The sequence below is a fragment of the Nothoprocta perdicaria genome, unplaced genomic scaffold (genome assembly GCF_003342845.1).
Source record: "Nothoprocta perdicaria isolate Ctin4 unplaced genomic scaffold, notPer1 scaffold_464, whole genome shotgun sequence".
Classification (NCBI taxonomy): domain Eukaryota; kingdom Metazoa; phylum Chordata; class Aves; order Tinamiformes; family Tinamidae; genus Nothoprocta; species Nothoprocta perdicaria.
This window is the reverse complement of record NW_020455715.1, coordinates 56617-126516: the sequence shown is the minus strand read 5'-3', so window position 1 is coordinate 126516 and position 69900 is coordinate 56617. Positions and strand designations below refer to the sequence as shown.

Genomic DNA, 69900 nt, shown 5'->3' with positions numbered 1-69900 from the left:
TTCCCTTCCCTTCCCTTCCCTTCCCTTCCCTTCCCTTCCCTTCCCTTCCCCTCCCTTCCCATTAGTGCTGTAAGTTATGCTCTAAAGCCTGCAAGTTGGATGACTTTGTCTAACTTTACTCCCTTCCAAAAGACATTGCAGAAACCTGTGGAAGTTTCTATTGCTTGTAACACAGGAATAATGTTTATGAAATGAGAATTTAATTTTAATTTATTTCTTTTATTTCACACTCTATATTCTTATTCCCCAGTTGCAGGAGGGTTTTGGTTGGGAGCCATTCATCCACCTCTTCTCTGACTACCAGAAAATGTCCTCTATCCCAAAGGACAACTCTTCTAAGATGAATCTGTGGGCACAAAAGTTTTCTCAGCAGGTGAACAGAAACCTGGCTCCTTTTTTTATGAGCTGGGGGTGGCCTATCAAGACAGAGCTGTGTATGGAACTGTCGTCTTTACCCAGCTGGGAAGAGGACCCAATGAAGTCATACAGACCATGAAGGAAGTGCACCTGGCTCCTGGTCCTCAGAAACTACAGCTTGCCATTTTCTCCTTGTATGCTGCATGTTATGTTTGCTAAGTATTTAGCTTTACCCTGAAATCCTTGACTTTTAGCTGTCTTAGGATGGAAGCCAATCCTGGCAGAAATTCAGCAGAAACCATTAATTGCCTTCAGAATGTTCTATTCTTCTTTTATGTTCTCAGGAATGCAAGATCATCAGTACTGATTTGATTACCTGTAAAATGCAAAATCTTTTAAGTATGCAGAACTTCTAGACCTACTATCATGAAATTAAGTGACTTTATGTACAGAGGCTGCTTAGCAGATACAGAAACACTGTTAATTTCTTCCTGCTTTATAATGCTATGTGGCTAAAGGTCCAGTTTTATCTGAAACAATTCAATGATGAGTTATACCTGTCAACACTCACCTTAGTCTGTGAGCAAAATACTGTGAGCAAACCATGCAAGGTGGGAGAGCAGAAACTAAGACCAAGAGGTGAGTTTATTGTAACTGTAGTCAGTAAGGGTTTAACATGGGGACTCGTTAAGGTTTTACGAAAGCAGGTATTGAGCTGAGGGAGCATGAGGGAGTAGAGAGGAGAAAGGGAGAAGCTCAGCAAGGTGGAGGATCGGCCAGTTCCAGGGAGCAATGGAAGTTAACACTTCCCGCACCTTGCTGAGGATTGCGTGACTAGTAGCACACACTGGTGGCCATGCTAGGGCTAGTGAGCATGTTAGTGCCTAAGAGCATGTTGGTCCCGTATCAGCAACGAATAAGACAATTGTAGTGATTTGAAGGCGACATTAACCTTAAATTGACCTTCGCAAAAATAAAAGCAGCAGCAGAAGACTTTCTTGCTCTAATTAATTCCAAGAATGAATAGGTTTGCTGGTGAGGTTTTCAGACTTAAAGGCTTTGTTTTTACAGTTGGTTTACTTGTAATGAAAGGTTGCCTGCTAGTGCTGAAAACTCCCTTCTGCTAGACAAGAGCAGTAAGCTGTGGCTTTTCCTCATAGTAAAGCATTCAGTAGCATTGAATGATTTGATAATCGGTTAAAGCCCTGTGCAGCTCCTTGGGTTCTGTTCCTTTTAGTTTCACAGCACTTACAGAACTAGAGAAATATGTGCCCTCTAATTCTCCAGTAGCAACTGTGGAAGTAACCCACACATGCAAATAGATAAAATAGGATTAATCTTACTTAATCCAATCTTCCTTTAGGGCCAGTGCAGAGAAGGAGTTACCTACAGGGGCAGTTCAGTTCTTCCTAAGGTGACACATGAATTGCCCTTTGAAGGTGCCTGTTCCTCTCCAGTGGCTCTGAAAGGAGTCTTTGTGAGCAGCTCAGATGGGGATGGTTGATTCTGAGATGAATTAGGTAAGGTGAGATGAATCATCCCCTTAGCATGAAAGGAAGTGAATTTAAATGTGTGGCAGAGACATATATAATGTTTAAGTGCTTCTCTGAGGTGTTTGGTGCTATCTGCACTTGCCTTAGGGACTTGAATACTCTTCGCAATCCCAGTCCTCTATAGTTCACAGTATAACAATGCCAAAACCTGAACGTACATGAGAAAGACATGTACAGGAAAAGCTACATGCCCACAAGAATGGGGAATGATGGCTGGAGAGGATGCAGGATTGAAGGTGGCAATTGAAAATATGAAATACAGGTTTGTTACTGCCAAAGCTGAGCTGAAGTTTAAACTCAGTAGAACAATGGGATACTAGAGATTCAGGGAGCTCTGTGGGAGTGGGATTAAAAACTGAGTGACTTAATACTTCATCATAAGCCTAACACTTTAATACTTCATCATACTAAGGCTAGACAAGGAAGAAGAGAAGCCCATTGCCCTTGGAGAAAGTTTAGACAGTTATATAGAACTGTGGTGAGCATAAATTATGTGAGTGAACTGAACAGGACACAGTACTGCCTAAGTAGAGCTCTTTTGGGACACAGCAAGAGGGGGGTGCTTTACTTTGTAATCACACCAAATGATAGCATCATTTTAAGCTTAAGCTACCTTTCATAGTAGTGAGCAAAATGCTATCCAAAATAAAGATAATTCATCAATGGTATAAAGAGAATGAATTGTAGTAATGTCTTTTTTCTTTTCTGAAAACTGAACGCTACAGGACAGATTACATGACACACTTTTTGGTAGTTCTTATTGCTTATAAACTGCAGACTTTCATGAAACTAATCCAAAAACACTACTTAGATGAGACTTCTTTTCAGTAAAGGCTTAAATTAATTGCATTCTTAAGTATTTGATATTATTTTGTTGTGTGCAATGTTTCTCTACCTTCCATTTTACATCTACTTTAAAATTGGTTAAAAGCAGAGAACTTCAGACTGAAGGTCTGAACTGCATTATTCTGCATTTGCTTCTACAGTAAAAAAAAATCCACTGTGACGCTAAATTAAATCCTGAATTGCTAATAATTTAAAATGTGTGCCTGCATAGAGTAGGAAGAATGGGTGTCAATTTATTGAACCTTGTATAATTACAAGATACTTATTATGGATTACATTTAAAGGGACAGCCCATTCACCCAAGCCAAAATTGCTGTGCAGTGTCATTTGGGAATAAAGATGTTCCAGTCTCCACCTAGACCTTAACCACAACAACCAAGGGAAAAGACAAATTCAGCGTTTCCAGAAGCCAGAGCAAGATCAGTTGTCTGTGTAAAGAATTTCACTGTTGCCTTCTGAAGAAGGATTAAGATGTTACAGTTAATAATAAACACTAAGAATTTTAAAATTCTTTAAAAAAAGAAGATGGTGCCAAAGAGAGAGGACCAGAGACAAGCTGCAAGGTATGCCTGAAGGGTTCATTCAAGAAACAAAATAATAAATGATATTCTGGCAGGGGCTTGCTCATCTTTGTAATCCAGTGAATATGCTGTTGGCATTCCTAGCTGCAGGTCATATGCTCTGTACTAATTTAACAGCTCACTGTTCACTAATTCTTGTCTTGAGTGGTCATGCATTCCATTTCCTATAGCTTAGCATGGATTCTGCATATTTTCCAGTGGTAAAGGTCTAACACTACTGCATAGTCATTACGTAACTGATCTCTGGTTCATACCCCAGAGGGCTGTGCTGCCATTGAGGGACCTGGACAGGCTGGAGAGCTGCACAGAGAGGAACCTCATGAGGTTCAACAAGGGCAAGTGCAGAGTCCTGCACCTAGGCAGGAATAACTCCAGGCACCAGGACAGGTTGGAGATTGATCTGCTGGAGAGCAGCTCCGCAGAGAAGGATTTGGGCATCCTGGCAGACTGCAGGCTGACCATGAGCCAGCAATGTGCCCTTGTGGCCAAGGAGGCCAATGGGATCCTGGTGCATGTTAGGAACAGTGCTGCCAACAGGTCAAGGGAGGTGATCCCTCCCCTTTGCTCAGACCTGGTGAAGCCACATCTAGAGCACAGTGTCTGGTTTTGGGCTCCCGACTACAAAATAGACATGGAAATACCGGAGAGAGCCCAGCATAGGGCTGCAAAATTAATTAGGTGAACTGCAGCATCTCTCATATGAGAAGAGGCTGAGAGCGCTGGGCCTGTTTAGCCTAAAGAAGAGAGGACTAACAGAGGTTATAATATATCATAGAATCATAGAATCATAAAATACTTAAGGTTGGAAGGGACCTCAGAGGTCATGTAGTCCAACTCCCCTTGCTCACGCAGGATCACCTAGAGCACGTGGCACAGGGCTGCATCCAAGCGGGTTTTAAAGATCTCCAAAGAAGGAGACTCCACAACCTCTCTGGGCAGCCTGTGCCAGGGCTCTGACACCTTCATTGTCAAGAACTGTTTCCTTAAGTTCCTGTGGAACTTTTGGTGCCTCAGCTTGTGGCCATTTCCTCTAGTCCTATCGCTGGCCACCACTGAAAAGAGGCCGCCCCCTCCTCCTCACTGCCTCCCTTGAGGTATCTATAGACACTGATCAGGTCCCCCCTCAGCCTTCTCTTCTCCAGGCTGAACAGGCCCAGCTCCCTCAGCCTTTGCTCACAGGGCAGATGTTCCAGGCCCCTGATCATCCTTGTAGCCCTGCGCTGGACTCTCTCCAGCAGCTCCACATCCCTCTTGTCCTGGGGAGCCCAGAATTGGACACAGTCTCCAGATGTGGCCTCACCAGGGCTGTGTAGAGGGGGACGATCACCTCCTTCTATATCTTATATTATAATAATATGATAATATGAGTCTGTGAGCTCATAGAATTCCACAAACTGATATGAGCCAGTTCTGATGCATGTGTAACAGAATGGAGTGGGAGGCCCAGGGCTACAGGCAAAAGTTTCTGAACTTTAGAAAAAAAAGCAGCTTTTTTTTTGAGTCAGTTGTGATCTCAGCATAGTGTAGAGGTCAGTCCTACATGGCATGTACCATTTCTGCATGGTATGCTAAACCACAGGCTTTAGATGACCTCTGATCATTGACAATTGCTGTTGTTTTTTAATTTATTCAAATCTGCCTTTCAGTTTTGCTGGTGCAATACTTCATTCAGTAGTATCAACGGTGAATTGAAGATACAAAGCACATGCATTAGGGGGCATGAATTTTGGGTGGGGTGGATTGAGGAGTTCTGTTCTTATAAGCAGAGAGAAACTGTTAAGTAATTATATCAAATTTACATGTGACACGTAAAAAAAAAAAAAAAAGTAACTGTCAAGCCTGTAAGCGCAGCAGAGACCTTCAGGATAAAGCACTTGTTTAAGCATTTGTTTTCTTAATATGAATATTAGAATTGTAAGTTTGTTGAATAGTTTTACAATGTTAAAGGGCTTCTTTGATCTCTAAGTAAGCACCTTGAATCTGTCAGATTTATTAAAAAAAAAAAAAGATAGAAAAATATCCTGGGAGAAGAATAGTAACTATGAAAGATTTTGCAAAGAATGCAGGTAGAGTGAGTCTAAACTTCTACACAAACTTCTCTTTTCTTCTGATGATAGCTGCAAGAGTCCTTTCAATGAAAAGCCTTAATTGAAATGTTTTCTGAATCTCAGAATACGTTTACCCTCCTAGATGATGATTTAAAAATAAATCTATGGTCATAAACTTTTCCTTGACTAGTAAGGAAGAATTTGATTCCATTCTTTAAGGACTGAGGATGGTCACTAAGGGAGAATCAGCAGCTGACTCTTTTCCCAGTTGGTCAGATGATGCAATGAAACAATATAAAAGGTTGCTCTGCTACTGCTTTTTCAGAGTAAGAACTGACCCCACCTCATATCGACCTCTCAGGGCCCAAAAATTGGCCACAAGGGCCATCACAGCAACGTCTTCTTCTTTTCCATTTTGAGCTATTTTTGTGTCTCAGCCTTATGACTTTAACATAATCCTCTCTGCTTCTTGTGCAAGACTCTGAAGTCATGTGATGGACAGATATCCATGTTCTCATTTCCAAATGTTTTCCCCACAAACCTTATAGACACAGCAAGAGTGATAGACTGCCAGCCCATAGAATCATAGAATTGTTATGATTAGAAAAAGACCTTCCAGATCATCAAGTCCAACCGCAAACCCATCACCACCATGCCAACTAAACCAGGTCGCTAAGTGCCTCATCTACATGTTTCTTGGAAGAGTGCCACAGCAGCAGTCCCTAGAATCTGAGAGTTCTTTGTGTTTAGCTCTGCCAGAGAAGTCAAGCCAGTCATTTCTACAGTGCATTCAGTACACTTTTGCCCCACTGAGGTTTGAATTAGGGCCTTTGAATTTTGAGGCAACAATTTTGGGAATTTGACTCATGTTTTGAATCTTGGCTGCAGCAACAGTATTTGTCCTCCACAATGTCTACTCTTCAGTCAGGAAGAGAAGGTAAAAATAATCTGTCCCACAACACACTCACATCGACCTCCACCATACTTAGATTTGCTTCCTTTCTTTGAAATACAGTCAGACAGTAGAATGAATCTAGAACAGCCAGCTCCAGAAGACAGAAAAGAGTAGCCTGAGGGAACTGGTGGCTGATTTTAAAAAATAGTCGACAAAGGAAAGTTACAGACTGCATTTCAGGTCTCAGGAATGGAGAAATAACCAAGGTCAGCTTGACTGTACTGAGATTTGCCTGTACTGCAGGCAAATATTTCTGTATGTATGGTTAGAGCAACAATAGCTAGATTGTTAATGTAAAAAATGATAACAAATCCTTAGACACAGGAGAATTGGGAGGAAATGATCCTGTACTATCCCCAGATGTTATGGAAAAGATGCAGCTTCATTTGGATATCCCATGGAAGTTACTAGTGTTTGCTCTGTATTCCTTCTCCACACAAAGGACAAGACAGGACCTGCTGTCTAATGGGCTGGCAATGTCTTCAAGACAGTTTCTCTGTGTATTGTTTAAGAAAACGTCCCAGCAGTGAGAACAAGAAAAACTGCAGAGGGATGGACTCACACACAGTTTGTATAGATGCTAAGAGGATACTGGCAAAGTACAGCAATTCTGGTGAAATTCTGCACCTCCTCACCTTGCTCCTGATATTAACACCCTTCCTTCCCCATAGGGAGCCCCTTCTCTCTGTTTGTTCAAATCCGGGCTCATTGTCCATGTCCCTTTTCACCCCATGTCTTTTCCAGCCTTTCCTCTGTTGAAGAAATGAGTTTATCTTTTATCAGGATTTGTTGGAAGGCTAGATAGACAAGCGCCACAGGAAACACCACACGGCAATGCATGTATCTCCTATGGTGCTCAAAAGTGTCCTGGGGAAGGTATGCTTGAATAGAGTTGCTAGAGAAGTAATTCAAGGCAAATGAGGTTTCCTACATAACAGCCAAGGCTGTTAAATTTGGTGGCTTCTCTGTGAATGTTGTTGATAAAACAGCTTTCAACAGGAAATGATGGAGATGGGGGAACCCTTTGTGCCAACTACTGATATGTTCCTGCTCTGCTGAACTGCTTGTAATGAAAAACAGTATCCCTTCACACTGTTAGGAATCAGTAGTGGACCGTTCCATCAGTATTGTTCATTCTGCTCATCCAGATCCTCAGGTTCAGTACTGCCCTGGGACGCACTCCCCTGTCTTTTTGCTTTTAGCAATCCAAGAATCCTCTAAGAGTCTGCCTTGCAGACTGCTGCCTGCTGTTCTAGGTCTCGATGTCTCACACAGCTCTGACAGTGCTCTCCCTCCTGCAGGGGTTCTGTAGACCCTCTTCCTTTTCCATTCAAGAAATGTTGTTCACCTGCCCTCTTCCCTCATCCTAAAAACTGAAGGAGTTGGGCAGATGTTGTTCCCAATCCCATCAATATTAGACTCTGTCTTTTATACCCCTCGGGAAGGAAAGTGTGACTGTGCTATGGTCATGCTTACAGTTGCTTCTTCCGGAATCTTCAGGCGAGATCCATCAGAGTATCTGCTTTTTGCACTGTCAGCAAGTGTCCCTTATCAGTGTTTGTGAGAGTGTCCAGTTTGGTAGTGTTGCAGTCTTTAGAGAAGTCAGCCCACCCTGCTTCCACAAGATTTCCCACTTCCTTATCTTGCTGCTGGGGATAGTACCCATCCTTTCCCTATTGCATCTCTGCCACATTATCAGAGTTCATACAATTCAGCCGTTTCATCATTAACTCTTTACTCACCCGTTACTCCACCCTGTGACCATAGCCACACTCATGCACCTCTGTGACCATATTCCTACGGACAATCACGGACCTGATCTGTGTCTTCTTATTGCAAAGGTTGGCAGGCCACCTGGAGAGAGTTTATCTTTACAGACAAGGTATTCAGGATTACTTGCTTTAGTGAGAATGCAATGCATGTAATGATAATGATAACGGTGATGTGGAATAACAGGGATAGTAAGTGCCTCACACATCTGATGAGTCCCTTTTGCACAGAGGTGACCTGAGACAATGGATTCCAGTCAATTGTGGAGAAGTCAAATGGTGCTGTCGCGATCCTCACATCATTGAGCTCTTGTGACACTTACCTTAACACTTTCCAGGGGTCCTGTGTCATGCAAGAGGTATTTTCTATGGTGAAACAGCATTCTCCCAGTCTTATTAAGGATTCCACACACTCCTTGTAATTACTCCAGTAATCAGTAGATCAAGACTCCATAATTATAGACAGTACTTCCTCTTATATCAATTTGTCCTTCAGTGTCTAGAGTGTATTATTCTACAGCAATGGACAAGTGGTTGAATAGGTCACACTGATCTACAAAGAAATATCTGGTGGTCACCCACCTGCGGAACAAACTTTTGATGCAAAATTATTCTTCTCATCCAAACAATCCTGTGCCACGTGCTCTAGCTGACCCTGCGTATGCAGAGGGGTTGGATTGGATGATCTCTAAAGGTCCCTTCCAACCTTAATGATTCTATGATTCTATGAAATCAGATTATTAGCTAAAATGAATGATGTGGTGAGATTATTATTCCCAGATGAAGTTCTATAGACTTGGATATAGTCTGTGCTATCACAGTTACTATGAACTTCTTTACTTTTAGTGATAACAATTAATCTTAGTAGGCACAAGACTGTGTTGTGCTGTGCTGTGCTATGCTATGCTGTGATGCTGCAGGTATATCTTGGCTTTCAGGCCTGTGCTGCATGTATCTCTTGGTTACAGAATAAACTTAGCTGGCTAATTTTAAAGGAGAAGCCTGCAGGCAGTTCACATTTGGTCTCAGTGATTATATCACTTGCTTGTCTTTTTATTTATCTTGAAGTGAAGCAGCAAGTTTTCACATGAACAACCTTTTGTTTGACAACAGACAGTTGTTTTCTTCTAGGAAAATCCTATAAGAGTTCAAAAGATGAAAATGATGGTAAAGCTCTTCCCAGACACGTTCTGTGCCTGCATGCCATGCTGTGCTCTTATTAGAGGTTTATCTATTGCTGCAGAACTCAAGGTTCACAACATCTGAAGGGATATACAACAGTTCAGATGTACCAATAGAAACTCCGGCTAGAATCATAACAAACAGTAACCCCAGTCCAATGAGCTACTGGGTGGTCTATCAGTCCAGAAGATTCAGCTGCCTCACCAAACAAATACAGAAGAAAGTTCCTCACTTTTGCAATGAGAAACCAGTCCAAATTTTAACCAATCCTGAAACATTTGCAGAGCATACAGAATCACACAATCATTAAAGTTGGAAGGGACCTCTAGAGATCATTTAGTCCAACACTCCTGCACACGCAGGGTCACCTGGAGCATGGGGCACAGGGCTGCGTCCAAGTGGGTTTTGAAGATCTCCAGAGAAAGACTCCACAACCTCCCTGGGCAGCCTGTGCCAGGGCTCTGTCAGTCTCACTGTTAAGAAATTTTTCCTTAAGTTCCTATGGAACTTTTGAAATTTCCTCTAGTTCTATCAGTGGACACCACCAAAAAGAGGCCGCCCCCTCCTCCTCCCTCCCTCCCTTGAGGTATTTATACACACTGATCAGATACCCGCTCAGCCGTCTCTTCTCGTGGGTAACTTGGTGTCAACCAGGACTCCCAGGTCCCTGTCTGCAGAGCTGCTCTCCAGCAGGTCAACTCCTGTTCTGTCCTGGTGCCTGGGGTTATTCCTCCCCAGGTGCAGGACCCTGCGCTTGTCCTTGTTGAACCTCATGAGGTTCCTCTCTGCCCAACTCTCCAGCCTGTCCAGGACCCTCTGGATGGCAGAACAGCCCTCTGGAGTGTCAGCCACTGCACCCAGCTTGGTATCATCCGTAAACTTGCTCAGGGTGCCCTCTGTGCCCTTGTCCAAGTCACTGATGCACAAGTTAAACAACACTGGGCCCAGTACTGACCCTTGGGAAACACCACTGGCCATGAGCCTCCAGCTAGACTCAGCCTCATTTATCACAACCCTCTGAGCTCTGCCATCCAGCCAGTTCTCAATTCACCTCACTGGCCACTCATCCTGTCTACACTTCTGGAGCTTTCCTATGAGGATATTATGGGAGACAGTGTTGAAAGCCTTGCTAAAGTCAAGGTAAACAACATCCACAGCTCTCCCATCATCCATCCACCCTGTCGTCCCATTGCAGAAGGTTGTATCAGGTTCATCAAACATGACTTCCCCTCGGTCAATCTATGCTGACTACTCCTGAGCACCTTCTTTTCCTTCATATGCCTACAGATGCTGCTTCAGCACCTTTCTAAGGACAGAGGTGAGGCTGACCGGCCTTAGTTGCCCGGCTCCTTCCTCTTGCCCTTTTTGCAGCCTGGAGTGACATTGGCTTTCTTCCAGTCCTTCGGCACCTCACCCGCTCTCCAGGACCTCTCGAAGATGATGGAGAGTGGCTGATCAATAATCCCTGCCAGTTCCCTCAGCGCTCTTGGGTGCATCCTATCTGAGCCCGTAGTTTCATGGGTGTCCAGTTTGCCTAAATAATCCCTAACCCAATTCACCTTGACCAGTGGAAGGTCTTCCTCTCTCCAGTTTATCTCTCTTTAACCTGAGCTCTGTAGTTCTTGGGAACTAGCCTTAGCAGTAAAGACAGAAGCAAAGAAGGCATTTAGTAACTCTGCCTTCTCTACATCTTCCATCACCAAGGCACTCTCCCCATTCAGCTAACATTTTCTATAGTCTTCCTCTTGCTGCTGATATATTTATAGAAGCCCTTCCTGTTGTCTCTGACATCCCTTGCTAGCTTTAATTCCAGATGGGCCTTGGCCTTCCTCGTTGCATCCCTGCATTCTCTGACAATGTGCCTATGTTCTTCCCATGTGGCCTGGCCCTTCTTCCACATGATGTATGCTCTCTTTTTCTCATTAATTTTCTCAACAGCTTCAACATCCATCAAGGAAGATATGCCGTCAATTCTACAGAGAGGTTTCTGTGTTGTGGGACAACTTCTGGCAATGTCAAACCAGATTGTGACTCCTTTGTTCCCACTTAGTTCTCGCAGTTAATGCCTTGCTTCTTTTATACTTTTTCTTTTTTCGGATGGACTTTGTTTCAGAAATCTTTTGCTGCAAGAAATACAGAGACACTGTCGGAATGTGTAGGAATGGTGTTATGAAAAAGTTATTGTCCAGGCAGTGGATCTTACCATTATTCATGTGTGGAAATAAGGTACTACTGTGATTGTTAGGCAAGTGTTGCAGTGTATTAATTATTTTTTTCCCAATTACTCTTAAATCCTTTCTGATTGAAAATCAAAGGGAAGTCTATTGAGGAGCTTACAGGTCAGAAATAGCAGAGACTGATAATGGTCATAATATTGTCAGGTATTGGCATAATATTGGCAGGTCCCCCTGATCAAGGAAGCAAGTAGATAAAGCCCTCTTAGAGAGAAGGAAGAAGCCTCATGGCTGCAGGCTTTGATTTTCATGAATCACCTCAGCATCTGTTGGAAGGACAATATGGAAAGCACAAACAACCCAGGATATTTAGAGATTGTGCTGAGGATAGGTTTTTTGACACTGTTGCTTGAGTTAGCTGGTGAAGTATCCTGCCAAAAGCGCTACTCAGTTAAGGAAGAACTGGTTAAGGATGTGAAGACTGACTACAGACTCGGCAGCAGTGCATGGAAATTGGTGAAGCTGAAGATCCCAAGGAAAGTGAGGAAGGCGAGATGGCAGAATAAAGGCTACAGACTTCAGAAGAATAGAGTCAGCTTGTTTAGGGATCTTGAAAGATTCACTTGAAAGGTAGCTCCGAAAGACAAAAAGAGGACACAGGATTGCTGGTAGATTTTCAAGGACAGCCTGCAAGTACAAGATCAATCCATTCTGAAAGTAAAAGAAAGGTCCATTCCAATGTGCAAGAAAAGGGAGTCATAGAAGGAGACTGACTTGGCTGCATAGGCAACTTTCGACTGAACTCAAACACAAGAGGGAGTGTGCAGGAGATGAAAGAGGCAGTGGGTTACTGAGGGAGAATATAAGGATGTCACCTGAGCATATAGGGGGAGAATTAGGAAAGTTGCAACTTAATTGGAGTTAAAACTTACTGTAGGGTGCAAAATGCAAGAACAACAGCAGCTACAGGTGCATATGCAGCAAAAGGAACACCAGAGAAAATGTGGGCAACCGCTGAATGGGGAGGTGACCTAGTGATAAATGACACAGGAAAAGACAGGTGCTCAATATTTTCTTTGACATGGCAGAGTATGGGGAGAGAGTACCAAAAATGAAATACTAATGACAAAATAATTAACCTGGATATAACCTAGTTCAAGTGATTGGGGATGGTAGATCTGAGGGTGCTGAGGGAAAAGGCCAGTATACTGAAAGATTACTCTCCAGCATTTTTGACAAATTGTGGTGATGAAGGAATGTTTCCCACAGCTGAGAAACAAGATTTTTGCTCAAATCAAAATTCAAAGACCTTAATTCAGAACTCAATGGCACAAAGGTGTACTGAACACACTGCAGGGATCAGAAGGCTCGCTTAACTCCTCTGATAGTGCTAAACACAAAGAGCCCTCAGATTCCACAGACTGCTGCTGCATATGGACTTCTAGGGCTGGCAGTCTCTCACCATTGCTCCACAACTGAGAGGGTTGTGCAGAAAACATTTGTAAATAATAACAGGGGTCTCTGTCTATCACATGATTTCAAAATCTTGGCTGCTGGGAGAAAACACAAGAAACAGAATATCATGTAAAAGTCATAAGGCTGATACACAAAAAGTAATTGAAAAAGAAGTTGCTGTGATGGCCCTTGAGGCACCTTGTTGGGTCATGAGAGGCTGATATGAAGCGAGGTCAACTCCAACCCTGAAAATGCAGTGGTACAGCCACCTTTGCCACTCTGGTTCAAGATGGAAATAAGAGCAAATTGGGCTGTATCACAAAAACAGTGGAGCTTTGGGAAACTGGAGAGTAAAGGGACAAAAGAAGCCAGTCACATGTATACAAACTACATAGTCCATACACTAGTTTGGCCCTGCCCTGCACCTGATCACTACATTCTTATCTCATTAAAATCTATTTCTAATTGTTTTCGGGCGGGGGGAGGTTGGAGTGGCAGTTTAGGCAGATGATATTTATTGAAGCAAGCAGAAGAGTGGACACCAGAGCCAGAAAATTAAATTGCTGGAGAAAAGATAGTATCTGCAGAAGTACACAACCTGCAGCAAGATTCAGAAGCAAGTGAAAGCATTTCAATGCACACTTCTGAAAAAAAAAAAAAAAAAAAAGTATGTACAGCAACAGTCTTACTCCTACCTGCCTCTTACACAGCACACTAAGGCCTGGGAAGGTATGCAGCTGTACAGACTACTCCCTGGAAGACTGTTGCATCAGTTACAATCTGGGATCAGTTTTGTATTAGAAAGTGGACTTCCTACTCAAAGGTGCCTATCTTTTTTTTAATAGGAACAACTCATCCTACTTGGTCAACTATGGCAGGTCAGACTCCTACCATAACCCTGCACTACTCTCACAGGTTAAATCTTTCATCCATGATAAAAAATATTCATAATATCTCTTGAGCTCATTGCCTGTGCACAGACTCTTCCAAAGCTTTTGTTATAGCAGCCCCATCACATAGCCAGGATGCTTCTGAAAGGTTTTACCTCAGTAGGTAGACAAAATTTATACTGCAGTGTTTGTGTAAGTCTCTCTCCCAGCATAAAAAGATGTTTTGACCCTGGTTATATGAGACCTGAAACTTAGAGAGAGTAAAAGGGAGAGTGAGAAGCACCAAGAGGGTGCTACCAGAGGGTGGAACACAGTCCAGGGCTTTTAAAAATACATTTTTAAACCAATTACATTGTGTAGGAAATTATCTTTGTTCAGATAAAACAATGCAAAGAGAGGATATTCTCTGTGTGCCTCAGGTTGAGGCAGACATCTCTTCTTGAGGAGACCAAGGAAGGAGTAGCTCTGAAGACATTTTTCATTCCTACATCTTTTATTTTTTTTTTTTGCAAAACTCAACTTCTTTTCTTCCAGCCCTTGCCAGATTTAAACAGAGAGGACAAAACCAGGGCATGGAACCTGATTTAACGACCCCCATGCATCCTTCCCAATGGAATCAATGGCATATAAAGGAAGGTATTTACTCTGTTCAGGCACGGTGCAGTCCCTTCATGTGCCGCCCTTCACTGGGCCTTCCAGTGTTAAACCAGTATGAGTTCATCACTATGAGATGATATGGACCTCTCTGAGACAGCTCAGGAAAAGTCCTCCCAACAAGGATTATTTCCAATTCAGTGCTTACAGTGCTTACAGAAAGACAGGTGTGGTGGTGGGCGCTGATGAGTGCTGGATGCATGGCAGTTACCATTTCCGCTCGTATCTTCCCACCTAGCAAAGCGGACATGCAGGCTCCAGACCTTCTCCCACTCCTCCCAGCATACTCCTGTGTTATTTCCAGCTCTCAGTTTTACTCAGCACGAGGGTCCCTCCATCAGACAGTTAATGCTGCAGCCTCACAAATTCGAAAAGAAGGGACATCACATGGTATATCGTTCCAATTCCAGTGTTTTTCTTCCTTCCAATGGATTACAACACACTTCTCGTTCTTCACATTACTTGGTTCTCCAGGCCTCCAGAACCTGAGACAAACACAGACTTGTTACTCTCTATTGTATCTCTATTGTACTCTGTACAATATTTCAGGGAAAGGCCACAACAGGAAAGGCCACATACAGTACTTGAAGAAAGAAAAAAACTACAAATAGTGATTCACTGGCAGAAGCAGCATCCTTCCTCCCACTGTGATAATCCCACTGGCATTAGGCTCCCTGTGGAAATCTGTCTTCTTTCTACAGCCTACATGTTCATTCCTGGTGCTGGGAATCACTCACCACAGCGCACCCCGAGCACCTCACAGCCCACAGAGGGTTGTGCCTTCCTCCGGGAGAGTGAAGAAGAAATTCCAGAAGAACAAGTAGCAGTCACAGCCCCACAGATCCCTCCTGGCACCCCATCCCCTCCATAGCATCAGGCCTGCCCATGCACATGCACGCATACATGCTGGGGGGAGGTCAGGCAAGGCTGCTCCGCTCTGAAAGGTCTTTCCACTGGGGAGAGGTAGTTTCTTCTATGGCTACAGCACCGACAGCCAAGTCATAACCAACAACCACAAATCAGCAAGGGATACACTTGCCTGATCCTGGTGCCCTATCCAGCCCTCCCCTGCCTTGTCTTCTCACAGGGAGTTGTCTTACTTCCCTCTCGGACACCAGCAAGCACCCTCTTCTCTCTTCGCCTCTTGCACTGCCAGGGGCTACACTAAATAGTCTCCGTTCTGAGATACTCACGCAGCTGTCACATTAAAGGGAGTCTGGTCCACCCAGTGCCACTGGCCCACCTCCTGTGCACTCAGACCAATGAAGTAATTGTTTTTTTTTCCATATTTAATATTTTCTTTTATCCATGTAGAGAGAAAAACCTGGAAATCAGGCAGAATGCAATGTTCATGAGATGCAGGGCGGAGCAGAGCAGGGAGACAGAAGCCTCCATGGAGTAGGGCTGGCAGCAGAGGGGAGTAAGTTTTGAATGGACCCAGAGAAGACAATCCCCACTCTACTGCAAGGGCAGGAAGGGGCTCTGGAGTTCCCTTGAGGCCCAGCACTTGCATCCCAAGGCTACCATGTCGCCTCTCTCAGCCCTACAATTACCTGCTCTGCTTCTGTCTTGATCACCACCAGGTGGGAGCCCATCCCAGTGCAATTGTCCTTGCTGTCATTCCAGGACATATAATCTGTTGATAGGTAGTAGCAGTTTTTTTGAAAGAATTTCCATTCCTTTGGGCAGCACATCCAGCCATGCTCTGTATAAGGAGATATCAGAGAGTATCAATGCTAAGAATAAGAGATGGTGGTCAGAGCAAGGATCCCTACGGAGAATAATCATGGAGAATGATAAATTGTTTTTTGCAGGTCTTTTTTGTCTGTTTGTTTTTCCTCATCCAAAGTGCTTGACTGAATAAGGATAATTCACATTTCCTCAAATTGTTGTCAAGTATGATCTGTGAGCTGTGCACAGACAAACCCATAGCAAGTCTGGTAACATTCTCAGGTCTTGCCCTGACAGAGCACATTATTCAGTTGATGTAGTTTAACTGCTTCTATTTGTGTAACCATCTTGAAGTTTTTAGTCACAAGGAGTAGGATATATTGCTTCTTCTCCTAACTTGAATTGCATTGTTATTCTTGCTCCGTTTGTAAAGTTCCTTCTATCACTGTATTCTATCCCTTTTATTCTGTCAGTGTTCACACCCACCTTGCCCTCCTACAACACCACTACCATCACTTTATCCTTCCTTCAATCATGTAAGCACTTCCTTATTCTCCTCTCATGTTTCCTCAGGAGTCTCCCTCCCTTGCATCTGCTTGCTGTCAGAGGAGATCCCAACATTCATGGTCTAAGTTCCAAAGATCTCCTGCAACCTATTCAGTACTACTGACCTTTTCTCTGTGGTATTGCTGAGACACAGAGCCACTCTGTAGCATTCTGTTGCAAGGCATTCATCTCTCCACGGCTATGGGAGAAGCGAGTGACTGGAAAAAAAAGAAGAAAAAAGGCAAGATTTCCCCTTTTTCGCTTCTCTTATATCATCATTGCCTTCAATGTTTTGTATCCATTTCCCCACTAAGAGGTCTCCACATCATCGCTGCTCTGGCTGTCTGTTAATTTCACAAGCAGTAATTGCAATCAGTCTAAGGGAAGGAAACAGACATTTCTGCTCCCCCAGAATCTTATATATACCTGCAAGGACTCTTTCACCAACTGGCTCACAAGATCCAGGCAGGATGACCTAGTCAACAAAGCTAGAGAATTATGTCCTACATGAGCATTCCCAGGTGGCTGTAGCCAGGACATGGCCTGTTAACAGTCTGTCACTCCTGTGCTGAAAAGACCTCAGAATAAACAGTGGAAGATTTGGGGGATGTCTGTTGCAGTCAAATACGACAAAGTCAGATCAGAGACGCCCGAGACCTTACAGAAAATCCAAGCAACACTGGATTTCTAAAGATGGCCCTGCTTTGGGCAGGTGTTAGGTTAAAGACTTCTGGAAGTCTCTTCCCATCTAACTCTTTCTATCATTCTAAGAAAGAAGGCGTGTACAACAGAACCATCTGGCATCACACTGCATTATTCCTTGCTCCTAAAGCTGTGCCTCAGAGCTGATAAAGACCCTTGTTTTTTTGGCCTGAAGGAGGAAGCTTTTGCCAGCTTGCAACTGTAGCCTAAACTACCCAATGTTTAGGGTATCAGGAAATATTTTGCTCCTAAAACATACCCTTCAGATATCTCTCCAAGCACAACTGTTGGGATTTGCATCCTTTCTCATAAGATTTCTCTGCTTTTTTTTTTTCCCATCATTGCCCACAAACCTGTCTCCCTAGTTTTGGGTAATCAGCATGCTGATAACTCACCTAGGAGAGTGATGATGAGCGCGATGCACACCAGCAGGAGCAGCAGTGAGATTAGCCATGGGAGCCATGGTGGGTATTTTGGGGTATGATCCTCATGTTTCTTCTTCTCTGGAGGTGCTAAAGTAAAGGCGCCCACCAAACACAACAACACAGTCAACTCTGCTTCAGTCAACCCACATACCAAGGACTTACAATTTAAGAGAGAGTTGCCCGAAGAAATACAATTTCAGACTCGATGTGGAAGTTACTTTATTTGGTAGAAGGGCAGATTACGTCTGTCTGGTCTCTCAAGAAAATTAGGTTCAGAAGCAACATCCACAGCCCTCGCCCTTTGGTGAACCAGAAATGCCAAATGCTGCTGCTTGGGCTGGAGTTCTTCACATGACACTAAAGACTGGAAGGAAGCTATGTCTCTCTGAGTCAAGGGCTACCAAACACCATATTACTCTTACTGTATTACCTGAGACATTTTAACGAGATTTCATGTTGACTTCTCCCCAGAGCATGTTATGTATCTGGCATATATATATATGTATAGTTATTTCTTATCTTTTTGAATATTCTGAGTACAGAGGGATAGATGAAAGGTGATTAGGGGCAGCGTCAAAAAAACATGAAAAGGTATGACAGTCCGAAATCACTAGAAGATAAGAAATATACTTTCTGCAACAAGACCTTCTCACCTCTGTTTTCCAAGATTTGCCATAGTAAAACTAAAACTGTGTTAGGCTGGATGCTAGACATGTGAGGAGAACAGAGGTGTACCCAGCAGATTACCCAAAGAACCACCCTCAGACTGAGTCTTGCAAAAGCCTGAATTTTGTCCAGAAACACACTGCTTATATCAGTGAAGTTGCAGAGCAAGGAGGAGAATGGATCACAGGGAAAGAGAAGCAGACACTTAGTAGTAGACTGTTTTAGACAGCATTAAAGACACAAACTGGCACAAACCAGAGGTGGAAAGAGACAAGAACAGCACTGTCTGCAGTACAAAGCAATTTTGAGAGGACCGATATTTATGCTGAGCTTGAACAGGCTTCTTTTATCGTTCAGCTTGAAGCTCCCACATCAGCTAGGAGCCATAAGTGCTTGCTGGTCACGCCTGACAAGTTGCAAGACTTCTAGAAATATATGATTTAAGAGGAATTCCATGACTACTTCTCAAAGTGGTGATGTCTGCATGTGTATCCTGGTCAAATCATGTTTTTTTTCCAGCAAGAACTTTGGTCTATAGTGAAAACAAGGACTTGGAACTTTCTACAGAATCCAACCACTTGCTTCAGATCATAACTCTGACCAAGCCACCTAGGTTTTTGATGTCCTAGATGTCCACAGATAGACTGCTCAGCCTCTGCCCAGTCATACCTCCACATCCTGGACTCACCAAACTAAGACGGCACAGGGATCACAGGCAGCATGCATGCACTTCACCAACATAACCAATATGAAATAAATCTTGGCATTCCCACAGACCAATTTTCCCACAGAATGCTTCCCACATTCAGTCTCCATGCTTTTGACAAGTCTGGCATGATCAGAACATATCAGACTTGATGAGCACATGCTAGTTATTCAGCCTGTAAATCCCTCAACTCCTCAGTGCACAGGATCCAGCAGTAGGTGCCATGCAGCACAGATACTTATATATTTTAATCAGGGAAATCCTGGTTAGAAATTCAGGGACCCTAACTGCTCTCTTGCATGCTTCAGCAGGGCCTGCCCTCTCCTGCCATAGCCAGGTTGGTTGACAACAAACGTGCTGCCTTCTCCTTTCTCTCTTCCAAAGACTGCCACTTTTGGAGTCTTTAGGATGTAATAGGAAGACAGTAAAAATAGGCAACTCCAGGTGAGCTTGGCCATTATCAACATGGAGTCGGGAGGGTGAGAGTAACCACTCTGAAGGGCAACAGAGCAGGAAGACTCCCTTAATCTTTCAATCATTTATTCTGTCCTACAAGCATTCAATAAGGCTGTGAGCAATGTGCAATGGTGCTCCTAAATACTTTGTTGTCTTCAACTTACAAGCTTCAACCACTCAACCACTATGGGATCACTTGAACAGGCCCACCCAAAATCAGGACCTGAGCACACACCCAAACCCATAGAGGAGCCTGTCATCAACAACCCAGCTGTATCAGGTATTTTTGGAATAGATCATGGGGAACATTGAACTATCATCACCACCAGTTCATCGTGATGGAAATGCAAGCTGTAACTGTGCACCAGCTGATCTCAGCTCATCAGAACATCACCGGCACCTAGTCATGGGTACATGCATGCTTTATTTCCATGACTCACACTTCAGAGCAGACAAGGAAGAAACACAAAGCTGATGCCTGCTCTATGTGGGAACAATGAAACCCAAGGTAAAGATCTAATTTAGTAAGTCTTTTGCAGCAATAAAGATATATAAAGGTATGCATCTAAACACTTAAAATTCTCTGGGCCCTGCACAACAGCAGGGTGGAAGCAGCAAGCTACACATGGGGATCAAACATCCTTATGTATTCCTATTTGTGGGATAATGACTACAGCATGTACACGGATCAAAACAAGCCTTAAAACTGCATAAAGCTTAGAAAAAAAGCACCACTTTGTAAACATGATTTTAACAGAAATAACACATTGTTGGCATATTCATTATTTTTCAGGAGAGTAGGCATCAATCACAGAATCAGATCTCTCTCCAAGTCTCAGATAATTCCTCTGATGTATATATCAGATGTTTTGTTCAAGCCCTTTCTTCTTTTTGACTTTTGTGTCTGTATTCTGCAAGAGTGATTTCACAACCAAACAAAAGACCACAGAACTGTTTCCACATCTACTGTCATCTCTCAATAGGGTGCAGATGTCTGCTCTAATATAAAGAGACATATTGGTTTCCCACTCCCAAATTCTCCAGAGGCAGGAATCTGTAGCCTCACTCTCTGAGACCAAAGGCAGATTTTGTGCTTATTTCCTGCCACTTGCCACCCTAGGAGTCCCTTTGCCTTTGTGACAGCACAAATCACTTATAAATCATAGTCGCCATTGTTTGTATTTGATATTTCTCAAAAAAAAAAAATCACTCTAATTCAAGATAAGGCTAAAAAATCTTGCAAAACAGCAGCTACTACCTGTATCACAGCAGTGCCAAGCATTACTACTCTACAGCACACATCCTGCGCCCTCTAACCTCTACCATTCACCAGTACTGGTAAGGCAACGAGGGGGACTAGAGGAGGCAAAATACTTTCCTTCCTGAGTCTTTATCTGACTTGCTGCTTGTCTTCCCACTAGTCACCCTCATTCATGTCTCAGCTCCCTACTACTAAAAGATTCCCATTCCTCCTCCTGCAAATGTTCTTTAATCCTCCCACTTGAAAAGTCCTCTAGTCTGCTTAAGTAGTGACAGACAATTCATCTGCCTCATCATTTTTGTCAAAATGGGCAGAAATACTGTCCAAGAATCAAAAGCATCTATCCCCCATTCCTCAACCCCCCGTTCCCTCCTGGGTCTCTTTTCCCTTAACAACCATGTATTCCTTACCTTTGACGTCTGCAGACGGTGATGCATTCTTGAACCTCACCTCAGCGTAGGTGATTTCTGATGCCATTCAATCACAACGTTACTGGTCCTTGTTCTTGGATTTATTACATAAAAGCTTGGACTTCCAGGTCCCTGGTTTCAGAGGAAGACACCAGCAAGTCACGAAGCCTTTTCCAACTGCTCTTTCATTCTTTGCCTGTGAAGAAAGGTGAATGAATGTTAGAAGTACTACAGATAATCTAAGAATTGCTGGGAGCTCAGAAACACTCTGAACAGATCTTGATTTCTTAGCCGAAGAAATCAGCCCCAGGGCTGGAAGTTCCTGTGAGGGAAACGAAAAACAAGAACCCAGCAGCTGAAAAGGAAGTTGCACTCCTCCTTCCCCAAAACACATACTCAGTTTCTAGCTTGTAGTTTTCCCTTTTGACATCTTGTCTCTCCCTTAGTTTTTTTGTTTGTTTTGTTTTTTTTTAAACCTCACTCCACTTATTTTTGTATTTCTTTCATTGTTACCATTGATTTTAAGTTTCTGGGAAATGAATCCCTGTTAGTAGACAGCATCAATAGAAATTTCAGACAAGTAACCTTCCTTGTGGAGGTGACGCTGGGAAGTTCTAGCCTTAGGCAGAGGAAAAAATGAAAATCATATTTGACATACCCAGTGAGAAATAGAGAAGAAAAATAAAATATGGCTTGAGGGATTATTGGGAAAAGTTTTGCACACACAAGATCTCTATCACAGCCTGATTTACATGTTGCTTTCAGTGAGCTGGGCTCCACTTTTAAGTTTGAAAATCTGAAGAAAGAAGTTTGCTTGCTTAGTTGGTTTGCTTGCTTAGCTGGTTTGCCTGACAGGAAGATCTTCAAAGCAGGCCAGGTTGACATGAAAGCTGGATATCCAGGGAGCTGGCATGAAAAGCACACAGGACAAGGCCGAAGGTAAAACAGGACTGTGGAAGGAAGAACATGCATCAGAGAAAAGAGGAGCACAGTGTGGCAGATGGTAAAGAGCAAAGGAGGGATGTAGTAGGCATTTGTGCACAGATTATTGAGCAGAGCTGCCCCTAAACAGAAAAGGGCATATACAGCTGTATGGCTTTAGCAAGGAACACTCACTCCATCAGCTACTATAAAAGCAGCATATCTCTTGTATTGAGATTGACTTTTTAAAAAGCTTTTCTCAATCTGCATACAAAGAGAGTGATTTAGTCCCGTATGCAACAAGAGCGGCTGCAGGACAGGAGCCCAGTCTCTTGGAGGGTTGTATGAAGCCTCTTTTGCTTTTCAACACCCTTGTTCCTCATCCGTTTGTCTTCTGGCTTGTTGGGACCTAGGCATACCTATACATACCTATGTCCATCAGGCAGGATCTAAGTGTTATCTTTGTGATTGCTGAAGCCTAGTTATGCTCTGCAATTTCATGCTGAAATTTCAGCAAGAGTGATGATCCTCTGCCTGGCCCATAGCCAAGTCATAGCAGACTCAGCCTTACAGAAGACAGATTTACTTCCTGGAAGGATTTTAGATTGATTGGCATATAAAAAGAGGAACCACAAACCACAGATAGAGAAAGAATTAACTATGTAGCCTTAGCCTCATTTTTTTTCCTTCTGAAATACATCTGCAAACACTGTTGATGCATCTTGTATGCAAATCCAGCTGCTGATTTTATTAAGATATAGTATATCTCTCCCAGACATCAGGAGATGGCTCAGTTTTTCTCCCTCAGCCATCAGCAGAGTTGCCGCCTGCTGTCAAGGCTGAACTCTGAACTCCACCTCCACAGAACACAGTACAAGGCACCGTGCAATAACACTGAGATAATATTCCTGATGTTAAAATTAATGCCTTTGAATTTCATCGGCACTGCTGACAAGTAATGGGGTGGGAACTGAAACAGAAGCGAGCCCAGAAAGTGGTCATGGGAATGGAAAAAAAAAACAAAACAAAATGAACAAAAAGCTAAATCTGCTCCCCTCGGAGCACAGACGCCTAACCACTATCCTACTTTGCTAAAAAACAAGCCTTGCAAGCTCTGTATCCTGGCACTTGCACTGTGGTTCCTCCATTTCCCCCTCCATGTTTATTCTGCCCACCCAGTGCAGCAAATCCAGGGCCTCCCACGACACTTGTGTTCCCTCACGTATGTCTTTCTACTCAGCTTCACTCGGATACTTCCAGATACCTCCCACACTTACAACTCCCATTTACCTCTCAGCTTCTTAGGATTCTCCAGCTTGCTCAGCACAGTATTTCTGAATCCTCTCCTTACTGAGGTTGAGGCTGCTGCCTTTTCGTGGTCATTCTGGAGCTATGTAAGCACCAGCTGCCTGAGCAGAAAGCAGTGGACACACTAACTTTCTTTATCCCCTGACTAACCTCAGCTTTTTTCTCCCTGTGAAGTTTTAGGAAGGTAGTAGCTGCAGATATTTTGCCTCATAGCCAGTTTCACTATATTTTGCAAACAGGTCCACATAGCAGCAGAGAAGTACCTTAATTGATTTGAAAAATGAAGCTGAACTAATTGGGTTTAAATGGAGTTTACCGAGAAAAGAGGTCTTGTGTCCTAGGGCTGTGACCTCATATATCCAAAAAAAGAAAAAAAAAAAAACCCTTTTTAAGGAAGTTGAGCACAGCTGTACAGGAAACTGCAGGGAAATGAGAAATTTGATAGAACTCAGAAATGAGAGGTGCAGCTAAGGTAACACAGCTACTACAGGTGTCATGGAGGTCACACCTGGATGTCAAATTGACAGCCCAAAGCCAATGCCTAGCACCTCTTTAGCAGATCTGAGATCAGGTAAAAGGAGGCTGGTGTGGACAAAAGGTAAAACTAAAGGAATTACCAATATAAACCTTTCAACAAGATGACCTTGCGTTGAAAGGAGGAAGATTGAAAGGCTCATGACCTCCAATGGATGCAAAACCCCCAAACCACAATGCAAAAAAAGAGAGTCTCAGAAACAACTATCTGAAGCTATCAGAACTAGTTTTTAAATCTTCTTCTATGCATACTGAAAGCAGAAGCCTTTTTAAAGATTTTGAGGGCAACTGAACACCAGGGAGTTAAAAAAAAAAAAAAAAAAGAAAAAGAAAGAGCAGTCAGAGAGAAGAGAGTTATTGGAACAGAGCTGGGCAGTGACATTGATCCTTAAGTGCTGCTGAGGGATTCAGCTGGTGAGAAGGGATCCAGCAGCAAGTGCCTACCGTGCTGTGAGGAAATAGCTCCAGGACAGGACACTACAGGGAGGGGCAGGACACTACAGCTCTCTGTCTCTGTGCGTGTCCTCCTCGCACGAGACTGACAACTCTGGCCAGAGCTGTAGGGAGAAGTGACCTCGTCTGGAAGGTCACTTCCAGATGATAGAATAAACTGAGTGCAATAAGGAGGTACTAGGAGATGTAGGAAGGAGTCATGAAAGCTCAGAGACAAGGGAATTAGAGCATCCACTGGTGAAGGGGAAAGCAGGGAAGAACTGACAGGAGGAGAAGAAAAGAGAGGTGTTAGTGAAAAGCCACACTGATCTCTGGCAGGTGGCAGCCATCAGCATTGGCCTCAGCACCAACCCTGTCTCCTTACCAAAACCACCAAGGGTTACCCTCTAGCATTTTGACCAAGTCCAACCATTCTCCTCACCATATAGCTGCAGTTCCAAAAAAGACATAGTGGAAGGAAGGGAGCCCAGAAAATATGAGAAATAAAAATTCCTTACCAGTATGGTTTGTGTACACTGTTGTCCCCTGTGTATACTGTGTACCTGTTGAACAGGTTCAAGCAGAAGGGAGCATGCCCAAAAGCCAGTGTGCTGAGAGATATCAAATTTGGGCACCTTTGCAATGAGAAAAAGATGTATGTTCTGTGATGAGGGGGTCCTAAAATCCCTCAAATACAGGCCGTTTTGGAACAGAAGAACAGTATCCAAAGAACTTTCAAATAGACAAGAACCCCTCAAGAATTCCTAACCCTCTTATTTCCACACACACTGTTAACATGGGACTGCTTTTTTGGAGGAGGGATGATACATTTTGCTCCCCTAATTAACCAGTCATCTAATCAAAGCCAACAGCGAACACAACCATATTCATTATCCCACAGCTGTTCTATGTCATTTATGGAGAACATCACACAGAACCACAGAATGGTTGAGGCTGGAAGGGACCTCCAGAGATCATCTAGTCCAACTCCCCCGCTCCAGCAGGGACACCCAGAGCACGGGCCCCAGGGTTGCATTCAACCAAGTTTTGAAGATCTCCAGAGAAAGAGACTCTACAAACTCCTTGGGAAGCCTGTTTCCCTCACAGGAAAGACATTCTACCTCATATAGAGATGGAACTTCCTGTGTTTCAACTTATACCCATTTCCCCTTGTCCCAACAGTGTCCACCATTGAGAAGAGCTTGGCCCCTTCCTCCCTACATTCCCCCTTCATGTACTTATACATATTGATCAGATCCCCTCCCCCCTCAGTTTTCTCCAGAGAAAACAGGCCCAGCTCACTCAGCCTCTCCTCATATGATAACACCTCCACCTCCTTCCTCTTTTGGGACTGAGCAACAAATTTCAAGGCCAGAAATTGTTGAAGATTCGATACAGATGATACTTCTACTTTTTTGCCGTAGCTACATTACATTTGAATTCAAGACCTGGGCCAAATCTAAGTACTGGGTTGCCAAACTCAATGACCTGTTTCAAAGGCAGCAGTGTGAAGCCTGTGGCCTTAGAGAGAGCACTCGGCATCTGTGTGGAGAAGCTATGGCCACATGGTTCACAAAAGTGCTAATTACACAGAGACAATCCTTCATGTTTCTCCATCTTCCCAAAGATTGTATAAAACTTAAATTTACCTTGATGTACCTCTGACCCCAGGCTTTGTTCCTAGATCTGAAGGAAAAGCTATTTTTTCCTAGACTGCAACAAATGCTGGAATATTTACACACACTTGACAAAGGGGTTTATGAAAGTCAGTATCTACTGGTGCCTTCTCACCTTGCACCAGGCTGCAAGACTTCCAGGGGTACTTTCAAGACCCTGAGTTGTGCAGAACTCTGCTCTCCTCACACAGGAAGACTGAGCAAGTGGGGTTGTACAAGAAATGACTGTGGGTAGACTCAGCCAACCCAAACATCTATGTATGTCACAGCCCTGAGCCCATTCTCCATCCTCTGAAAGTTTGGCTTCCTGCCTTGTTCTGACTCCCCTTGCTCCAAGTCTCAGCTCCCAGCTTACCCTCCCACTCAGAGCAGTCAGGCCTTGCTACCCCCTGACAAAGGGCCCACTCGCTTGACCTTGCTCAGACTACTTCCCATTTACAAGGGTTGCAAGAATCAATTCTGACAAACTTCCTCAAGATGCAGAAACCACCCCTGTCTAATATGCTAAATAGCAGCACAATTCAAAGTTCTCCCACTTGCTAGTTTTGTCCTTGCACCTACAGCCAAGCCTGTTCCCATAGGTAGGGTAGTTTTTGTTTGTTTAAAACATCGGGAAGAGCCTTAGGCTGTTCGTATCTCCTTCTTCCAGGCTTTGCCTAGGCTAGCCTCAATCTCCATTAGTGCTAATGCTGCTCTTGTCCAGGCTGGAGGATATGATGCAGAGGGACAAGGCTATTGGGGGCTTGTTGGAGACTTAACCTTCAGTCTGCAGAGATGCCAAAGCAACAACAATTTGACAACACAGAAGACTCATGACATTCTTTTCCCCAACATTACTTGTTTAATTACCATTTTTGCACCAGTACATGTTATGCTTTTTGCACCAGTACAGTTTATGCTTTATATACATATATTTTTTATTTTTACTTCAACTATTCAAATACATAGTATATTATCTCCAGAATACTAATTAAGACAGAACACAGAATAAGAGGCTCCTGGTTGGTTGCTAATCGGTGCTATGAACTTCCTTGGTTTGGGGAAATGACACGTACTTGAAATGACATGACCCGACAGGGGTGCATGGAAAGCAAGACAGCCAGCAGAGACCATGGCTTAGCCTAAAGAACACAAGGGAGAAGAATGGACTGCTAGCAGGTGACAAACTCAGAGGTTGGGAGCTGATTTACAGCCAGACACGGGAGTGACTGGCACAGGGAGGAATCTGGGGGAACACCAAAAGAAATGAGTATTAAGTGATTGAAGATACATCCAAGAACAGTCTGGTGAACTTCAAGTGAAGCTGCAGCAGCTTTAGAGCTATTTAAAAACAAAAATAACTTAAGTTTGCCAGAGGAATGGTGTGAGCAAAACTTTGTCTCCAAAATGCCCTCAGTGTAGCATGAAGACAGAAAATGATTTGCAGGTATAAGGTATAAACCAGTAACTACCCTCTCTAGCCAGTAACTACTTTATCCTAAGAGCCTCATCATAAAATTTTAGTCTCAGAGGACAAAATTACACTTTGCAAGAGTTCTGCACAGTTTGTTCCAGTTACAGAAATATTACTGCTGGTTGAATGCTCAAAATAAGAAGCCTTCCTGTGAAATACAAAACTCTAGTGTTCCATGAAGGGGGTCAGAGCTACAGGGAGGTTCCTGAGCCCATCCTGGCTACTAGTGTTTTTGCTAATCAGCTAGCATGGAAGGGCTTCTGTTTTCTAGCCTGCTCTGGAGCGTTGGCCATGTGACCAGCAGACTCATACCCCACCTCACATCCATAGCTGCTACAGGTGGGATAGTTAAGGGAGCCTAAGGAATCTCTCACAAATCGAACAAGAGAGACTGAGGCTTTCTGCCTCAGACTTTCTAACTCCCTGAAACACACAGGAAGGCAGATAATCATTACACATTAAAAAAAAATTACAACAATTAGAACACATTTCAAGAAACTTAGCCTCAGAAGGTCTACCACAAGAAGGAAATCAGATGGGAAAACGTAGCTGCCACTGCACTCCAGCTTGGGCCTCCTATACATTTCTTGCCCACATGATGAGTGTAGGGTGTAAGGGACTGTCCGTTCACTAGAAAATATCTCATTTTCCCCACAGTGGTTCTTACAGCTGTAGCAGTGCAAATTCACAATGTGTTCTGCTTGACAAACACAGACAGGCTCAGGACAGTGATGCAGGAACATGAAATGCTGAGGGGAGTCACCTGGTTATCACCTAGTGTACATAACTACATAAGTTATAGAAAGGCTTCTCTCCCTTCTGTTTCATTTGCTTGTTTTAAAACTATTTCAAATTAAAACAGCCCAAAGGCATGAGCACATTTGCACAGCGGGGTGAAGGTGAAGCGATAACGGGACTGTTTCCTCCAGTGACCCTCACGATGGCGTGCCCGTTTGGAGCCACAACGCAGTGGCAGCAGCAGGTCTCCTTAGTGTCCTGCACACTCTTCCCACAAGGGTGCCAAGCGCTACCAAGAACTGCACCAAACAGAGGGAGATTAGTGTGAGCACAGGGAGGTTCACTCCTCAACACACCACGTTTTGTGTTGAGACTTGGAGAGATGGACAAAACCCATCTCCTTGCAGCTTCCATCTGTGAGTCGCAGCCAAACACAGCCGTGCCCTCAGCACTGTAGGCCAAGCTGCACAGACTCTAGTCACTGCTGAAAGCAGCCACAGAAAGCAACAAGCCCTAATCAGGGAATTATTAAAAGAAAATTAACCCTGATGCCCCTACCCAGCCTACTCTTGCACCGACCTTCCTCAGGATTTTTGCTTTCCATGTATAGAAACATGGGGGGGAAAAAAAAAAATATAAGAGCCAGGATGTACCATGTAACTGCCAGGTGGGTAGAAGAGATGAGGCTACCCCTCCTCCTTGCCCACCACATGAGGAGCCAGTGTGTTCTCTTTAGGTTTCAGCGTGGGATTAAATTAGTACATTTTGACTGAAGTGAAGATCTACTTTAAAAAGGAGGAATTGTCCCGACATAGTTTTGATTGTAGACTAAAGAGCTTTGTATCCCCCTCTGATCCCATTTGGTGTTTCTGGAGCCTCTTGGTCATCAGTTTGTTCCATTCCACCACTTTGACCACTCAGAACTGGACCCAGTTGGATTGCTGAGGAGCCGGATTAGGAACAGCACTGAAAAAAGACAGAAAGAAAGGATGATGAAAGAAGCAGATCCAATATCAGATTTCATAGCCCATGGCTCTTCCAGTGCTCCTCTCCAGACTTTGCCCTTATCATGTGCTGTTTCCTCCATCACAGTTTACCTGGATGCAGTGCTGAAGTCTCCCCAGAGGTCTGCAGTAGCTGGTGCCTTCGATGTAGGTACAGGTGTGCCCAAGTCTAACAGAATATCTAAGGCAGGGGAGAAGAAAACAAACAAACAAACATGTCAAGAGTAAGAAAAAAAAAAAAAAAAAGAAAGAAAAACTCTACAGACATTCAAATTGTCCCCCATACACAGCCTTTCCTCTCTGGTGTACCCAGTGGCACAGCATCTTTCAGTAGACTCCAGCTCCCCCTGCAGAAAGGAGGAGGTTAAGAGGCTAAGGACTCAGTCTGCAGTAACAGCTCCTTTCCGTAAAGGTGCACTGAGCCCATAGCATCATCTTCAAGAACTAGTCAGTCCCTACCTATCACATCAGCTAACATATTACCCCTCCTAGCAGACATTAGGCTCAGACCCAGCTCTACTGGGCACAGCCATCACAGCAGTTACCAAACAAGTATTGTTACCAGTAGGAATCACAGAGCAGAGCCCAGCTCTAAGCTGAAAGTCAGGGCTTCTTCTCACTCAGAACTCTGTATGTCACTGCTAAAGCCCCTGCCTTCTTCATACACATCTACAGGGTCACACTACATCTAGAAAGCTTCAGCAAGGTCTCCATCTTATGCCCACTCTCACGATACTTTGCACCTCTTTCTATACTTTGCGTATACCTTCTATACAATTTCTATTGTGCTCTTCATACTAAATTTGTCTGTCTCCCTATTGTAAACTGGTCAAGAAGTGCTTTCTCCTGTATCTTTCAACAACAACTACAGGCCAATCTACTCTCCTGTGGGAAGCAAGTGACATGGCAGCGCTTTCCAGGATGCCTCAGACAGCTCTGCCATAACCCATCAAATAAATACTTAAGATTTTCTGACCTTGTGTTTAAGTAGTATATCTAAATCCATTTCTCTCTCCTTCCCCCCTCCCCAGCTCATTTTGCTCAAGTCACTTGCCTTCTCCTTCTGCAAGCACAGGAATTAGAATACTGTTCTTCCTTACGAGGGAAAAGCACCAGGTATTATTGTCAAACGAGGACAGAAATCCTCAGGTGAAAGGGAGCAAAGCCCTCGGGACGCATGATGCCCCACAGGACTTCTCAACTGCACGGCTGACACTGGGCTGGCCAGGAGCTCCCCAGGCCCTCGCTGGGCGCCCAGGAGGGCCTCCCGGCCCGACTGCTCTGCGGTAACGTCACGTTTACCTGCCCTGCGGCACCCTTTACCTGCCCTGCTCGAGCTGCTGGAGTTCTGCGCGGGCGCTGGCGTGACGTGGTTGGCAGCGGCCGAGGAGGAAGGGGAAGGGACAGGGGGGGCTGCGATTTTGCCTCCCGGAGGGGGTGGGAGCAGGCTGAGGCCCCCCGAGCCAGGCGCGCGGGGCTTGGCGGCCCCTCCTTTCTTGGTAGCCATGTTCTGCATTAAAAACACGGGGAGGGGGACAAGTGAGGGAGCATCCCAACTGGCAGATCCAAAGAGAGAGGCCGGCACCACCAGACTCCTTACCCCAATGTTCAGTTTGATGGTCTGTCCTTCCTTGAATCCTAAGTCTAATTTTGGACGTGTGTCAGCTTCCTGGGATTCCTTGGAGATCTCAGTCTCTTGCTTCACCCACCTAAAAGGAAAACAGGAAAACATAAGGTCCTTCAAAAAAATGCCTCTTCCCTCCCGCCAAAGGCTGGCTACCTCCTGCTCCCAGTGCAGCACGGCAGAAAGCCCAGACACATCCTGCTCCCCCAAACAGGTGCCCAACACCATGTCTGCAGCATCCCATAACCCGGGCTTTCAACCTACAGATCTGACCCTCAGAGACCCTCAGTCTGTGCTGTGGCTGACAGCACACCCAGGTGTCCCTGATGGAGCCACGGCCGGGCTTCAAGACTATCCAAAAAACTGTCCTAAATGAATGTGCTCAGCTGCCACTGTATACCATGGGCCAGAGGAAAAACAGCATCCCAGGAAGCACAACTCACTTGAAATGATCCTGCAAGGAGACATTGAAGTCAAACGCATCACCTCGATCCACGAAGCCAATGCCAATGAAAGCGCTTCGCCCTAATGGGGAGACAACAGGAGTCACTGAAAGTATCTTGCACAGTTTCTTGCTCCCAAATCCTTCTGCTTCTCTGCGCTACCTCCTTTGACAGCTCTGCAGCTGGACAACGCAGGCACAGAGCACCTCGCTGCTCCTCATCTGCAGGGTGCACCCTTCATGCCACGCAACTCTCTCCAAAACTGAATCCTCCTTCTGAGGCCCTGGGCTCTGTGCAACACAGAGATCCCTCTTCTGCTAACCTTGCCTTCTCACTCCTTCAGGCGGCCTCTCCAGCCTTTCCAGCACTCACAGCATCCTCTCAATCCAGCTGTGCACACTTGGTTTCCGTAAGTTAACTCTCTTCCACCCTCAACACTTGGGCCATGCAAGACCCTGGACTCACCAGTCCCATTCTGAATCCGAATGACAAAATAGCGGCTGGAATCTGTCACAGTCTCCACTGCAATGCCAGGGTATTGGTCGATGGGAGCCTGAGCAAAAAGTTCCCCTATGGACAAAGAATCGTGTGTTAATGAAAACAACCTCTTCCCAACAAAGTTTTCAATGTTTTTTCCTAAAATGTTGTTGCTGCTGCCATGCAGTCCTTCCAGTTGACTTAAAAGCACAGGCCCATCGGCAGCACTCCCATTTACAATGTTGACCAGAAACAACCATTGCCCTACCTGAAACTTTATCCTCCAGTTTTATGTATGCAGTTTTGCCTTTGGAGGTCACACGAAGTCGCCCCGTCCAATCCGGATGGTCCAGTTTCCAGTCAGAAGCCCTGGAAAGAACAGCAACCGCTCACTGCTGGTACCTCAACGTTTACATTTCTGCCCAAACAGCTCAGCTACAGCCTCTGCTCCCGAACCTTCATCACATACAGTTGCCTTATTCCACTTCTCTCTCCCTGTGAGGTGTGGGAGTCTGCTCCTCTCCATCGCAGGGACAGCTCCTCATTGAGGGTCTCAGCTCCTCTCTATTGCTACCAGCGAACACGGGAGACTCAGAATGGCCTTTCTTTCCCTTGGGTAAAGGAAAATAGATACAGTCTATAGAACATAAAAGCCCCATCTTTACAAACTTGCAGATATGGAGACATTGATGCCCTAGAGCTCAGCTGGCACAGTTGGCCCAAAAGGGACTAATAAGCAACTAGGCGGCCTCAGGAAGACCTAAAACAATTAGAGCATGCTGAAAAAGACTTTATTATTTTACTCCATTGTTGTAAAATGTATTATGCATCTCTGAAACTGGAGGCAGTTGCTTACACTCAGCAAGATGCCGCACACAAGTCACCTTGTTCAGCCCATTCATCAGCTTCTTCGCTGGAAGGTGTTGGGCGGCAGGGGGAAGGGGGTCAATCCTACAGGATTCTACAGCCAAACCCAAACATTCGTATCCAGGAATGACACGGGCAGCAGCAACACTTGAGCAAATCCTGCTGCTGACACCGCGGCTGTTTCAGGGCATCTGCCGGTCTCTCCAAGAGCTCTGCGGAAGCGGCTCCCACGGGCACATTCCCCTGGTTCCAGCTGAACACACTTTCCTAACTCCTGCCCTGAAGCTTATTTTTGTTTGTAAGAGTCACAATCACCACCTCTTTCTGCTTCCACCCCAACCTCACCAAGAGCCAGCGTGCCAAGTTCAACCTCTCATCACCACCACACCGGACCGGCGCCTCGGGGAGCAGAGCTACCTAAACTGAGGGCAGCAGTTAGACCTGACACAAAAAGCGACCGACACATTCGCACCCTGTGCGAGATGAACGAGCTAACACCCTCCTCTGAAGCACAGGATGGGGAGACTCCTGGTTTTGGGCACAGAGCCCACACGGCAGCCTCCATACGGATTTATCGGGGACACCCGCGTGCCGCCTGCCGCTGGACTCGGCGAAACCGCAGGAGCTGAAGCCCCCCAGGCCTGCCCGGCTTGCTCAGGGGCAGCGCGGCGGCTCGGCGGGCACCGGCTCCAAGTCTCTCCCTCCCCGAGCGCCGCCATCTGCGCGGAGAGGCCCGAGCGGGCAGCGCGGAGGGCACGAAACCCACCCACCCCCGGGGGAGGCAGCGGCCGCCCGACGCGAGGGCAGATGAAGGAGAAGCCCCTTCCACAGCTCCGCGCTCCGCCGCCGCCGGGGCTGCAGGGCTGCAGTGCCGCCCGGCCAGCGCCGCCGCCGCGGGCGCCATGTCGGCTCGCGCCGCCGCTCCCCGCGCCGCTACCTGTATCCGCGGTTGGAGCTGCGCGGCGGGATGCGGTACACGTTGACATCGGGCTTCACGCAGAGCACGGACTCATACTCCAGCTCGGCGGCCGCCGCCATCTCAGAGCAATCCGCCCCCAACACCCCCAGCAAAGAGCGGCGGGTGGGGAGCCTAATAACAGGAGGCGCTTCCGACCGCCATGTTTGCTGAGGGCAGGCGCTGCCGCGGGAGGGCGGGCGCAGCCATGTTGCAACGCGGCCACGCCAGGAGCGTGGCGGAAGCTCCCGCGGATCCGGGCAGCAGAGCGCTGTGGCGGGGGAGGGCAGGTGGCCATATTAGATCCGCGTCTGACAAAGCAATACGGTGGGCGCCATCTTGGATCTCGGTAGTTCCCACTGGGGGAAAGTTTTGCGCAGCCATATTTGATCCGGGCCCATGAAGCCGCGTCGAGCGCCATGTCGGACGATGGCGCCTTCCTTTTCGCTCCGAAGCCGGAGGGGAGCGCGGCGCCGCCATGTTGGAAGCGGGCAGAGCGAGGCCGGCGGCTGCCCTAGGTGGCAGAGGCGGCCGCGGCGCGGGGAAGGTGCTCGCCCCCCCTGGGCCTTCATGGGCCGTCCTGGGCCCTCCGGCACCAACCGTGGGGTCTGGGCAGCGAGCCCAGCCCAGCCCAGCTTAGCCCAGCCCAGCCCAGCCCAGCCCAGCCCAGCCCAGCCCAGCGCCGCCAGGCACGGGCCGCCCCGGCAAGGGTGAGGGCTGCTGCCCACGGGCCCAGGGCAGGACATTAGTGGCACCGAGCGCAAGCTCCCGGTGTCGGGGCAGCAGGCGCAGCGAAAGCCCCGGCTGTGCCAAAGCGGACTCGAACCCCGCACTTTCGTGGGTTTTGTCTTTATTATTTTTAGCTCGCTGGGTGTTCGTAGGACAATTTTGGATGCTTTGCCTGCTTGCTTTTTTTTTTAATGTCTGTTTTTTCTTTTTTTCCTTTTTTCCCTCCTTATGTACAGCCTTTCAAAAAGTTCAGAAAGTTCAAAAAAGTTTCAAAAAGTTCAAAAAGTTGGATTTTATAGAGAGGAAAAGAAAAAAAAAAGCATTTTTCACGTACTCTCGTGGTTCTGGGAGGGGGAAGCCTTTGGTAAAATGCCAAAGGAAAGAGGAAGTACAACACAAACCACTGTAACTCTTCCAGCTAAAACTGATGAAAATACATGTTAAATAAAGGCTGAGTTCAGAGGTAAGACTCCAGAAATGTGGCTAGTAGAAGTATATAAACACTAATTTATTTATGAAATAAAATAAAATGAATGCTAGTAGTGTTTACACTGTGATTTTTTTAAGAGTCACTGACTTCCCAGCGAAAGCTGATTCTGAAGTCCACTACAGTCCAGACCCTGAAGACTGCGAGGAGAAAAGGGATAAGGCAGTTTACAGCTGGAGTTACCTTTGTCCAGCTGTCCATCCTGGGACAGGCATAACCCGGGTTAATTGTGCGGGGAATTTAAGCAATGCACAAAACGCAGAGTGAGCTTGGTTTATTGCCGAGGGTAAAGTGAATGATACAGCTCTGAGCTTGGGAAAGATTTTTATTTTCTGGTATGGCATAGTGTTAGATAACGCATTGAGAGCTGAAACTTTATTTGAAGATTGGTTGCTGTTTTCATTCCAGGGGTTAATGAAAGGGGATGCTAACAGAGCCCCAGACAAGCGGCATTTCTGCCAGGCCAAAGGTTCGGGTCCCTGGCAGTGCCCGGTGCTGAAAACCTTGCAGACGAAGGGGGTTTGTGCTGCCAGTTCCATAGATCAGATAAGCGAAGCCCAGAAAAAAATAAAAAATAAAAACAAAATAATAAAAAAAAAGAGGAAGTCTTGACTTATTATAGTCATTCACTCATTAAAACCAGCAAAACAAAACTCTGGTAATTTCACCTATGTAAATATAACCGGCCTGGTTTTTGAGGAAAAACCTTGGTGTGGGCAGTTGTTTGAATAGATACAGAGAAGCTGTATGATTGGTGTGAGCTGTAGAGCTGAATTACTCTGGAATTATGTAAATACACAACTTCCCTTTTCCTTTTCCAAGATGCTCGTTCTGCTTCCGTGCAGTGGGAGGGAGGGGCCGGCACCTGCGATTCATTTCCCTGGCATGTCTGGATGCCCTGGGGCACTGAGGACCTTCCCCTGCCTGGACAGGGAGACGGAACCTGCTTCAGGCAGCTGGGCAAGAGCAAATAAGCGCGCGTGGAGCTGATGCTTGGTGCAGGTAGGTGCCATAGGGCAAAATAAGGCCCTGCCTGCCGTGTGCCAGGGTATGCTGCTTGCCCGGTGGTCTGAGTAATAGGAAAGGGAAGAGGAAGCCCCGCTGTGATGCTGAGCTGAAGTTAAAAGGGAGTAGTGTGAGGAACATGTTGGTAGCAAAGTTGCTTAGAAGAACATGTGAGGCAGCACAGAATTACCCTTTCCTCGTGTGAGCAGAGGCTGAGAGGACTGCGACTGGATAGCCTGCGAGGGAGAAAAAAAAAAAAAGAAGAAAAAAGGAAAGAAGGAAGGAAAGAAAGGAAGAAAGAAGGGAAGGGAAGGGAAGGGAAGGGAAGGGAAGGGAAGGGAAGGGAAGGGAAGGGAAGGGAAGGGAAGGATCTTACCAACCTGAAGGCAGGGTGTGAAGAGGATGGGGCTGGGCTCTTCTCAGTGGTGCCCAGTGACAAGGAAAGAGGCAAAGGGCACAGACTGAAACATGGGAGGTTCTATCTGAATCTAAGAAAAAACGTTTTTTACTGTGAGAGCATCTGAACATGTTGCCCAGAGAGGTTGTGGAGTCTCCTTTCTCGGAGATACTCAAAAGTGTCTGGACAGAGTCCTGGGCAACGTGCTCTAGTTGATCCTCCTCGAACGGGGGAGTTGGACTAGGTCATCTCTAGAGGCTCCTTCCAACCCCAGCCTTTCTGTGATCTATGGTAGCCTGATACTCCTCTATACAGAAGAATCATTTGAGCTTTTGCTTTGCTTTGATTAAATTTAAGAAAAAACAATGCATTGTCTAACAATGTGCATGACGCCTGTCATAACAGATGGATGCAACATAAGGAGTTTTCCTTTTGTGCAGCAAAGACACAAGGGAAACTCATCTTGCAAAATGAATCACTTAAAGGTCAGGCTTGAAGCAGCATTTACAGAGAACAATCCAAATCCTGTTTCAGACAGTGCCTCTTTACTGAAACTTTTGACCCAAACTACCATGCAGTGATGAGACTCTCTCGTGGAGACTGCTCTTTCATTCTGTGTGATCTGTACATGTGTCAGTTTTGCCAGCTTGTTCCCTACTTGATGTGCAAAAGGCTTGTGTCCTACCTGACCTTACCCAGCAGTGTGCAGGAAAGGTTTTGGGTCATCCAGGAGATTTTCTGAAGAAGGGAATCTGAGGAATATTGATGCAGTGCAACCTTGGCCGTGCTCTGGCACCCTCGGTGTTTTGGGCTTATGATGCTTTACAGCTGTAAATCGAAGATCTGGCCTCACCTAATCCAAGTAACTGTTTACTGAAAGTTATGAAATGCCTTCTTCCCAATTTGCTCCATCTCCTTGAAATGTGCAAGTGTCTCCTTCACTAGGCCCTTCACGCTGAGGTGCAAAATACCTTGCTGCTCAAACTGCTTAGGAGGTTCAGTTGTGCTGGGAACCCCTACAGAGAGGTACCTCATCATCTTATCCCTGTGCAGAGAGAGCTGGATGGACTGAGCGAAGGGTTTGTTGTAGTTAAAGTGTTCGCTGTGTCCAGGTTGGCTGCCGGGGAAAGGTTTTACCAGAGGGAATTGGAGCTAGCTCCGTGATGAGGATGACCTTCTTGCAAGGGAGAGTTTGGCTGGGTCTATCCAATGTCGTGATGATGGAGAGGCTGGAAAAAATGACCACAAGAGTATCCTCTTATTAACTGGAAAATGCACCTTCTCCTCAGATCACTTGTTTTCTGGGCCTGAGGAGACCCAGGAAAGGCATCTGAGAAGAGGAGGCAGGTGGAGGGACTGAGCTGGCCAGCAGCCTCCGTAGGAGCTCATCGCTCGCTGGTGCGGAGCCCGGTGCTGTCCTGCCTTCCTGCCTAAGGGTTTCGTTTTCGAGCTGACGTTCATGCATTGCACAGAGCAGATGACATGCTCGTGAGCAGGACTCTTCTCTGTCCTCATAGTTTTTCAATACCAAAGTGCTGAGTCTCATTCTTTTAAGTCCAGGCTTTACCATTTCTGCTTTCTCTTGATTTCCCAATTTCGTGGAAAAGACAAAAAAAAAGAAAAAAAAAAAAACACCCTAGTGTTAGATACTTGAGTGCTTTACTCCGGATGTCTTTTTACATCATGCTATTTTTTGTGTTATCAGCATTTCAATTAACCACTTCTCTATCTCTTCTTTTTTTAATCCATTAAGTTCCTTTTAAAAAAAGCCATAACTTCTTAAAAATGTTGCATATCAGACTAAAATCTGTTTGAGACCTTCCAGTAATGTCTTGTTGGGTGAAGAGTTTGGGTATTTGCTGAGCTAAGCGATTTCAAGTTGGAACAGAATCGGATCCGGACTGGTAAGAATCCGGAATGATAAGGAACGGGATTAGCTCCATGAAGGTGCCGATGTGACCGAGCTGGAGGTGGCTTCCAGACAACAGACCAGGCACCTGATGGTAACGCGGCAGGGTTTGAATTTATCAGCTGTATCAAGCAGTGGCCAGTGCTAGGCCAACAGAGAAGAGAAACGCTTGAGCGTCGCAGTCCAGTGTTGCTCTATGGAAACTTTCTTTTAAAGTGTGTGTTGTGCCTCTCTGTCCCTTGACTCCAGAGCCCATTTTATTCTGACAGTGTCAGGACAACTGCTTTTTTGTTTGTTTGTTTGTTTGTTTTGTTTTGTTTTGTTTGTTTGTTTGCTTCCTTTTTCTAGCAGATTATATCTAAAATCTGAGATATGAATCAGCTTAAACCCTTCCGGCAGGGCACAGGAACATGAATAGCACAGCCATGCCCATAGTGGAAAAAAACAGTTCCTAAAACATCAGGAGGTTTCTTTTTTCAGTCACTTCACAGTCAAAGCAAGATAGTTGTTGTTCCCAGACACGCTGATGTATCTGCTTCACTCGGGTAGGTGCAATAAGGCACAAAATTCTGCTTTCCTTTCCAATTTGCAATTTCTTACTGTTCTCTCCTGAAAATCTCTCTCCCTCCATTTTTCCTTTCCATCTTCCCAGACACATAGCAGCTTTTTAGCATTCTTGAAAACACAGGATGGACAGGATCATCTTATTGTTTCCTCTCTCTCTTTGCTTTGGTGTAGGATTTCTATTACTGTTTTTACAGCATTGTCTGATTCTCTCTGCTCTTTACACTGTACTTACATTCTGTAGCTCTGTGAGGAGACTGTTCTCTGATGATGTCTGTAAAAGTGTCCTCTGTATATGGCAATGGGACCACAGGAGAATGAACAGATTCTTGCTAGATTTTTTAGTTAAGAACAGCAGCTGCCTTCAGTGGCTTTCTTCAAAGCTTTCCTCATGGCTCACCCTCACCTAGAGGGTTAGGGTAACTGTAGGGTAACTAGCAACTCCTAGTGACTGTTACCTATGTGTGGTACTTACAGTGCTCATTACAACTATTCAACTCATTTTCCTCTTAGTGAGGCAGTTTCACTGCTTCTGATCCACATCTAGACTGTATGTGATACAAGAAAGAAACTGATTATTTGTTTTTGCTGTTTTTTTTTTTCTTTATAATACATACATTTAGTCCTGCACTCAACAATCCTTGGCCAGCGTGTCTGTGCTGCCACAGCAGAGGTTAAAATATAAGCAGTGTTTGTTGCCTCATGTCCTCTCAGCTGATTCTCCAGGCTGAATTCAGCTCTAACCTGTGCAGCTTCCCTGTCTTCAGGTGATGCTTTGAGGGACCTTTCAGCAACACAGCTCTCTCCATAGATTCAGCAAGTGCTTTGCTGTTCGGGATTTTGGAAACAATTCTGTTAAGGCTTAAAAGATGAGTTTTTTTCTTTCAGACATATCTTTGCTTTGTTGAATTTCCTCTACTTAATATGCGAATGTTCAAGTGCAATACTAACTGAGCAATCAAAAGCTTCAACTGCCACTTTGCAAGAGTTTTAAAACCACACTTAAGCCCTGTGGTTCCACTTTGGTTTGCTAGAAGGACAGCTTCTTACATCTAAAATGCTTGAAGAACATTATTGGTATTATTTTGCATTTTAATTTTTCTCTCCATAATCTCTATAATCTCCATCTGTTATTCTTAAACCATTCACCTCTTGCTCATCAAGACTAGAAATGGAAGGAACTGGCAGATTGGTCATAACAGATACTGGGGCTAGAAAAGCAGGGAAGCAAAATGCTTGCTTGGACTTTCCTGTAAATGTCCTTCTGCAAATAGAATTGCCAACCTCTGTTCTATTTGTAATGTCCAGAGAACAGAGCAGACATTTCATCAAGACAAGCATTGCTTTCTCAGCTTAAGTCTGCTTCACTGTTTGTGCCAAGAGGAAAAATTACTTGTTTTAAAAGGTAAAGGAACTACAATGCTGACTTGCTTTTCTGAAGAACAAAACCATAAGCAAAACTAGAAGTTCGTCAGGGAAGAAGCTTGAAGATGATGTGCACATGGCTGCGAATAAAGTGAGACCTCCACTTTAGAGACTAAAAACAGGGAGAAACGAGATCAAAAGGGATCACAGAGATAGGAGAGCATATACAAAACCTCTGTTTGAACTGTGGGGCTGTTTTTCTGATGTGACTTTGCCCCCATGCAAATGATGAAGCTATTTAATGGTCAGGCAATGGTATGGGCAAGCTTTTGGAACAAAGTAACACAGAGCTATAATTTTGCATCCAGAGAGGTCAGTACTGTCACCTGACTCAGCAAAGCATTAGTACACAAATGAGAGGAATTTGGGAAGGAAGTGGTGACCTTCCTACTAATTTGCTTTCTGTTTTATAGCTCTAGAATGTCTCTGCTCCTGGACAACAGCACTTCCCACGAACAGGCTCCTGCACACTATGCATCGGAATCCATTGGCTCTCTGGTTGTCTTCATCCTTGTCTTCATAATAGGTATCCCGGGCAATGGTTTGGTGATCTGGGTAGCTGGCCTGAAAATGAAGAGATCTGTGAACATTGTCTGGTTCCTGAACCTTGCTGTGGCCGATTTCATGTGCTGCTTGTCTTTGCCATTCTTCATTGTGCATCTGGTCCTCCATGAACACTGGCCGTATGGCTGGTTCCTCTGCAAAGTAATTCCTTCGGTCATCATCTTCACCATGTTTGCCAGTGTTCTGCTCCTCATGGCCATCAGCATCGATCGGTGCCTCCTCGTGATGAGACCTGTCTGGTGCCAAAATCATCGAACGGTGAAGTTCGTGTCAGTGATGTGCGGGGGCATTTGGGTTCTGGCCTTCTTTTTCAGCTGCCCCGTCTTTCACTACCGTGAGACTATCACTTACGATGGCAAAACCGAGTGTGGGTACAGTTTTGGAGATGATAAAATGCTAGATTATATGGATAACAACGGTTTTGCAAAGGAAGTCTTGGAAGAAAGCTCACCTTTAGTACCAACTGGCACCTATGACCGCACCATCTTCCTTCATCGGCCTGTTGATGATTTTCCAGATTTCCAAACAGAGAACACACCTACCGACAAAGACACAGGCACAGCATCCGACATTGGCTACCTTGCAGTACCAGCAGACATTAACTCGCTGTTAACTTCCCGGGCCTCTCCTGACGTGAGGCTGTTGGAATCTCCTGGTGGTCTCCCAAGTGCAGACACGTCTGCGCCATCCGACGCTGATCTCCCTTTAAAACCAACCCGTGGTGGTTTTCCTGATGGTTTCCTCTATTTTGACGTGTACAGTGGTAACGACTCACTGGGAGACTTCTACGAGGATGATGGCTTTCCACCTCTCCCGTTGGTGGTGATAACCATCACCCGGGCCGTCTTTGGCTTCCTGCTGCCCTTCGGCGTCATGGCCGTGTGCTACGCGCTCATTGCTTGCAGGACGCACGCCGCTCAGTTCCACAAGCAACGCAGCAAGATGCTGCGAGTCATCTTGCTCGTCATCGCCGCCTTCTTCGTCTGCTGGGCTCCCTACCACGTGGTCGGGATTCTCTCCTTTGTATCCATTCCTGGAACGGGACTGAGGGAGTCGTTGGTCTTCTGGGATCAACTCTCTTCGGCATTGGCCTACACAAACAGCTGCATCAACCCCCTGCTTTATGTTTTTGTGGGGAAGGACTTCAGGGCAAAGGCACGGCAATCCCTGCAGGGAATCCTGGAAAGTGCCTTTGTTGAGGAACCAACCCATACAAGTCCTCACTCCCTTGATAAAAGCAAGACATCCGTGGATAAGGATGCTAGCAGCACGGTCTAAGGCAGGACTTCATGCCGCCACTGCAGGGACCAGTAGTACCTTTCCACACACAGCTTTTGCTCTAACACATTTATTAACCTGCAGAGCTGCACAGGGGGTACAGAGATGGCTCACATGAGAAGAGCCACCCCCCTTATATCCTCCTCTAGAGAGATGGGGAGCTGCAATACTGGAAGCAATAAGCTTTGAAGGAACACGCGGGTGAGGAAGAGGAAAGGCCCGGAGTACGTGGCTTGCAAAGCTAGTTTTGGTGGAATCATATAATTCACCCTCTGAATTACTAGACGATGATACTGAAGTTATTTGCATGTTGCATCTATTGTAAATGTTCTGTATTTCCTGTTTCTGATAAAACTGCAGAGAAAATTATCTTGTGTCTCTCCTCAAAATCTGTCCTCTCACCTTTCTTCTCCTTTACTTGTATTTAGAACTGAAGGTTTTTTTTTTTTTTTTTTCAAATTCCTGCAGATATATGAAGAGCCTTTTCTCACATCTCGTAACAATGCACTGGACTTGCACTTTCTCTAGACAGGTTTTTCATGCCCATGGATGCCTATTTCTTATTCTCAGCAAATACATCACTGTAATCTAGAAGCTGGTCAAATCCCAAGCTGTAGGTAGGTCCATTAATATGTGCTCGCTCAGGCTCTTTCAAACACTCTACCACTAAAGTCCCAGATCGCTTTAGGATGTGGTCTGAGGTGAATGTCCCTACTGCATTTTAAGACACCGACAAACAGAACTTGATTGTGTGCAGTCATTCTCAAACCCAATGAGGGGACCACTGCTCTATCATCCCTTTAGTGAAACTTTGGAAGTGGGAAGGGATATCTTCCAGTCTACCAGAAGGAAGGTGCTGCTGAATCATCTCAGGTCCTGATGCCTATAAGAGAAAGGTGTTCCTCATGTAAAGACGTGTAAAGATTTTGGAGGAGGAAGATAAAAGTTTGTTCCACCCATGTTCTTGGCATTCCCCAAGCTACAATGTTCCCTAGTGCTGAAAAGTGTAAGTATGAGCACGTAACACGTGCTTTTGGTGTTAGACCTCCTTACCATTTGCTGACTATACTTTTGTACGACGAACACCCTCTACGCTTTGACACAGTGGAAAGGATGTCCTCCTGGCAGGTAAACCAGTGACAGGAAACAGAAGCACCTGAAAGACTCCCTGCTCTCAGGGCCGGGCAAGCATCCAGCTGGGAACACCCCCGTCTTCCTCGATGGCCTAAAGTGCCCCTGTTGTAACGTGCCCCACTGTGTGGGCTCAGCCCCCTCCAACCTCCCATTCGGCCTGCAAGGTAAGGGGGGGGCACCCGCCACCCTGACATGGCCCCGGACAAAAGAAAACCCAAAACAAACAAAAAAACCAGTCCACACACTGCCGGCACCAAGGAAGTTAAACCATAAACATTCACTTTTCCTTTTTATTAAGAAAGCATGCACAAAAATAAACTCGTGAGAGCCCGTCCCCGTGGCCCCGGCGCGGGAGGGCGCGCGGGCCGCGGCGGCGCAGGCGGCTCCCTCCCTCCGCGGGGCTCCCGCGTCCCGCCGGGCGTCCCTCGCGCTGACCATGCACAGCGCCTGCGATTCCACGGGCAGGGGGAGCGGGGCTGCTTTGCACACTGACCGGCACATATTTACATACGCAAATGAGGCGCAACAGAATATGCGAATGAGGCAAATATGCGAATGAGGAGCGCTCAGCTATGCAGAAGGAGCTCTCCTTCCAGGCGGTGGATTCGGCCTTCCGCGGGGCTGGCTTTCCCTACAGTCCTTGGAGGAGCTGCCTCCGGCGCAGTGTCCCGTGGAAAGCCGGCCCCGCGGCGCCTGCTTCCAAGCGGTGCTATTCCCACCCTCACCAGCAGGGATGGCAGCTGAGTCCGTGCTGAGGGGGGCTCCAGGAGTCCTCATTTCCCTCAGAAACACTCAATGACGAATTCCCCCCCTACACACACGCGCGCACACACACACACGCACACATACACACGTACTTAATAAGGAAGAAGGAAAAAAAAAAAAAAAAGAAAAAAGAAAAAGGAAAAAGAGCCCCCCTTCCCCCCAGCCCAATCCAATGAGACTCTGTCCACTTCCCTGACAAAGATCCAATTGTTTTTTCCCTACGGCAAATTCAACAAGCGATGCTGAACTCCCTGCCCTGCCCCAGGTGTGAGAAGCCCCCTGAAGATGTTCGACTCCCATCCTGGTTCCCCTCACTCCTGGTAAATAGGAAATAAGGGCAGGGGGAAGTTCTACAAAACACAGAGAGGAAACAAGAGGTTGGACAGAGCAGAGCCCTACTAGGAAAAGGGGAACAGCGGACACAGCTTGAGGGAGGAAGCATCTCAAAACTCAGGCCTGCCTCCAACACCTTTTCCACCTTCCTGCTTTGCAAGTGCTGACAAGAACCCATCCTTGAGGGCTTAAAATCTCTTCCACTACCTCCCCGGTTGAACTGCAAGGATCTGCCTCTCCAGCCTCCCCTTTGTATTCTACCCCTTTGCTGCTCAGTTCCTTTCGTCCCTCTCCTAGTGCAACTCTGACAACCGTGTCACCCGTGAGGGCCTCCCATTAACTCAACAGGAGGCTCCAGCTCCTTGACCCCAAGTTCCCTAATTCACCTGCATCCTGAGTAGCAGCTTCCTCTTTCCACCTTCAGCCCACTCACCAAACGGGTGCCAACAACTGACAATGTGTATCTACACGGGCAAGACTTGCCGGCGTTCTCAAATCCACAGGCAAGGACAGTCTCCAAAGAAAGGAGAGAGGGAGAGGGGCAAACAACAACTGCACAAATACTGATGGCGTGGGAGAACTTCCTGATTCGCATATGCAGACGAGAGTCTGACCACCTATTTTGAAGAGGGGGCTTGGGATCAAACTAAAAGCTCTGGGGAACAGGAATTTGATGAGTCACATCTGGCCTCCCCCAGCTGCTGGTGCAGAGACACCTATGGAGCTTCTCTTACCTGGCAGGCTTGTAGGCTTCACCTCCCTGGAAACTGCACGAAACACACCAGGATTCCCTCCCAAGCTTTACATTCTCATAAATGGCATCGCATCCTGAAACCCATCTCTGCTGAAATGGCTTCTCTTCTATAGGTTTTCTTTTCTCCGCATTCCCAGCTCAGTTCAGCTCTCCCAACCTCAGAGACTGCCCTCTCTTTGTACTTGGAATCTCTATTTCTTTTCTTGCCTTTTTTTCCTCTTTTTCCCCCCCTCCTGTTGGTGCAAGAAAGTTCACAGAGCTAAGAACACCCCCCTCCAGTGTCCCTTTAATCCCCTGACTTTTACAACACAGAAGCAACAACATAATTACAGGCTCCCAAGGTCCACCAGGCTCCCTTGCTCCGGCAGCCAACGGGACAGCTCCAGAGGCCACCTCGAGGGGAAAGAGGGATTGTTGAACGCAAAACGACGGAGGCAGGGAAAGGCGCTCTCGAGGCTTTGGCCTTCCCAGGTCTTTCCACGGCACCGAGGAGCCACGGCTGGGCCCTGCGCCGGGCACCACGCGCACGGAGTGGCCGAGCCGGCACCCAAGGCCACCAAGGGAGCGGGAGGGCTGTGCTCAATTACTGGTAATAATAACAATAATAATAACAATAATAATAATAATAAACAAAAAGAAAAAGAAGATAAACAGGACGCAAGGAAGGATTATCTTCGGCAGCATCTTGCGGTGGCTTCTCTGGCAGAGTTAGAGAATATATATCTATATACAGGAAAGGCAGGGGGAGCGGTGCTGACACCCTTCGCCCCACGTCCCCCTTCCCTCCCGTGTCCTTCACGAAGGACGGGCTCTCAAGTCTGTGACTTGCTAGGTGATCAAGTCCCAGTCGAAATCGTCAGGGATTTCCTCGTTGGCGCCTGGAGGAGGGCCTGGAGGCCGAGGGACCAGGTGGTGGCCTGAACCGAGCACGTGATGAGGGAAGAGAAGGAAACAGAACAGTTAGAAGAGGAAAAAGTCATGGCTTTTCAGAGCTGGCTCCCAGGCAAAGGAAAATGAAAGGGATTCCAGCACCACGAGCTCCTCCTCACAGTCAAACAAACAATGAAATCATTGGAAAGGATTTCCCCCTCTTGGACAGCAAGTACGAAAGCCTGCAGGTAGGAAGTGCTGTGAACTTCACAGCGGCACCTACAGAGCTAATTTGCAGCCCCTTAGTTCCTCCCAGCTGATTGCTGCAAGGGCACAGAACACTCCAGCACCAGGAGGCTCCCTACATCAAGTTATCTCCAAGCAACTGACCGAAGGTGAGGCTGGGCTGGGAGACCATGCACGTCAGGTGAAAGAAATCAGGCCACTGTAATTCTAAATCCTGCGGGAGTAACAGCACAACCCTTACGAAGGATCCCTTGCAGCCCAGGCTCCTTCTCCACCCTCAGTGCTCCATCTGACTAGCAAGTGCTTTAGGAGAAACACGTAGAGGTTTTGGAACCCCCTTCTTCATTCTTCATTTGTATAATGAAGGTTGTCTTAATGGCACCTCTTACCTGGGCGATTATATCCTGGAGAGTCCTGGGTGGAAATCTGGTACATAGGAGATGGCCCGGAGAAGAGATGGGGAGGCTGGGGCTGACCATAGGAGTTCACTTGGAAAGGAAAGGAAAAAGAAAACTGCTAGTATTCTGGTTCTCTCTCATGGCCCTAACTGGGTGGCAGCTCAGCCACAGAGGAACTCCCTCAGACCCACAGGATACTGAGAAAATGTTCCAAACTGTATTGCTCCAAAATGATCCAAATGTATTGGATCCTTACTGCAAGCCACAGCTTGGTCAAGGATCTTGCTCTGGCAAACAGCAAGAGATTTTCTATCCACGGGGAAAAAAAAAGAAAAATCATTCAGAAACACCAGAAGTTGCCTCAAAATCACAACTCAGTTCAGTGCTAGGCAATACACATGACCTGAGCTGTATGAAGACCAAGATGCATGATAACCTCTGGGCTGCTGTCACCCTACAACCTCCTACTCTTTGTCCAGTTAGCTCTCCTCCAACATGGGTGCCAGAACTGTTGCCATGTGAAAGAGCAGCCTTCCTAGCTTGTCATTCCTTTCTGCTTTTTAGCTACAGAAAACAAACTCCACCTGCTTTCTCCATATACTTTCTCCAAGGTATTTCTGCCAGGATATAGTGCCACACAGTGGTTTGTACCATGTGATGATGCTGTCTCTAGGCCCCAAACACAGGAAAGCCCGAATTCTTTACAGCCAGCTGAAGCTGAGCTGGTACAAGAAGGGCTCTCAAACAGCCAGGCCCCGAGCTGCTCGACGCTACACTGCCTGGCAAGCTGGGAAGTTGTCTGGGATATCCACAAAATTGGGCCTTCAATTAAACAACTTCTTTTCTACCCGCTCGTTACCTTGGTTCATGGACTGCTCCTGCTTGCCACTGTTAAGGGCACAAGAATCAGAGATTCGGGGGGGCTGCTGTGGGCCGATTAGGTGAGGAAGCTGACCAGTCTGGGTAAGGAAGTGATTGAGGGAGTCGCAGAGGTTGGCAATGTGGTGTTGATCCAACGTCCAGTTCTTCCGTTCAGCCTGGCGCAGACTCTCCATGAGCTCTGCAGAAGACAAGGGACAGCGTCAAAGCCAGCACGTACAGCGGTCTCTCCCCTTGACTCTGAAAGGGTCCCTGCAAGTAGCTGCTCTCTCACACCCTTAAATCTTGCTTTCTCTCTGCAAACCCTCCTTTCTGATCAGTCACAGAGCATCTGTAGAGCTTCCTTTTCAGGGTGCTGTCTCACTGACTCAGGCTGGGGGGAAAGAAGCAGGAGGGAAACTCTCTTATCAGCTTTCTGTGACACTTTTATGAATTAATGCCCACACTCAGACTTGCAAAGTGTCTGTCTTTACTTTTGTACAGTGTCTGTTTTTAACAGAACCCACGGAGTAGATCTCATTTTAGAAGAGGGTGTCACTGAGAAACCCACAGACTTGTCAAGGTTACAGTTGAAAAAAAAAAAAAAAAAAAAAAAAAAAAGAAAAGAAAAACCCAAACATCTGAGCACTTGCAAATGCTGGACTACTGTTTGTAGCCACTAGCCCAAAACTGACCTGAGAACTGGGAGTGCTCAATGCTAGACCAGTTCAGCCGGTTTACCATCTTGAAGCTTTCTTTCAGGGAATCAATGTTGGAGCACCAATCAGGGGGAAAGGCTGGAATGAAATGCAGACAAGGTTTTTCCAAGACAGAACACCTCTCCCCTCCATCTCTTAATAAAAAGCCATCGCTCTCTATTCCCCCAAGGGCCTCCTGCTACAGTAGCTGGAAATCTCCCTTCCCTTGCAAGACCAGAGGATGATGTCTCTTCTTTTCATTTAGCCCCAGAATTTACCCTGCATCCTAAACAGAATCCCAATCTGTGTGCAGACGTATTCTCCTTTTCCCTCAGACAGAAGTGAATTTCCTACGATCCATCAGAACTGAATTTGACCTTTTTTGTACACAAAATACTGGCACTGCTTAGGGGAAACTGTCTCGTGGAATTTCTGCTGAGAGGGTGCCCACTGGTCTCTGTCTCTCTCGCTCTCCCTGTTCTCCCCCTCTCCCTGTCTCTTTTCTTTGCCCCTCTGTTCTCAGCCCCAGCAGCGACTCACCAAAGCCAGCGCTGTTGATTGAAGCCTGCGACTGCTGCTGCTGCTGCTGGTGCTGATGCGGCTGCTGCTGTGGGTGGGAGTGCGGGTGATGCTGCTGGTGCTGGTGGTAGCCTCCATGCTGCATTGGGGGCGGGTGCATGGACATCACTGGGGGAGGGCCGTAGCCCTCACCGCCCTGCTGCTTTCCTCCCTGGGGTGGGCAGCCCTCTGGGGTTGGGGTGTGCAGTGGGGGGCCACTGCCCACCGAGGAAGGGCCCTGCTGCTGCTGCTGGTACATGTAGTAGTTGTGGTTGGAGGGCTGCATGTCTCCAAGGAGAGAAGAGAAACCTGCAGGGTGGAAGAAAGAAGGAAGCCTTAACAGGTGCCTGGATCACAACCCTGCTTGCATTATCCAACTCACACCACTCATCCTGCTATTTAGGAAGCTTTTGGGGTGTTCCCTAGAGGCTGTAAATCACTAACACGTGCACAGGTGCTCCAAGCTCTGTTCAAAGCCAGAGACCCTACAATAAAAGATTAAACCTCTAGTACAGAGTTAGGCACAGAAACATCTCCCTGGGTTTGTCCTACGTTCAAACCCCAGCCTGCTTTCCTGAAATTTCACACGGATGTTGGGCTCCTAGAACTCACTGGTAAGCAAATGTGAAATTAAACAACAAAACACAGATAATGGGTAGGTTGGTAACACTCATTTGAAAAACTCTCTTCAGTTCCTATATTCCAAGCAACCTGGTCTGCAACCCTCACATTTTTTTTCTGACAGTTAACCAGGAATCACATGTTCTATTGCTTTTGTACACACAGCACACAGAATGTAGCAGGGCTCCTTATTTTATTTCCTCCTGACTCCTTTCATGTGTTCTTGCCACTCTCATCCATTTCAGTCATTCTCTACATGGAAGGGCAACAGGCATTCTCCATCCCTCCCCACATTAAGGCCACAGCTTATTTCTTGTGCCTGCTTCCCCCGTTCATTTTTCCCTTATGTTGTAGAGCCTCCAGAAAAAAAATCACAATGAAAAGCACTGTTGAGATACCTATTCCTTACTTTCAGTATCCTTATTTGATCATAAGCAAGCCTCAGTATTCAGCTGGAGACAAAATCAGAACTACTACTGCAATGGGGCTAAAGGGTCAATATTGTTAGCTCCTCTCATGGTTCAACCACAGCTTCTTCAAGCTTTGTAAGCTCTCCTACACCACTCTGCAGTCAAACACTTTGAAGACACACTGCTGTTTAGCTTTTACACTCAAAGACACACACAGAGTAAAGGTTCTCTTTTGGATTTGTGTAGCTTTCTTGTTCTGTAACAGCTGCATAACAGAATCCTACTAAAAACTTCAAATGTCAGCATGACGCAAGTAGAAAAATATATATGTGCGTCTGTGTGTGTGTACATATAATATATACATGTGCGTACATGTATATATATGTATATGTACACATGTATACACACACACACACACACACATTATATATAATTTCACTGAAATTTAGGAGGCTGCTCCTATAGCAGCAAACTCTGCCTGTGCTGTATGATGGCTCAGAGCTGGCTCAACTCATAATATACTCCTTTTTACAAAAGACTAATATTTACAAGAATGTTGAAAGGTGGGAACAGTCATGTGGTATTTTCATGAGCTAGTTTTTGTGGGCATCCCACCTTGTTCCTGGAGTGACTCTGCCCTCTGGCGGCTGCCTCTTCTATCAGAGAAATCTGATCTATGAATGGAATTGTGGGTTGTTCCTATTCTCCAATCCCCAAAGCTCCCTTCTCCAAGGCCTCATCCAATCCTAGTTCTAACACATCCTGGGAACAATGGCTTTCCACTCTCCTTTTGAGGAAACAACATTGCCTTGCATGCAATTACGTTCTCCCTCCTATGGCTTCTAGCCTGACAGCTCTGACGCCAGATTACGACTATTTCTCAGCCAAGCTTTTCACTCCTCTCAGCTTTTGCCATTCTTGCTTTAGTATCAACACAAGGTATTTTAAATTCATTACCCATTTTATTCTGATAGAACTAGGGACAGAGATAAAGAACATGCAAATTTCTTATCTGCACCTGGCAGAACTAATTACAGCATGCCAAGCAAAGAAAGTCTGTTTGCACAGGAACCTACAAGAGGGAAGATCTGAAAGACACCAAGTACATGTCAGTGGACAAGGCTACACCTGCACGATACATGTGGTTACTCACCGTGCTGAGAGGAAGATGATTTCTCCAGCATGGATTTGTAGAGGTTTCGGAAGGACCAGCTAAGATCCTGGAAGTTGATCTCGGAGTAGGAGAACTTGAAGTCATGGTTGGCACTGTAGAGCGGCGGTGGCACATCGGCCCCTTCCCGGCCCTGCCCACCAGCTACTGTAGAGGCTACATCAACAGGTCCTGCTCCCTGCTAAAGGACCACACGGGGTTGACACGACCCATCTCGTTTGTACCAGATTTTGTAACTTAAGACAGGAGTCCTGAGGTGGGATGTAGGCAAAATGTTCAGTGGTATCACGTAACATTGGGTTCACCTCCCACCACATCTTCCCAGAAGCCATTTTCAGCGAGGAAAGTCAAATACCATCATCCTTCTGCATCATCTCCAACTTACACTTTGGGAATCTAATGCCATTATGTCTTCACCCTTATCCTCATCTCTCCCTTTCTTATATGTCACTTCTTCCTTATTTTCTCTCTGGCCATGCAACTTGGACTTTTCCCTTCTGTTTCCTTTTTCACTCTATACCACTGTCCGCCATATTCCCTCTCTTCTCACCACTCTTCCATTTCTGTGCTCCTTCCCTCTCACCCTTCCTTGCTTCTCAAGGTTTGTATCTTTTCCCCTGCTTCTCACCTGACTGTAGTTGGCAATGGGGGTGGTGCTCTGGAGTGATAACTGAGGGGTGGCCTCAGAGGGCAGAGAAGTTTCTGTGCTGACTGGAACAGCCCCTCGAGGGCTCTTACTTGCCTCTTGCTCTGGGGAGTCTTGTGGTATCTGTGGAAAAAAAAAAAGGGAAAAGGAGAGGAAATCAAAAACAGATGGAGAACTGAAACTACAGTTGGGAAGCCAACTCCTCTATAGTTGAAGTTCATAGTATAGAAAAGAGAACAGGGCCCTACTTACTGAAGAGCTATGATAAAGGGTTTTAGACAGGATTAAATTGCTACTGAATGGCAACCGCAGCCAAGACAGCAGGACGTTCAAGTAAGTTCACTCAGTCCTAACCTTTGTCCACCCATTTGTATGCCCTGCTACCCAAATGGGATCACAGCTTATTATCATTATTATTATTATTTTAAGGAAAAAGCAGAGCAGAGGCCCTGCTGCTCCACGCTCTCAGAAAAGGACGACACTTACATCATCATCTGGAGGATGCCGCCTCTTGCGAGATATATCTGGACAGGTATCTATGGTCCAATATGAACCCTGGAAAGAAGATATATTGGTGAGTGACTGTATTACTAAACTGGAGAGTCTCCTGCAACAGGCTGTTACCGACCCTAGGGGCATAGCACCAAGTAAACATCAAGACCCCTAAGATCTCCCTCCACGACATCAGACAACTGAGACTTGGGTGCTGGAAAGAGGTTCCCCTCCTGCACTGCATCAAAGTGAGTAACGAGATACAAAGCTGCTGGTGGGAGGTAAAGGGCTCCATGCCTCTCTCATGCAGAGACTAAGCACAAAGCAGGTTTTAATCCAAGGTAGATCAACTCCTTTGGGCCATCATACCCCCTCCAGTCCCTTTCTCACAGCACATTATTGATTAACAACGGCCAACAAAACGTTTAGACTGGACATAAGAGAGCTACAAGGACCCCTCTCTTGAATGCTTGTGAGACTCTCCGTTGAGTTGTGTGCCCAAGACATTGACACACAACAGCCACCATGAGAGCCAGGAGACTAAAACACATAACGTGCGGGCGGTTCTAAGAATGCCAAGTTTGTTCAGTCAGGACAAGAAAAGGCTGAAGGGACTTAACTGAAAAAGAAAAAAAAAGTCTTTTAAGTGATGGAGGTGCAGTACTAGAACAAGCACCCAGAGACAGTGTGGAATCGCCATCCTTGGAGATATTCAAACTTGACTTGACAAAGACCTCATCAACCTGATCTAAGTGACTTTGTGTTGAATGTGAGTTGGGTCAACCTCGAAAGGTCCCTTTCAGCCTAATTTAGTCTATAATTATGTCGCTTTGTTATTTTCTGACTTATGATAAAGATAACTCTAGGACGTGACTTAGTTCATTTCAGTTTCCAGCTGATATCTGAATAATCACGACAAGCACAGGACAGGGTTTTATTATAAGCCAAGCCCAAGACGTGAATGAGTGCCTGCAAACATGTACACTGAATATTTCCTGGAATAAGCCATATAACCAATGCTGATTTTGGGCAGTGATCTTCAGAGATCTTCAATTCAATTGTACAACTTCAATTTCTAAATGCCAACTGAGCACTCAATCCTTTAAAGTTAACCTAAAAAGAAAACGTCTGGGCCAGTGGCCCTTTCTGATAGCAGAAGATAAGATTTCTGTCCAAACATACATACATACATAGCTTCACATCCCTATAATTTCCTTCTGTTTGCATTTTTACAGTAGCAACATCTGCAGATGAGGTCTAGTCTTGCCAGCAATCCCCCTTAACAGGCTAGATATATAGGGAGTTTTGCTAGCCCTTCCTGAAAGAACCAATTGCTAAATTCTTAAGAGTTTTTCCTTCCAATTCATTTTTACATGTTTGAATTACGTGATGGTGATATTTTTTCAACACTAAATGGTGTGCAATCTCAATGGGTGGTAGTTCTGTTCTCACTTCTCAGGATCTTGTTTCTATGAAACCCATGATATCACAACCATGCCGTTCGCCAGCAGCCTCCAAGCTGTCATAATAAAGCAGGTTCAACAAGGCCTGCATTCTACACATAAAAACCAAGAAAAAGAAAGAAAACTAACCAAGTACATCCAACCCTATTTTTTTCTTCCTCTAGTATCCTCAAAGTCCATCACAAAGTACATATTAAGCAAACTGCTAAAGCCATTCGGGCCCCTTTACAAGTTCCCTTTAAGCAACCGCTTCTGTAGCCAAGCAGAGCAGTAAATCTTACGAGTGCTTCCATTTTTTGCCTACACTTTAGGTTTCAAATTCCAACCATGGGTTAGAAAGGGCAGCCCTGGCTTATTCGGTGCAGTTTTAAATTGCTTGCCCAGGAGCATGCGGATTGCTTACCTTCCCAGGATCATCCCTCGGCCGAGGCACTTTCCGAAAGCATTTATTCAGCGACAGGTTGTGGCGAATGGAGTTCTGAGGGGAGAGGGAAAGAACACGCGAGCATTACAGTGAAAATCTAGGGAATTCTGCATGTGCCTAGGACTGGGAGCAGGGAAGAGTTAAAAAAAAAAAAAAAAAAAGAAAAAAAAGAAAAAAAAGAGAGAGAGAAGGATGGTACACACTCAGTAAACCAAAGCTTACTACATATGTCCCAAAATAGAGCAGAAAAGAAGCTGAAGAAAGAAAAAGGATGGGTTAAGCTGAATATCATGGGTTGAACTACCTAGACTCCTACAGAGGAGGCAAAGAAAAGAGTATCAGTGTGATGCAGCTCTTGGTAGTCACTTTTTTCAGGATCCTTCTTAAGGAGCCACCACATACATAATAAAAATGCTCCGAGAAAATGAGACTTCTGGCTCTGCATTTCCTTCAAGGAGTCAACTTGGGTTCACATCTGTCTCTTTTGCTCAGTGAGTGCATTTTGCATAGAAGAAAATAAAGTCTTTTAAACAGAGAGGACCCTTTAGCTATGAAGGCCTCACCTTCCAACCAATCCCGGCATTTTTATAGTACGGAAAGTTGTCACAGATCCAGCGGTAGATCTCGCTGAGTGTCATCTTCTTGGCAGGTGATGAGTTGATGGCATATGTGATCAGGGTGGCGTAGCTGTAACGCGGTTTCCCATCTTGGTGCACTGCAGCCTCGTCTTTACTCAAGGTGGCGTTGGGATCTGTCGGGGAGCCTGGGGGGCACTTTCGGGCAGCCCCAGGGGGTCCTGCCTGGGAGGACCCCCCTAGTTTTTCAATGGTAGCCCTTAGAGTAAGCTGGGGGAGCCAGTCTATGGAAGTGAGGCTGCTCTCAAGGTCGGAGGCCATGACGACGGAAGCTGGGATATCTGGAAAGAGAGAGGAACAAATGTTTATGCTCCAAAGGCATAAACACGTCGAGATCTGAAAGCAGGAAGATCTGTGTTACTCCTCTGCCTCTCCTCCTAACAGCAAACGCCTGTTCAGAGCTCACGCTACTCTATTTACCTTATCCACAGCCAGACGCAGTCATCCACAAGGCCTGTGACCATGTCCCTGAGGACCATCCTTGCGCGTAACGGCTAGGACAGAGGTGACGGTCACTTTGCTGGCCCAGTCTTACCCAGACCATCCCAACTCTATTCAGCTAAAGAATTACGATACAAAAGAGATCTGTTCAAAGGAGGAGGAGCCTTTTCAGCAGCTGTACTTCATTGACTCCTTTACTACTTAGGCCACATAACCTCAAGTGCTTTCACCAACATCTTGTAAATTTACCTTGTCTGTTAAAGAGGAGAGTCACAACTAAAAGGCAACATTCCTCGTGCCATATCCAAACCACAACTTAATTAGACCATCTATAATATTTAGGGCTGGAACTGGGCCCCTTTTGGGCCAATTTCTGAGGCCTGGTCTCTCTTGCTGTGTCATGTGACATTCTAATTAATCCATTTCTTAGAGCTAGTATTACATATCTCATTTGGAAACATCAAGATCAAGTACAACACTCTATATATAGAAAATTATACCTACCATGTTGAGGTGGACTAGACTACATTCTGCTCACAATGGTTACAGTTTTACCTCCCATCACACATCCTTCCTAAATAAACACATCATCTTACTGAATTAAATCTCGCTTAAATCACAATAAAATAGATAAATATTTCTCCTAAATCCAAGACAAGAAAAACTGATTTGTCCAAAGTCACATAGCGAGTTTTCTACAAGGAGGAAAGAATCAGTATCTTGGACTTCCCTCCCCCTGCCCCCCCCCTTTTTTTTTTAGTTACAAGATAAGATGATATTTCCTCTCAATAAATAAATAAATAAATAAATAAAGCTCACCTGCCCAGCATGACTAACATTAACGCCTAGGGCTTTCTACACACACAAAAAATACTTTATATGACAAAAACATTTAGTGGTATGAGCTTGTATAGTCACGTATATAACACACGAACCCGTGGGCTGCCTTTTCAAGGAATGAGGCCATCAAAGATCACCACTGCTCCTCCTAGCAGCTGCCACAGCCTACCAGCCACAGCGATCCCTCCAAGCTGGGATTTCGGGGACGAGGCTCCCGCAGCCACAACGTGCACTGCCCTACACTCCATTCCTCGCTTTACGGGACAACCCCCCGCCTCCCGGGAGGCGCAGAGGCAGCCTCGGCAGCAGAGCCCGGCACCGAGGCACTGCCGGCAGCGGCTCCGGCAGCCAGGGCTCAGAGGGCACCTTGGGAAGCACCTCGGGATGCACCTCTCGCTTGCATCCGGGTGCACGCACGGATGCACCGGGAGCTGCAGCCGGTGGCACCTTCTTCTGCGCGTGGAACAAGGGAAAGGAAAGGCCCGACTGCTACCAGCTCATCTGCCACCTCATCTGCCGCGCTGTCACCTACGACAGCCACGACGGCTTGCTCTGCATCCAGCTGTGGCGAGGGCTGCAAAACGCTTCCCAACGCCTGCCCTTTCCGGGCTATCGCTTACCGAATACACCTCTTCGGGGCTAAATTCATCCAATCTTCTTAAAGAGAGGCGGCAGCCCTGTTCCTTCCTGAATTACCCAACAGTAAAGCAATGAGGTATTTCTGTGCAACTGGGAAAGACAACAACTGCTGGGGTGTCTGTGGAACTCCAACCACGGCTGCTTTCTCGTGACAGTGTTACAGGAGCAGCCCTCGCCGAGGAACCGGGCTCAGGCCACCTGGGAGAAAGGATGGGACACCAGCAAACACCAGCTGGATGCTTAGTTCTGTGCATGCCTCACATAAACTTTAAATGGCCACAGTGAAATCAGTGAACAAATTGCAGCTGCTTATCATATGCATATTAAACCCTCACAAAACGTCAGCTGGGCTAGCAATACAAAGGAAAGGCAGAACGAAATAAATGCAAGTTGCCCAGCTGCCATCAAGAAAATTAAATTAAGAAAGTTAAAAGTTAAAAAAGAAAAAGGTGTCAGATAACGTTTCAGAACCAAAATGCCAGAAGCCCAATCAAGCTATACTGCAGGTTTGAGCGAGTGCTCCAATTTCCTCACATTTGTGTCATCAGACCATTTGGGATGATGGGCTCTACAGTAAAACGTAAAGAGTGAGGTTGATGCCCACTATACGAGGCCAAGATCTTCACTTTCCTCAGACGTGGGCAAGGTTAGGGAGACGGGCCACATTATGGCCACTAAAAATCCAAATGCTTTCACTCCCTGGTTTATAAATTTCTTTGACAAGAAAAAACAAAACCCAGATCTTAAGTAATAATAATAACAAAAACTATTTATATATATGCACTATCACCTAGCATTGAAATAACTACTTTTCAATAAACGCAGCACCTCTTTAAGAATAGACATCACAGAGTCCCAGAATGGTTGAGGTTGGAAGGCACCTCTAGAGATCATCCAGTCCAACCCCCTGCTCCAGCAGGGACACCCAGAGCACGGGGCACAGGGCGGCATCCAGGTGGGTTTGGGAGATCTCCAGAGAAGGAGACTCCACAGCCTCCCTGGGCAGCCTGTTCCAATGCTGCTATCTTCACAGCCAAAAAGTTTTCCCTCAAATTCAGGCAGAACTTCCCTGTGTTTCAGTTTGTGTCCGTTGCTTCTTGTCCTAACGCTGCCCATCACTAAAAGGAATCCAGCTCCATCCTCTTGTCACTCTTTCCGAAGGTATTGGTACACATGGATAAGATCCCGTCTTAGTCTCCTCTTCTTTAGGCTCTCAGGCCCTTCTCATATAAGATGCTCCAGTCCCTTAATCATCTTTGTCGCTCTCTGCTGGACCCCCTCTAGAAGCTCCACATCCCTCTTGTCCTGGGGAGCCCAGAACTGCCCCCAACACTCCAGGTACGGCCTCACCAGAGCTGAGCAGAGGGGCAGGATCCCCTCCATTCACTTGCTGGCAACATCCTCCTGATGCAGCCAGGATCCCATTGGCCTCCTTGGCCACGAGGGCACTGCTGCCTCATGGCTAACTTGGTGTCAACCAGGACTCCCAGGTCCCTCTCTCCGTGGAGCTGCTCTCCAGCAGGTCAACCCCTAATCAGTCCTGTGCGTGGGGTTATTCCTGCCCACGTGCAGGACCCTGCACTTGTCCTTATTGAACCTCATGAGGTTCCTCTCTGCCCAACTCTCCAGCCTGTCCAGGTCCCTCTGAATGGCAGCACAGCCCCTTGGGACATCAGTCACTCCTCTCAGCTTTGCAGCATCAGCAAACGTGATGAGGGTGCCCTCCACCCCCTCACCCATGTCACTGGTGAATAAGCTGAACAAGACTGGACCCAGTACTAACCCCTGAGGGATGCTCTAGCCACAGGCCATCCACTAGGCTTGGTAGCACTGATCGCAACACACTGAGTTCTGCTGCTCAGCCAGCTTTCAATCCACCCTACTATCTTCTCACCTAGCCTGTACTTTGCCTATGAGGATGTTCTTGAGGACAGTCAAGGCCTTTGAAGTCAAGTTGACAATGTTCCCTGCTCTCCTCTCATCTACCCAGGCAACTTTCCATCACAGAAGGCTACAAGGTTGGTTAAGCACATTTTCCCCATGTTGAATCTATGCTGATAGCTTCTGATTATGTTCTTGTCCTATGTGCTTAAAGATGATATCCATGATGAGCTCTTCCATTACATTTCCTGACAAGACTGAGAAGAAAATTACTTGGGTCACAGACCCTTGACCCCCAGAGCTCTGAAACCCTGTTTGATGGTTTCCAATTGGCCTTGGTACCATTCCTGCCCTCGTGGAACAGCAGCAGGAGGTAAGAGGCCTACCCAAAGGCCAAGCAGGCAGACAGGCAGCCCCATCCCCTGCACAGGGAGTCACCCACAAGGATCCCTCGCCACTTCTGCTGGGTGTTCCTGCATGGCACCGTGTCTGCTGGCCCTGCTGCTTCCCTTGGAGCCATGCCCAGCTGCTCCTCAGCCTGGAGAGCACCACAACTGCTCCTCAACTGCAAGTCTTCAGGAGGGTAAGACCTTTTCTCCACCTATGAGAGAGGGGACCATTTTCCAGCCTTCTCCTACAGTGTCAAGATGGACTGTTTGACACAGGATAGAGCCCCTCACTGCCCTGCTGTGGGCAGCTGGGACTCCTGGAGCTGCACAGTGTCCGAGAAAACCTTATCTACCTCCTGCTCATCTTCATGGATGCTCTGCAGCCCATTGGCTTCTTCCTGCAACTCCTTTACGAGGTCCTCAAAACTTCTAAGAGCAGTCAGGCACTGCTGCACAAAGCGCTGCATCTGTGCTCTGCCTCACCTAGCAGTTCACTTTCTACAAGTCAAAAAAGAAATTTAAAACAGAAAGATAATACTCCGAGATCCAACGGTAATCCCACAGAAAACTTCAAATTGGTAGAATATGATTACTGTCCAAATTTTCACTTGATTATGATACCGACAGAGACAATATGGGATCTACAATAATCTGGCATAGTTGAACCCTCAGGTAAGTCAGTAATTCCAGCAACCCAGTCAGTCCAAAATTAATATTTTAATTAATTTGCTACTAACTTATTTGACTTAACATCTGATATTAAAAAATTACAGTTACAGCACTTTGTGTTGCCCATCACATTCAGCCGATTTGTCTCTCATTCAAGTACCACATCAGATTGATACTAATTAATGATAGAACAACACAGCAGTTCGTAATTCTCCCAGTTTCCACCTCCCAGGTCACCGTCTGACAAACGTTCTTTCAAACTCCTCTCTTACGACCCTACTCAAACTCACACACAAAAAAAAACAAGTAACTAACAGACATGTTAGCTATTGAACTGAACTCAAACTGAGGATGTTTAAAAAATAAAATCATATCACATTAGTAAGTTAGAATTGATTGCTAAGAAGTAAAAAAAACTCAACACCACTATTCATAACCTCCCAATTTCAAGTCAACCAAACACATAAACTGACACGGTTTACCTTTGTACACATGAAAAACAAGGCTAAGGAAGCCAGTCATCATCATCATCATGAGATGAAAACACAGTAGGTTCTTCATTTCTCAAGCACTAACCAGATCCCAGCGCAATTCCAAATCAAAATAGGTCAGAGATATGTAAAGATGACAGCCAACAACTGCTCCAAATCTACACTTGAGAACCTGATTAAGAAGGAAAAATGCACTAACCACTGAAGAAAACCTTAGCACTGAATATATTTTTAAAGTACTTACTTAGGGACACCTCATTATAGCTCTCCAGGGAAGCTTCTTCCTTCCTAAGGATATTTGGCATCATCAAATTGAACTTTACACTGAAAATGCAACCCAGGTATCTTGCTAACAGACTCCCTGTGCCTCCTGTACCCGCTGCTGGACTGAGGAAACTCGTACCCTGCCTGCCCTGCCTTTTTGCAAATACTTGCACCCAGACAGTCTGATCCTACCAACATCACTACTACTTTAATGCATCAGGACTGGAAAAAAGAATGTATGAAGCGCGGGGAACAGAGCTCTAAGAATCACTGCGAACGCAGTTAATAAACATGACCTGAATATTCTCTAAGGCAGAACCCCAAGGCTGACTGAGCAGTAGTGGCTGCAACTGAAGCGGGACAGTGAAAGAGCGAACGAAACGGTGCTGTGCTCAGCCTATAGAAGATGCAATTCTTTCACTGTTGTTTTAATTCCTGCTGCAGTTCTAATCCAGTAAAAAAACTACTGGCCAAACACTGAAAGGAGATTCAGGTTTCTCAGCACAAACTTTTAGCAGGAATATATTCAAAACATGCTGGTCAGTGTGAGACATTAATGTAGAGAACATATAAAAAAAAAATAAGGTCATTTCTATGTGGGTGCCTGAAATACAGATCAAGGGATCTAACTGACAACGTTCACTTAACATAGCTGAAGTGATATGCCTTGTTTCTGGGGGGATTGCAAAAATAATTAAAAAATTTCTCTACAAGGGAGCCATTTAACTGTCCCCTTTCCAAGGAAGGTCATCAGGAAGGTAATGTGAGGAAGCTTCCTCAAAAAGCAAGCAAGAAAAATAATATAGAAAAACGAACAGCTTCTACATTGATGGAAAAAAATCTAGTTTTGAAGCACATATGTCAAGTACAAATACAAGAAACATGCATTCCTATGCCAGTAACTCTGTCAGGAGGAGAAACCTGCCATTTCAACATGCATGTTTTCCCTCAAAAATAAGGAGATACGGATGAAGAAGGAGGAACAAAACACTTAAAATTTTATCTTCTCTAAGCAAACTTCCTCACAAAAAGATTTTTGGTTCATGTAAAAAGCTGGAAAGAAGGACAACCAATGTCTGGGTACTTGACCACTCTAAAAATTGTTGTCCATCATTTTGGTAACTATCAAAGAGAAGCCTTTAGGATATTTTTGATGGTTCTGGAAACAAATCCAGATGGGAGAGAGAAGCTACTGGTCACGTTCCTAAAACGAAACTTAATGTGGAAGGAGTGGTATGTAAACACACTGAAAGAAAAGCACTGCAGTTTGAATACACACTTCTGTCTGCAATACCACATGAAATGAGAGAAAAGGAAAAATCATCACAAAAATCATCATTCCTTCGAACCACGTTTGCCTTATTTCCAATAAATTAAAGGTTTGGTGATGTGGTAAGAGGTGGCACACAGTTTGTGCTTGTCACAAATGTCAAAAGAGAAGGATTCACCAAAAGTTACTATCCCTTGAGAGCACACAGCACGGCATCAACTCCATGAATATGATGGAGTTGGTCACAAAGTCTGTGCCCAGCCATGGCACCACAGGTGGCTTTTATAACTCTCCTTGACATGGCTCTCTGTGCAAGACGGAATGGCTTGGAATGCTGTATGCTATTCCGTGCAAATTAATACAGGTGGTAAAGAAACTGTGGAACCCTGACCAGGAAATCAGCCAAAAGCTATAAACCAGTAAGACAGTGCTGAGAAAAACAAAGACGAAAATGTTTAGACTGTATAGCTCAACATAAATCTTGAACTTGTTGCTTTTCATTTTAATTATGTTCTTATAAAGATATGATCTTCTTGAACAAGCAAATATTATCTCAGTAATATAAGGTTCCTAAAACAATGGGGAGGGAGGAGGTATTAAAAAGGAAGATTTGTTTTTAATATAATTACTAATTACATAAGAATAACAGCTCATTTTAAATAGGATCAACATTGACCTTTCAATCTCCTACATTTTCTGAGGTGAGTAAAGACACTACATGAGCAGGGAACAGTTTCATATTTTGAGCCAACTGGCTCAACTGTATTGACTGCGGAGGTAATCCTGGTACTAATAAAGCACGATGATTATGGGGACTTTCAGGTCACTAAGAATCCCATGTTGAAAGTACATCAGTATCCAAATCCAAAACCATGGAATTTACTTAGTAGACTGGCAAAGGGTACAGTTTGACCTGCTTCAGACATATCTGATATCATGATATCAGAGCCAAAGCCTAAAACATTCTCATGTGAACGAAGCATCTTTTACAGGCATAAAATGCTATTGCTAGTGCCTTGTCCAGATTTTAATAATAAAACTAACTAATCCAAGATTTCTTTGTTGTCTGCTAAATACACATGCAATAGAAATGCAGAGAAACACTAGACAATAGACAATTGTTGAAGGGATCCCTCAGACACTCTGCAATATGAGTTCAAAGTAAGGAATAATCAATGTGCTTATTTATGTCACTGTGTAGGTGAGAGTGGGGAAGACTTAAAAGGCCCGTCAAGTGCAGCAGCAGATGATATTGAGAATACCAGTCTGCCTAAAATATTTTTGAGATAGGATTATTTGTAATAAAACTACAATGAAAGACTTATTCTACTAAAAAACCCAATGTCCCATTACAGCTCTTCACCTTCCAAAAAATAAAAGAGATTTGAACCAAAAAAAAAGGCTTTTGAAGAAACTCAATGAAAATACACTCCCAGAGCAGAACTCTCCCTTAAAGCACCTCTCCTCCTTCAGTGTCACTAGGCAATATTTTACCTCTGGAAGGAGGAGCTGTGATTCTAAACATATGCCAAGACAGACAAGAGAAATATTTGGCATTTGTTTCAAGAATATTAGCAGAGCAATTATTATTAAGAACTTAAGAAATTTATTGACTACTGGTTTTGGAGTACATTTTCTAGGCATACAGATAGGAAAAAAGAAAACCAGAAAGTCTATGGGAGAGAAGCTGTTATCTGCAATACGGTATTTCCCCTAATGCTTCTGGAAGCAAGCAGGTTGAAGAGAAAGATTTCAATTTTAGCTGTCTATCAGAATCACATCCAGCGGCAAACCTGCTGTACAGGATATGAAAACATTGATATGTTACCCAGATTGGCTCTGAGATTAGCGACAACATCAGAAGTAGATCAGCATGCAAACCATCTTGCTCGGAAGATCTCCACATCACTGCAGAGACAGCTCCAGAAACTCATGTCAGAAGAATGCATTATGCACTTACAAATGAAAATTACATTCTATTTCCATAAAAAAAAAAAACAGGATGTCAGTGAAAGATCACTGTTAACCTTGCAGTTTAATAATAGCAGTACTATGAAGTTTAAACCTAAGAGGGCTCCCTAAATAAATGTCAGCCCAGCCTAGTGAAAATGAAAACGTGACTTCAAGTGGTCGGAACCTGTTCGCCAAAGGCTGAATCACTGAAAGGGCGATTAGTCAATCTGAGCTCTGCAACAGTTGCTGAAACAAGCCACAACCCATTTTGCCCCATTTATGGCAATGGAGAGTGAGCAGGAGGAAGAAATGCATATTGGATTTATGAAGAATAAGAAAAAAATTGGTGTCAGGTGTGAATTAATTGTATACCAGGTGGTCTGAATGGAGATACAGCAGATGCTCCTTGTTTTAAGGTTACCAAAGCACGGGGGAATAGCTTGTTAAATGCGAGCTTGGAAGCAAAGTGCATCTGAAACTGAAGGTTGTCACTGATCATAAGAATTAATACTGTATAAAGCTCATAAATTTGGTACCAACCACTTTCAAATTAATTTTTTTTTTTTTGCTTTTCCTTTTGCTCTTGTTATTTCATATTGAAGTGACTGAAATGTCTTCCAGAAGACAAAACACCTGACAGCTCCCAGCCAGGCCCAAAACTTGTTGTGAAGATTGACACAAAGTTTGCAAGTTAGCACCACAACTCTGAATCTCTCTAGCAAGAGACACACATCACTAGGTCTTTCTGTCTTAAAATGCTAGTATAGCCGCTTAGCATTCTGCATCCTACTGTAAAAGGGCTCCACTTGGAGTATCATTCTCAAGGCAAACCTCCTCTTCAGTCCCTCAGAGATACTTAAAGGCCACCCTGTCTCCCCCAACCCATACTTCTTTCCATCCTAGTTCTCTTGGGCTTGGGTCTTTGCTTACGATCACCTTTCTTTTCGTAATCATTCTCCTTCACAAAAAAAAAAAGTGTTAGGATGGAGAGAACAAACATAATAAGCCAACTATCTGTGAATATAATTCAGTCCTTTTGCATAATTTTCAAACAGAAAATCAAGTACTCTCCAGTATGTCTGGTCTCTGTTGGCTGGCATTTCTCCCACGGGTATCAAGGTAGGAGTCAGCTGTGGGAGAAGGGATGCTTAGGGAAGAAGCTGAAGAGAACAGTGCTACACGTCCTGTAGCAGAGCAGAGGGCAGCGCAGCAAAAGGCAAACACACATAAGGGAGAAAGCCCTTACGTGGGGCTGGACCACCATTTGGCAGGTGACAGCAAACGGACACGAGTGCAAGGGAGGAGAAGGAAACACGTTGAGAAAACATGCTGGAAGACAGACTGGCCATGGCATTTTTACCAAAGCTGCAGAAGGGCAACACATACAGAGCCCAGCCAAAGCGCACGGGGATGGGAGATGAGAGAGCACGAGGGGGTCCTAAGGGCCTGGGAAGGAAGCAAAGACTAAGGCCATGAAACTGGAGGATGAGGCTCTCTCCGGCATCTGCAATGCAGCTACCATGGGATTCAGAGGATACCCACGTTGCAGGCCCAGCTACAGGAGGCTTGCAACAGGGGGAAGCGGGAAACAAAAGGAAATCCTAAAAAAAAAAAAGGGATTTAGAGAGCTCCATTTTGGTCTCAAGGATTCATTTAAGTGGTGGCAAATCACTGAAGATGAAAGTGTTAAGAAAGTGAGCTGAAACGTGTGATCTATGATGACTGGCATGAAGACAGTGCTGAAGAAAAGCAGGGAACACTGCAGGGATAGGGCTGCGCGCCCAACTTGTGGAAAAAATAAAACGAAGAAAAGCTAATGAAGACGCTACTGAATGAGTGAAACATAGAACAGTATGAGGGAACCCTGGAAAATACAGGCATAAAAGTCAGGAGAGGACAAGATTTCAAGACTGTGCATGATCAAGTGTCAAAAACAGCAGGGAAGCCAAGAAGGATGAAGATGGAACAGAGATCCCGAGGCCTGGCCAAGAAAAGGTCATAAGAGATCTTAGCAGGAAAAGATTCAAAGGAGTCAGAATATCTACCCTTAATTCAACTTAAAAAACACTTCTAGGCTACAGACCCGGTACAGGAGCCCTCACCTTTCAGTTCTGCAGTTTTGAGATGTTTCTTTAAAGAAAAAATGAATTGGAGCCTCGTGTTTTCACTCATGTAATGCCACAAAAGTTGGCCTTGAGAGATAGAGCGCAATCCCACGTTCCAACCAAGGCAATCAACAACATGAAGAGCATCAGCTGTAGCGCTCAGCCCTTACGGACCGTTGTCCATCCTCAGGCTTTGAAACACTTATAAAGGATCCATCCTTTTATTGACGTGTAAATGGGAAACCACACACGTAATCCAAGGTCAGCAAACGAGGCACAAGCTCTACATCTCCCAAATCCAAAACCAGTTCTTCACACTGAAAGTGTATCTACTTTGTTGAGCTAGTCTTAAATTTCAAAGCAAATAAGCTTAACAGTTTGTTTTCTTTGCAAGTTACAGTTGGTTTTTTTTTTTTTTTTTAATTTTTACTTAACACTTTTTGGGGAGAAACTGAGAATTTAGAAACTTTGCTCCCCTACTTCACAATCACAGGAAGTTTCAATTCTTTTTCAATTTTTCAGATTTCAACTTTTAACACTAATTACATGATATTTCTACTATTACTACCACAGAGTCTACCACAAGGCAAAGAACATTTGCAGTTCAATTTTTAATTAAAAAAAAAAAAGAAGAAAAAAACATGGAGATACAAAATCCTCATCTCCCACCTGTCCCTGAAACACCCTCTAACACTCTGTAGTTATTCCATCTAGCTTGATTTCACATTAGGTAAACTGACTAGTGTAGAAGGGATGGGATAGGGATATTGGGCCTTGCACACTCTGATCACCTCACTTCAAAGCAAATTCCTAAAGTGCTAGAAGGAACTAGAGAATGCAACACAGGAGCTTTTCACTCTAATTCACAACTAAAATCTGGTTACTCCCAAGGAAGGGAAAAGGACAGCAGAAAAAGGAAGAGTAGGAGAATGAGTCAGACAGATTATGGAGACAAAGTGCTAGTGCCATTACTAGCCTAGAAGAACCAGATGTTTTTCAGAGGAGCAAAATTGTATTTATTATACGGTTTTATAAAAGAACGGGTTCTTGACACAATCTCAAACAAAACAAACAAACAAACCTCTCTTCTCTGCAAGAAAATAATTTAATGAAAGCCAAAAGAGAGGTCAAAATGCAGGTGTGGTAATAACAAGGAGGCCTGTGAAATGCCACAAGGAAAGATCCCTGACACAAAACAAACCTGGGCAGGAGATGGGGACTGCTTGCCTTGCGAGGGTAAAACGAGCGTTTTAGGCTTTATAGGACACGAGGCCGGAATGCCAAAGGAAAATGAGATGCAAAGGGCAGCAGTGAGAGCCTTGGGAGGAGCGCAGGGGTGTAGGAGGAAATGAGAGTAAAGACGTAGGCAGGCTGGAAACAGCTGAGCCTTAAAGGTGCAGGAGCAAAACCTGAGGGTGACACAACGTTGGGAAGCCAGAGATGAGGTTGGGAAAGGGGCTGACAGGGGTCAGGGACCGGCCACATCGCTGCAACCTCGGGTCCTCTGCCTACCTGGGGGCTCGTGCTGGCGGCGTGCGCTGGCTCCACACTCTGCCACGAAGGTCTGAATTCCGAGACCTCTCGGTATTTTGCATGCGCTTTATTTCAAACCTAGCATGAAAATTTTGCAATTAAGTGTAAAAATGAGGAGCTGGGGGCTGGCTCTCTCTCAGTAACACATTCACACAGGCTGCCTTCAAAGGCACGGGGACGGTGGAAGGACGCCATGGATTTTTACATTCACCTTATATCCTTCCGAAGGATGGAGGAAACATTAACTGCAGAAGAAATAGAAAGTAGCAATATCAGCTGCTACAGAAACAAGCAGCTTTGGGGGAATGAACACATCATCTGGATGTTCTGTTAAAATACGGACGTACAATAATCAGCAAAGCAGAGGTTTAGATTTCTTTAGGCTTCAGAGTTAACACAAGTGGAGAGTTCACACGTTTTGGAGACACCATTTTAGGCTGCCCACTAATCTGGGCACTACTCATATTTTCAGAGCCACAGAAGACTAGAGACAACATTCCTTAACTAAAGTTTCAATGCCAGAGCACAGGACAGACACAAATTTTGCACAGAGCATCCTGCAAAACACAGGGTTCTGCCCGAAAGTCACCAGTCGCAATTCCATCCAAAGTTTGGAGCAGGAGATGGAACAACAAGTCTGAAAACAGCTTTCGATTGCTAATGACCAAAAGTAATTCCTGCCTGACAGCAGTGTAACGTAAGACTCATCTTAGGTCTGCTCTTGAGGGCTAAGGTAACAGTGAGGGGCTAAGATGGTACCATAACATAGCTGCCTTTAACTATTATCACTTGAACTGCTGAAGGAAAGGGACAAAACCCTAAATTCTGACGGAGGCTGGATCTCTCACTACGTGAAGGCCAGCTGAAGTTTAGGGGAGCAAGGATGACGAGATCAAGCACAAGTGGACACCTGCATCTCACGGGTAAGGAAAATAACTCCACGGAGCACACAAGGCTGGGGTCTCTTCTCCAGAGATACCAGGATACCGCATTTTGCGGAAAGAAATAAGCATTTCAGGACTAGCAAGCACATCTAGGGCTGCGCCGTGACATTCACACTCCCTGAACAGACTATTCTACTTCATTCTAAATTGTCTGACTCCTTATTTTGACCTAGACACTGTCTGCAGAAACAGATTTCAGGATAAAACCCCAGGAATTTACAGAACACATACTTAAGACATTAATATAACATTATTAAATATTAATAATAGCATTAATATAGCCTCCTGATCCTTTAATAATCATTTTCCCATAAGTCTCTAGACCTCCGCATTTAATTTTATTTAATAAGAATTTTTATTTAATGAGCTTGACCTGAGAAGAGCCCTGCTCACAGTTCTCAAACTTCACTGGGAATGGAGGGCACATAGGAAAGGATCAGACAGCTTCAGCTTTAAAAACACATGTTTAAAATTACCAATCCATACACATACAATTAAGTATCACATATCCAAATGCTTATGGCTTTGTACCTTCTATTGAAGTCCCATCAAAGTTCTTGMATACTTAGGAGAATTCGGCTATTTATTCAGGTACCTAAATTTGGATGTAGAAATCCAATTTTAGGCATTCAGGTTTAACAGTACTGACATAAAAACTTTTAAAGACATAGCACTTTCAGTCAAACACACCTATAAAGTACTTTGCGCCTTTATGAAGATGGATGAAATTTTCCTCACTCTCTTATGAATACTTTTATATTAAATAACTGGTGCAGAAGAGCTGCAGTATTCCATCTCAGAGGAAGGTGCATTTGAGCCTTTGATTTAAATACCAACATCATCATCATCACGCTGACGAGCCAGGCCCTGTAAAAACGATTCCCCTCCTTGCGTTTACCTGTAGGGCTGTCTTATAGACGACAGGATCTTCAGAGCAGAGACTGCCTTAATTTTGAGTGCTTGAGTCAGCACTGAACACCCTGCCAGTAATTAACAAATAAACAGCAATTACAAAGCATGACTTTCAGCCTTGCAGGTCTGCCATGAACGCTGAAAGCTCAGGCAGAAAATACAGATATTGCTCTTTATCATAATAATCATGGATAAAACATTTCAAACGTGCAAAGACAGTCATTGTGGGAGAACAGAATTTTCTAAGGCTGGCATATACATTCTGTAAAGCGCCTTGGCATCCACCAGAGCCAAAAGCACTTGAAAAATGTCAAGTCATTACAGTGAAGAAGGGGCCGAGGAAGGTAAATTAACCTGGAGAACACGCAAAGTCAGTTACCCCCTTGAGTGTACAAAGGCCAAAATGACTCAGTTATCTCTTACCTTGCCCAGATAACATGCCTGTACTCAAAACAGCCTGATTGCACAATTAGAGGGCAACAGGTATCTATTCCAGCAGTACCCCATGAATATACACTTCAGGACCTCTTGGTTCAGCCTTCCTTTGAGACAAAGCCAAAAAAAAAAAAAAAAAAAGAAAGAAAAAAGAAAAAACCCTTCTCTATGTTATCACTAGCTGTCAAAAATCTGCAAAAATGGGGAATCACCTTGGGAGGGACCTGGATTCTTTTGTATTATCTTACTGCCAAATGACACCAAGGAGTTTCTTCTTCTGGGATTCCCTACTAATTCCTGTGCTCCCTACTGAATTCCAAAARGTACCTGTCCTGGCCAAGGATCCTTTAATCCCGGATATCCTCCGTGCTGTCTCACTGGAGAACAGAAACAGGCATATCTCAAGTGAGATATCCTTAGGGATGATGCTTCTGCTAAAGGCATCTGCTTTGGCTTGACTTGAGTCAAGTCTCCCATGGACTCGATTTCTCAGGAAGTCACTATGTCACTGCCATAACACTCACTTGGACAGGAATTTAATTGTCCCATATATATATATAT

The 69900-nt window shown here is 45.3% G+C and overlaps 5 protein-coding genes across 10 annotated transcripts in view; 2 read left to right on the top strand and 3 right to left on the bottom strand.

Annotated features, from left to right (window-relative positions):
• TCAF2 (TRPM8 channel associated factor 2) overlaps positions 1-504 on the top strand; it is a 13171-nt gene extending 12667 nt beyond the window's left edge. Inside the window, exon 7 of the mRNA XM_026046950.1 lies at positions 251-504. Coding sequence (XP_025902735.1) covers positions 251-496 — 246 coding nt within the window. The 3' untranslated portion in view covers positions 497-504. The remainder of the gene's footprint in view (positions 1-250) is intronic.
• A 14297-nt stretch (positions 505-14801) lies between these two features.
• Positions 14802-21597, bottom strand: CLEC4A (C-type lectin domain family 4 member A). Its single transcript, XM_026046953.1, has 6 exons — positions 21308-21597; positions 17779-17895; positions 16807-16899; positions 16018-16169; positions 15658-15788; positions 14802-14949 (listed from the first exon to the last, which is right to left on the bottom strand). The coding sequence occupies exons 1-6, from the start codon at positions 21372-21374 to the stop codon at positions 14802-14804; spliced, it is 708 nt and encodes a 235-aa protein (XP_025902738.1). The 5' UTR covers positions 21375-21597.
• Positions 21598-28715: 7118 nt separating this feature from the next.
• On the bottom strand, positions 28716-33936 carry NECAP1 (NECAP endocytosis associated 1). Its single transcript, XM_026046940.1, has 8 exons — positions 33722-33936; positions 32186-32286; positions 31906-32010; positions 31441-31522; positions 30974-31082; positions 30697-30883; positions 29467-29554; positions 28716-29335 (listed from the first exon to the last, which is right to left on the bottom strand). Exons 1-8 carry the CDS (start codon positions 33820-33822, stop codon positions 29287-29289), a joined length of 822 nt encoding a protein of 273 aa, XP_025902725.1. The 5' UTR covers positions 33823-33936; the 3' UTR covers positions 28716-29286.
• Positions 33937-38757: 4821 nt separating this feature from the next.
• On the top strand, positions 38758-42438 carry LOC112953837 (C3a anaphylatoxin chemotactic receptor-like). Its single transcript, XM_026046948.1, has 2 exons — positions 38758-38811; positions 40669-42438. The coding sequence occupies exon 2, from the start codon at positions 40676-40678 to the stop codon at positions 42095-42097; it is 1422 nt and encodes a 473-aa protein (XP_025902733.1). The 5' UTR covers positions 38758-38811; positions 40669-40675; the 3' UTR covers positions 42098-42438.
• A 1871-nt stretch (positions 42439-44309) lies between these two features.
• Positions 44310-69900, bottom strand: part of FOXJ2 (forkhead box J2) — a 27242-nt gene continuing 1651 nt past the window's right edge. Inside the window, exons 1-11 of one of the 6 annotated variants that reach the window (XM_026046943.1) lie at positions 68891-68924; positions 54502-54854; positions 53918-53992; positions 52046-52114; positions 51542-51682; positions 50896-51094; positions 48694-49020; positions 48151-48252; positions 47457-47657; positions 46589-46687; positions 44310-46000 (exon numbers count right to left, since the gene is read on the bottom strand). In XM_026046943.1, coding sequence (XP_025902728.1) covers positions 45912-46000; positions 46589-46687; positions 47457-47657; positions 48151-48252; positions 48694-49020; positions 50896-51094; positions 51542-51682; positions 52046-52114; positions 53918-53992; positions 54502-54834 — 1635 coding nt within the window. In that variant the 5' untranslated portion in view covers positions 54835-54854; positions 68891-68924 and the 3' untranslated portion in view covers positions 44310-45911. Of the gene's footprint in view, positions 46001-46588; positions 46688-47456; positions 47658-48150; positions 48253-48693; positions 49021-50895; positions 51095-51541; positions 51683-52045; positions 52115-53917; positions 53993-54501; positions 54855-54993; positions 55014-67027; positions 67079-68523; positions 68600-68890; positions 68925-69900 lie in introns of those variants that run through there. The other 5 variants (XM_026046944.1, XM_026046947.1, XM_026046945.1 and 2 more) reach the window with 5 other exon arrangements.

Excerpts from the sequence above, each read along its gene's own strand:
- CLEC4A (XM_026046953.1), bottom strand. The coding sequence starts at position 21,374 with ATGGCATCAGAAATCACCTACGCTGAGGTGAGGTTCAAGAATGCATCA. Across the intron at positions 16,170-16,806 it reads AGCAATACCACAGAGAAAAG|AGCATGGCTGGATGTGCTGC; the intron begins GTCAGTAGTACT and ends CTCCTTATACAG. Across the intron at positions 14,950-15,657 it reads CCCTTTAATGTGACAGCTGC|GTTCTGGAGGCCTGGAGAAC; the intron begins GTGAGTATCTCA and ends TGTTTGTCTCAG.
- NECAP1 (XM_026046940.1), bottom strand. The coding sequence starts at position 33,822 with ATGGCGGCGGCCGCCGAGCTGGAGTATGAGTCCGTGCTCTGCGTGAAG. Across the intron at positions 31,083-31,440 it reads TCCTTGCAGGATCATTTCAA|GTGGGTGAAGCAAGAGACTG; the intron begins GTGAGTTGTGCT and ends TTTTCCTTTTAG. Across the intron at positions 29,555-30,696 it reads CAGCAGCTCGAGCAGGGCAG|ATATTCTGTTAGACTTGGGC; the intron begins GTAAAGGGTGCC and ends CCCCTGCCTTAG.
- LOC112953837 (XM_026046948.1), top strand. The coding sequence starts at position 40,676 with ATGTCTCTGCTCCTGGACAACAGCACTTCCCACGAACAGGCTCCTGCA.